General features: G+C 47.1%; 2 protein-coding genes and 2 pseudogenes across 2 annotated transcripts; 3 read left to right on the forward strand and 1 right to left on the reverse strand.

Annotated features, from left to right (window-relative positions):
* Positions 1 to 10,250: 10,250 nt before the first annotated feature.
* LOC133899476 (soluble starch synthase 3a, chloroplastic/amyloplastic-like) lies at positions 10,251 to 35,005 on the forward strand (annotated as a pseudogene).
* Positions 35,006 to 36,318: 1,313 nt separating this feature from the next.
* LOC133898430 (polyphenol oxidase I, chloroplastic-like) lies at positions 36,319 to 39,392 on the forward strand. Its single transcript, XM_062339121.1, has 2 exons — positions 36,319 to 37,294; positions 38,178 to 39,392. The coding sequence occupies exons 1-2, from the start codon at positions 36,389 to 36,391 to the stop codon at positions 39,174 to 39,176; spliced, it is 1,905 nt and encodes a 634-aa protein (XP_062195105.1). The 5' UTR covers positions 36,319 to 36,388; the 3' UTR covers positions 39,177 to 39,392.
* A 716-nt stretch (positions 39,393 to 40,108) lies between these two features.
* On the reverse strand, positions 40,109 to 45,573 carry LOC133899478 (E3 ubiquitin-protein ligase ORTHRUS 2-like). The gene is made up of 9 exons (XM_062340459.1): positions 45,139 to 45,573; positions 42,338 to 42,870; positions 42,117 to 42,242; positions 41,723 to 41,822; positions 41,573 to 41,592; positions 41,320 to 41,422; positions 41,114 to 41,252; positions 40,774 to 40,988; positions 40,109 to 40,696 (listed from the first exon to the last, which is right to left on the reverse strand). The coding sequence occupies exons 1-9, from the start codon at positions 45,571 to 45,573 to the stop codon at positions 40,109 to 40,111; spliced, it is 2,259 nt and encodes a 752-aa protein (XP_062196443.1).
* Positions 45,574 to 48,198: 2,625 nt separating this feature from the next.
* On the forward strand, positions 48,199 to 56,704 carry LOC133899479 ((+)-larreatricin hydroxylase, chloroplastic-like; annotated as a pseudogene).
* Positions 56,705 to 72,089: the final 15,385 nt, after the last annotated feature.

A 72,089-nucleotide genomic window follows, 5' to 3' on the forward strand; every position in this document is an offset into this window, starting at 1 on the left:
TCCTTCCCACCTGCGCCCGATCACAGGGCTTCACCTAGGACCTCTCCAGAGGTTGCTGTCCAGCTCCCTGCTCCATCGCCGGAGCGCTGTGTTATTCCTTGGATGGATGCCTTTGCTTCAGAGGAAAGTCGTCTACGTTGAGCGCTGGTTGCTTACGCCGTCCGAGCTCGGCAGGATCTTCGAGCCCGCGAGCTCGCTGGCGCCATCACCGAAGTGTTTGGGGTTGCGGCGGAGGAGTTCCATGTCTCTAGATTTTTCCTGGATTGCTTCTTGACCATCTGCCGCACGCATGCGTCTCACGACGCGCTCCTCGACACCAGCAGAAGACCTCTGCCTCCTGACGTGCGCTGGTTCTTCGTCTTCCTCCCCTGGACGCGGTTGTCATACGCTTCCAGTGGTGTCCTGGCCTACATGGCCGTTGTCTCGCTTAAAGGTGTGCCACCACATACGTGGTTATCCTCCATGGCGCAGCACCTTCTCGGCCGTCATTGCTGGATCGAACATTTGGAGGACGACTCTGATCTTGTGGTTCGGGGAGATCTTGTCGTCTTCCATGTGGTTGCATGGTCTGACTGCCCGGAGAGCATTCCCACCAATGTCGTCATGGAGGTGGTCGAGCCTAATTGTCCTATTCGCTTCGACGATCCTAATTTGCAGCAACTATTTGGCTCCCTTCCTCCGTACATCACGGAGAAGAAAACCTTAAGATACAACGTCTCCATTCAGCTGCTTTCCCTAGCGGAATTCCGTCTGCCGTCTTCCTCCAGCAGTGACGACTCGACCCCCTATAGCGAGGAGGACGGTGACCCGGCCAAGGGTCTGGGGCATTCAGGCCTTCCTCCAGGGAGGCGTTTGACGTCTCTGCCTTTGCCGGCCTCAGGAGGGGCTGGTGCCGGGCATGCGCACGATGGTGCGTCCAGAGTCTGGCGTTGGTTGGGCACGTCCATGGTTGTGCGTCCGGCGTTTGTTGGTCGCCCGACGTCCTGCCTCCATCCTTTGTAGGCGTGCACATTCAGTTCGGCTCCTTCCAAGTTGCGCCCCCCGATGGGACGACCTCTCACAAGTCCTCCACACCAAGTTGGAGGGACAACCAGTGCCCCTATAAGACTTTTGATCCCATGCTGGACGAGCTCAGCTCAGGCGGGAGTATGGCTTGCAGCCCCGTGGCGTGGGATCTCCGCTCAGTCGAAGCATTGGTCTCCCACGACAGCGACAAGCCAATACCATCTCGACGCATCTAGTTGGTCTACTCAAGGCGTCCTCTCCGCCACTCGGTCAACGCTCTGGAGATGTATCTCGGTTGGGCCTTGCTAGCCCCAATCCTGGCCTGCCTTCATTGGGCCATTCAAACCGATCCCCCGCGTGCCCAAATCGGCGTCGCTCCGCATTGCGACTGGGCCATCGGAGTAGACACGACGGCTGTTGTCAGACGCCTAACAATACTCCTCCCTTGCAGCGCACAACCTGCATCAATGCCGTTGACGGGAGCATTGGTGCTATGGCCTCTCTGGGTGACAATTCTGTCACTCCTTGGCGCATTCCTCTACAAGCTTTCTTCGGAGATCCCTACGCCTCTGGCTTCCCCTCCCTATAGGAACAAAGCAATGCAGAACCCTGATCGGCAACATCGGAGGAGCAGCCGGCTTGCTGCACTCTCTGCCCTTTCTGCAGTGCGGCCATCAAAGAAAGGAGAGCTAAGGAGAGCTAAGGAGAGCTACTGCTCATGCGCCATCTCGGCCTACTTCAGAGTGCCGAGACCGTCCCGCTGGCTCTTCATCAAGCCTACGTCCACCTCTTCGAACAGCCTCTGGCGGAACACCACATTCAGGTGATCAGAGATCTTTTCCCGAGCCAAACTTTGTCGGCCACTGCGGGTGCTCATGCCGTGGAGCCCTGACTTCCTAGGCTCCTGCGACAGATTGAGGACGCCCTACATGGATAATTTCAATATTTTCAGCTCGAATGTCCGTGGGCTTAATTATAAAGCTCGTCAGGACATAGTTCATACCATGGTTTCGGACCATAACACTTCAGTGGTTTGTTTGCTCGAGTCAAAGCTCAACGTTGTAACTCCTTTCTTAGTTAATGAAATCTGTGGCCCGGCAGTTTTCGGGTTCTCCTACCTGCCAGCCTCAGATAAAAGGGGGTGATAGTTTCCACCAGAGGCCAATTCTCCCTCACCACTGTCCAAGTGCTCCAATATTCAGTGAATGTTCAGGTCTCTTCTCCGGCTGACTAAACGTAAATCTAAAATCAACTTAGAACCTTATCAATCGCTGAATCCATCCTTAACTAGTCATTTTGGGTGTTAACCAGTTTGGGTGTTGACGACTTTCATCTCGTTTGGTTGTTTTCCACATTCAAATATACTGTCCCACCAAAATTCATCCAAACTTACTTTAGTCTTTGAAACACAGTATAGCTAACCTGATCAGAGCATTCTTCACTTCAAACTTACAAGTTAATTGCTAACTGGTTTGACCAGTAACCGGCGATGACCCACCCGGTTAGCACCATTTATGGTTGTGCCACTTTATTTTACCAAAGAAAAGCTGCTGTTCTTTCCGGCGGATATATGCTGAATTACTGATGTTCAATGGCAGATAGGGTTATGAGACTTTTGGTTGACTTTTTCCACCTTTTGCTTGCACAGGCTGATAGAGGTGCAAAACTGAAAGTTGAGATGAAGGAAAAGACTATGAGAATGTTTCTGGTTTCCCAGAAACACATTGTTTCTACTGAACCACTTGAAATAAGAATATCACGGAAATGGAGCGCGCTTCCACCCCTTCCCTCCGCCGACGCTCACCCCAAGCTCGGCGGCCACCCTCCACCCAACACTGGTCCCTCTATCACCGGACTCTAACGGTGGCCACCTTCCGGCGTCCCCATCTACCTTATCCCCTCTCTTGCCTCCCTCCCTTCCCGACGCAGTTTCGTCATGTGACTCGAAGGTGGAACGATGGCTCTGTGGCACACCCTCCTCTGCTTTGTCCGCTGCTAAGTCGCCTTCTTCTCTGTTGTTGGCAGCTGCGTCGGTTCCCATTGCTGGCAGGTTGTCCTCCGTGCATAAAGGGAAGGCCATCCTGCAGTTCGAGGGAAACTGTCTTCCCCACCATTATGTGTCCCCCACCGGTTTCATGGATGCAGCCAGGGGTGTTAGGCCTCCCTCGCCTACTCCCCGCCAGGTGGCAGCTGCCTTTTGAGGTCCCTCCCCTCCTCGACCACCAACCACCTTGGTTCCGCCGGCCCAGGCTGATGACCGGGGTTGGACTTTGGTCTCTCGCCGTCGCCATCCTCGGGTGCCTAAGACTCGCCAACCCCCAACGCCGTGTAAGCGGTGTCTTCCTGCTGAGCTCGACGGGAGATGCCTCAACTGCCTGTCATGGATGCACCATCGGGCGAGCTACCGTTTGCCCCCGAGGTGCTTCCGTTGTAAGGGTTTTCGACACCAAGCGAAGGATTGTAAACGTCCATGAGGTTCTTTAGTTGACTCGACGGGGTATGGTCGTCATCGATAGATTCTTCGCGTTGCCTCAGCTGGTTCCACACCGGTTGGTTCCGCGGCTGATGTCGACACTCCGCCAATCTCTTCCGGCCACAGCGATCGGGAGCGGGCGGAATCAGCCACCCCCACTGGTTCGACGGCTTAGGGAGCTACCCCACCTTCCACCCCACCTGCACCCGATCTCAAGGCTTCGCCTAGGACCTCTCCAGAGATTGTTGTTCAGCTCCCTGCTCCATCGCCGGAGCGCTGTGGCATTCCTTGGACGGATGCCTTTGCTTCGGAGGAAAGTCGTCTGCGTTGGGCGCTGGTTGCTTACACCGACCGTGCTCGACAGGATCTCCGAGCCTGCGAGCTCACCGGCGCCATCATCGAAGTGTTTTGGGGTTGCGGCGGAGGAGTTCCACGTCTCTAGCTTTTTCCTGGATTGCTTCTTGGTCATCTGCCGCACGCATGCGTCTCACGACACACTCCTCGACACCAACAGCAGGCCTCTGCCTCTTGACATGCGCTGGTTCTTCCTCCCCTGGACGCAGTTGTCATACGCTTCCAGTGGTGTCCTGGCCTACAGGGAGCGAGCAAGGCCTACGACTAAGTGCTGGCTATATAGGAATTATTACTTAGAATCGATTTTATTTTTTTCCAAAAAATATTCTTCTATTACATATTCTACATGCATATATTTAATACATGTTCTTAATAAAATATCATATATTATGTCATATTCTTGTATTACATATTTTTGTTACATAAGCCAATGTGTATAGTTAATAAAAAATTAAACTTCTCAGTTAATACATGCCTTAAATATAAATTAAAGTATATTATTACTCCATACATATCCTCGATATAAATTAAAACATATTCTTACTCCATACACGCCCTCAATATAAATTAAAGCATGTTCTTTCATCATCCATACATGTCCTTGATACAAATTAAAGCTTATTCTAAATTTATATAAATTTTAGCAAATACATGAAAGTTGCTTTCATTAAACGATTAATGTTTTGTTATGATCGTGGCGTATGTAGGTAGTTTTCTCAGTGTCATCAATAAGAGGCAGTTCGACATTCTCTTCAAAAGGAGGCAAATTGTTGAATTTATCATAGTCTTCTTCGCTGACAACATTCTCAACACCTATAAATTTCTTTTTCCTTGAAGAATCACATGACGCTCCTCCTTATTAGCTGGGTTCGGGTCCTTTATATGGAAAACTTGTGCAACATCCTTGGCAAGCACAAATGGTTCTTCTTTGTATCCGACGAGTTTGAGATCCGTAGTAGTCATACCGTACTTGTCGACCTTGACTCCCCTTGGAAATCTGATCCATTGGCACCGAAATAGAGGGACCCTCATTGCACCATATTCAAGCTCCTAAATCTCCTATATGAATCCATAGTATGTATCCCTATTGCCAGTGTGGTCATAGGCATCAATACGGACATCGCTATTTTTGTTAGTGCTATTATCATCTTGTGCTCTCGTATAAAATGTATAGTCGTTAATCTTGTATGCTTGGAATGTGTGAACGTAGTTGACGGGCCATTAGCTAGCAATTTCAATAGAGCATCGTCGATATTGTTAACCATAATGTGTTTACGTAACCAATTACCAAAATTATATCTGTGCTCTCTTGCGATCCAATCCTCTAACTTCATTGGATTTGTGAAGTGTAGCATGCTCACGTGCATATTGACATATGGGTCCACTACAACTGATTGTTGCAAAACTGCAAAATATACTTAAGTGAATGAAACACGATCTTTGATATGAATTGAGTATGATCTATCACCTTTTTCCCCTCATAGCGAGATATAGGCATACAAATCGCGTTTAGTTTCATGTTGTCAATGCAAAACTCGATGAACTCCTCCGCAGTCCACCCTTAGGCAATACAACCTTCTAAGAGACCTCGGTTACGAACATATTTCTTCAGAACTCTATGAACCTTTCAAAAGGATACATCTGATGCAAAAACACAGGGCCAAGGTTCTTTATCTCACCCATAATGTGAATGATTAGATGGGGCATTATATAAAAAAATATCAAAGAGAAAATAGTCTCAAACTGACATATAGTATGGACCATGTCTTTCTGCACCTTTGTTAGTTTGTTTGAATCAATAACCTTGTGAAATTACGTTGATGAATGAACATAACTTTATGATTGTGTCTCAGACCTTATCTGGCAGAATACCTCTAATTGCAATTAGAAGTACATGCGTCATTATCATATGACAATAATGAGACTTCATGTCAACTAACTTATTATCTTTTATGTTTACTAAGCTCCTGATTGTAGAGGAGTAACCAGTCAGAACTTTGACATCACGCAAGCAATCACATAGGCTGATCTTTTCTTCCTTGCTCATAGTGTAGCAAGTTGTGAGAAGTTTTTTTTTTGCTGTTGTCTAATTGTATGTAATATAGATCCTTCCTGAGGTTTATTTCTTCTAGGTCCAATCGTGCACTTAGTGTATCTTTTGTTTTGCCAGATATGTCTAGTAAGGTACCAATCAAGCTATCAAACACATTCTTCTCCACGTGCATGATGTCGATTGCGTGTCAGACCATAAGATACTTTCAATAAGGTAGCAACCAAAATATTGATCTCTTTTTTCACATCGGAGCATGTTGCTTAGTCGGGGATTTTGTACTACCTGTCCCTTTCTAAGTACAACTGTAACTTTCTTTACCATCTTAAATACCTATTCTCCAGTGCGAATCTTCAGATCTTGACAAGGCTCCACTGTCTCATCAAAAGCCCTTTTATTCTTCAGTATGGGTGATCCGAGCGAAGAAACCTACAGTGACCCATGAAGATCATTTTTCGACTATTTGTCAGCCATTGCCCCTGTTTCCTCCAAGCACTAAACACATCCATTGTACCATTTTACAGTCTGCCATGATAGGTTACCAAGAGCATGCCAATCTAAGATCGTTATGAACAACATTGTGTGAAGGGTGAAATTATCACGTTTGTACTCATCCCATACACATACGCCATCTTTCCATAGTAGAGAAGATCTTAAACTAATGGTTTGAGGTACACATCGATATCATTGCTTAGTTGATTCGGCCCACTAATCAACAAAGGCATCATATGATACTTTCGCTTCATACACATCCAAGGTGGAAAGTTCTAGATACAGACAGTCATGGGCCAAGTGCTATGAGTACTTCCCATTTTGCTGAAAGGATTCGTCACATCCGTACTCAACCCAAACCATATATTCCTCACTTCACCTCTAAATTCTTTGTATTTTGTATCGAATCTCCTCCATTGCATGCCATCAACAAGGTGTCTAAGCATTCCATCTTTCTTGCACTGTTCAGCGTGCCATCGCATCAACTCGGTATTCGCTTTGTTAGCAAAGAATCGCTTCAAACGGGGGATTATAGCGATTTACCAAACCACCTTAATGGAAGGTCTGTTCTTCTTTCACTTCACCACATTAATGCCATCACTCTTGATATCATCAACGTTGTGCCTTTACCGTGGTGCATTGCAAATGCAACACACTTCCAAGTCTGCATCATGTCCTTGAAACAATATGCAGTCATTTTCACATGCATGCATTTTCTCTACTTTCAATCCCAACAGTCAAACAACCTTCTTAGCATGGTACGTATTTTTGGGCAACATGTTTCCCTTTGGAAGTAATTCACTCAAGAATTCTAACAATCCATTGAAGCCCTTATCAGCCAAACCATTGCTAGCCTTCATTTGCATTAATATCAGCACGACTTGCAACTTGTGCTCATCTTTATAGTTCGGGTAAACTGGTGTTTTAGAGTCCTCTATCATGCATTGGAACTTTTGATGTTGTCTTTCACTGGTGAAGTCCCCCTCCTCATCACGCAGCATTTGTTCTATGTCATATTCATTGTTGCCAACAAAAGAATATTAAAATGCTAATATATCGAAGTCTTCATTAGTTATCATATCATTGCCTCCGTCTTCTTCGATTGTTGGTTGCACTTCATGCACAACATCTTTAAGTTCACCATGCTCAGTCCAACGGGTATAGCCTGCCTTGAAACCCCTATGAATCAAGTATGTACGAATCTGCTCTATGTTTGAAAATTGCTTCTCGTTCTTGCAATCGACATTTGAACAACATTTATAGTTATCGGCGTGCTTCCTTTTTGGCTTCTTGTATACCACGACAGCTCTCAAAAAAGCCTCAACGTCATTAAAGAACTCTGGCCCTCGATCCTTGTACATCCATGACCGGTCCATCTACAAATCATTATAATCAAACCCATACAACTTATATTCATTAAACATTTCAAAATCTAGAACAAATTTATTGAATTACCTCGTATCTTGATTGGTCCCTATTTGAGTGCCCATCTTCTTTTGGTACTTGGGCCGGGTCGGGGGACCCACCTTCTAAAGGCTGTCATGTCTGATTGCGGCCCGTGAGTGGATGTGTTAAATTCACTACGTTAATACACAACATTTTATCAACTATATTAAATTCACTATGTTGATTAATGAATAGGGAAAATTCATTGGATTAGTATTTAAATTCAAGACTTTAAAAATATACTTAATCCACATACTAAAAAACTAGAGCTAGATTTTAATGTACACACCCACATCTATTTACATGTAACTGTAATCTACTCCTTAAATCATCTACAATGACAAAATTGCGATGTTTCTCTAAATTATATATCAATTGGAGCTATTGCTACTTCCAAAATCATCATCAAGGAACAATCATCTACATTCAAACCTAGAGCAATCTAGCAACTAAATCCAATTATGAATAAAATGTAGATCAACTCTATACATCTAATAATGACAAAATTACAAACTTTTCTTAAATTAGATCTCAATTGGGTCTCAAAATTTATCACTATGGAACAACCATCAACCATAAAGTAATCTATCAAGTAAATCTATCTAAAAATAAAATATATATAATCTTATTAACCTTAGAGCACCTTGACTCCTCCAAATTTTGAATGCTCCAACCGAAAGGATGGCAAAAATGGCACCCGACGTTGTTCTGCTTGGGCTCGAGGTGGCTTTGTTCTGGTCAAGTTTGGGGCATAAGATGGGCTTTATACTGTAGCAAACATCAATGCCGATTGGTAGTTGGAACCAGCATTGATAGTCGTTTTCAGTGCCACTTCTTAGTGGCTCAATCATTGTTCGCGCGCGGGATATTAAGAACAAGCACTGATACATTTTCAGTCCCAGTTACTGTTCAACTGGCACTGATGAGTCATTATTTTTAACTGACTCTGTAGTAGTGACAAGCCAGCCTAGGCTCATTAGCAGGTCTTGACTACCACTGGCACAAAGAGAAGAAGAGGTGCAGCGTTAGCTCGAAGGGGTTGCTCGCCCGAGGAGAAGAGGAGGCTTCACGGTCCGATGTCAGGGTGAAGGGGAACCAGGCTGCAGGGGAAGCCGACGGGATCTGGACCCAGAGATGGGGTGGGAGCCGGGCCTTCGGCTGCCGCATGGGGAGGGGGATTGATCCACCGGCTAATTGCATGAGCAGCCGAGTGTGCTACCAGCTTGCCGCTGCGAGGATGTGCAAGTGCGATGTGCGAACTTGGAGAGAGATGAGAGACCTAGGGTTTGGTTCTGTTTGTGGGCTACTGGGCCTGGGTAACTGGGTCATGGCCTGTGGGTGCAGAAGCTGCCTTGATCCCGGACTCGATCGGAATCGGGGCACCGACCCGATGACACCGCAGGTCTAATTTCACACCTAAACCCACCTCCGTCTGATCTAAAGCCTATGAGGGCTCGACCCGACCAACCTGACCCACTGCACCCTTATCTGGGGGGAGGTGGTTGCTATGAGAGAGCCTCCACAATGGCTGCAGCAAGAATAGCATCAGGATCTTACTGGTCGTCAGCCATATATGGTGGCAAGCAGAGGAAGGAGGAGCCAAAGAAGGAAAGGATCTGAATCACTTCCTCCGATCACAAGTCGTTTTAGGTTTGTCCTAAGTTAAATATTTTTAGCTTTGACCATCAATAGTTAAAAATCTACATAGGTTTACAACATAAGGTTAATTGATACTACTAGATTCATCATGAAAAATAATTTCATAATATATAACTATTTCTATTTAATACAATACAATTTTATAGAAATTGATCATCAAAGTTTCACCTTGTAGACCGTGTCGTTGTTGTAAAAGACTTATACTTCTGATTGGAGTAAGTAGGCTGATACCAGGAAGGAAGTAGATTATTTGGAGAATTGTTTCACACCTTGTATTGCAGCCTTGCCATGCATACAACAGGCATACATTAGGAAGGTAATTATTCTATAATTACATGAATAACTATCCTATTAATATGTAGTTAATGCAATTAACCTATCCTATAATTAGGCCTAAGGATTCTATAGAATATGCCTGATTCTATACAAGGCTGGAGACAGATGAGAGAGCATATTCCAACAATTTGAGTTGATTGATATGGTCTTATTTAATTCGATTTTCAATTATAATGTTTTGAAGCAAGACTCAGTAATTTTCTGGCTTCTTTTTTAAGAAGTTAGAATTTATGTTTTGACCCTCCTTTTTAGTTTTTGTGTAAGCTAAACAATGTCATTTTTCTTCATACGTGGAATATATCAATTTGATGATCTATTTGTCCCATTTGGTTCACTCCCTTAGCATGGATGTCAGTTCTTGCAATAACTATTTTGGGGGTTTTCTTGTAAGAGGCTTCAAAAAATAATGATATTTGACATTTCCGTTTTCCAAGGATGTTTGGGGTCGGATGTGTATATGGAAGAAATGATGACCTTAGATTTGGCTTATTCTGTCATTCTGCTCTAGAGTTTCTCCTCCTGCATGGATCTTTTCCAGTAAGCATTAATTATAACAGTTGGCGTCACATTGTTTTTTTTTCTTGGAACACTTTACCTTTTGAACGGTTGTTTTTAAATGAAGCTTTATTAACTCTCATCATTATATCAAGTTGATATAACCGCAAAAAAATTTATCATCGGTTTTTCCATAATTAAGATGCACATAACCACGAACTAAGAAACAGCAACCCAATACATGAGACACAAAATAAGGAAAAGTCTAACAAGAAGAAAATACATATCCTCAGCTGAGGATATTCTGCTCAGATTTGGATACGGAGTCTAAATTGCTATCCAAACTCGGTAAAGAGCTCCATAACCGCTCACTCTAGTCGCGTACATACCGTAGTAACCATCTCGCGATACTTCTGCCGATGTAGTACGAATCATGAACGGAGCCAGTGTACAAGTAAAAATAAACGGTAACGGAGAAACATATTTCCTCTTTTTAAAGACAATGTCATTCCTGCATAGTCATAGAGACTAATAAAATGTGGTCGCCGTTGCCGCCAGTATATAGAATTTTAAATTTTTATTAAGACCATGAAACCAATTCCTAAACATGTTTTGAACACTTCGCGGTTGGTAAAGATTGGATGCTACCTGAACTATTAGCCATGCAGAACATGTAAAACGACAATCAAAGAAGATGTGTTTAATTTTCTTAGATTTATGACAAAAGCAACACTTCTGATCTCCAAATCATTGTCTTTTGCTTAGGTTATCCTTTTGTTAATAGAATACCCTTGTGTAAATACTAAAGTAAGATTTTAATTTTTAGTGTTAGTTTTAATTTTTCACATTTGATTGTTCTGAATTGGTTCATCCCCTTGCACAAGAGCCCTGTACAGAGAGCTAAATGTAAATTTTTCCAGTTTGGTTTAAGCTCCAATGAAACTCATCTCGATCTCCAAATAAAGTGATGTTGTTGAGACGTGCCATCAATTCATTATACGTGGCCAATTTTGGGTCAGTCAGGTTCGCCTGAAGGAAATATTTGTGGGAAATGACTCCATCGTCTTAATTATAGAGACTTGTTTATTTCGCACGATATTACATAGTGAAGTAAATTGGACTCTTGGCATTTTTCTAACTAAATATCCTCTTAAAACTAATTTCAAAGTCGTCCTTTATATTAAAAGTACCATATTAGTACTTCTGAACTGTTAGCCACACCTTTAGTGCATTATGTTCAAAACCTTGTGTTAGTCGCCCTATTTTCTGTTCCTTCACTAGCTTAATTTGCTTCATTAGCCTTTCCTTTACAAACATTTGAACTTTTTGTGTATTCTCATAAGTTTCCTTGTTTGTTTGTTTATTTACTTTTTAGTTAAAATCGTTTATATTTTATCCTCCTTACAGCATATAATACATTGCCATGATTGGTCAAGTGCTCCAGTTGCCTGATTATTCAAGGAACACTATGCACAATCTAGTTTGGCAAATGCACGGGTTATATTTACCATCCACAATCTTGAATTTGGAGCACATTATATTGGCAAAGCAATGAGATTTTGTGATAAAACTACAACTGAGTGCTAGACTGTCTTACAGATATAATCATTGTGTTTGGCATATTTCCGTGTCACCTAAAAATTCTTGTTGTGCAATATTGAATTATGTTCTTTTGATGTTTATCCATTCATGTGGTTTTCCATTCTTTGCAGGTCTCTAATACATATTCAAGAGAAGTGTCGGGTCACGGTGCCATTGCTCCTCACCGCGGAAAATTCTATGGCATTCTCAACGGAATTGATCCAGAACTCTGGGATCCATACACTGACAATGCAACTTTATCCCGGTATACTTTACCTGTATATGTTTGTTTTTTATTTATGTATAAGCTAGTATTCCATATCTACATGAACTTGGTAAACTGAAACAAAGAGGTCCATTAGTTAAACATTATTTCATGATGACATAGTTTTGCTTTTGTCAATTACTGCACTACGAAGTTGTAGATGCTTTCCTTAATATGCATCTCCATGCATACCTTGGCTATCAACCCATTGTTCAAAATGCAAACCCATATACCAGTTTGGCAGTTTCATTAAATGTTTATTTCATCCTATTTCAGGTCCATTATACTTGAGAACGTTGTTGAAGGCAAGAGTGCTGCAAAGAAGGCATTGCAGCAGAAGCTTGGATTATTACAGCAAAATGATGTGCCCACTGTTGGAATCGTCACTCATCTCACAGCCCAGAAGGGAATCCACCTCATCAAACACGCGATTCATCGAACTCTCGAATGGAACGGACAGGTCCATAGCTTGAATTGCAGATAAAACTTCTAGCAATTCTTGTAATATGATTATTTCTGTAATTGTTGCTGCCCGTCTTCTCTGAAACTGAAAATGATATGTTTGGTTTCCAGGTGGTTTTGCTCGGTTCAGCTCCAGATCCTCGAATCCAAAGTGAATTTTGCAACTTGGCTAATACCCTTCATGGTGTAAACTATGGCCGGGTGAGGCTGTGTTTAACCTACGACGACGAGCCTCTTTCACATCTGGTGAGCTGACACCCACATAAACCACCTCTCATCAAACCATCTGGAAAATCGTCGTCTAATATGATCCCATTATCCTGCTACAGATATACACTGCCTCTGACTTCATCCTTGTTCCATCTATCTTTGAACCCTGCGGCTTAACTCAGCTCGTCGCCATGCGGTACGGAACCCTCCCCATTGTCCGGAAAACTGGAGGTATGTGCAACTCTTATCTATTCAGACCATTCTCCATTGCCATCACACTACGCTTATCTGTATTGCACTGCACTACTGCACAGGGCTCTACGATACCGTCTTCAAACCCCTCTGTAAGAGGGTTGTCACGCCCGTTTTCTCCTCTCTGATCTCTCTTTGTGTTCTCTCTTTGTCATATGGGTCCCACCTATCATCCCTCTCTTCTTCCCCGAATACTCTCTTTCTATCTTCAGAGCCCGTCCGTTTGAATCCCATCGATTCCGCGCTTGAGTAAAGGAAGGAGGGCACGTTCGTTTGGAAACCGACGTTGCAATGAAGAAGGCCATCATGCTGGATCGATTTCGCGATAGAAAGTGGACGGGAGTAAGAAAACGGAGCCCGATTTCTCGTCGTCGAGTTACGTCTCCAATCGGCCGATTCAATCCGCCCTTTTCCTTCATGAAACCCAAATCAAACTCCTCGTTGAGCCTCATTTTGCTCCACCGCATCCAACACCTCAACTCTTGTCAACTTTGTGCCACCAGAGAACCTGCACACCGCTGTCGTAGCACCTCCGCTCCCCGCCACCATTGTTGTGCCACTCCAGCCCTCCCCGACGTCGTCCGAGTGCATGATGGTGTTCTTTGTTCGCATCTCGTCGTCCTCGACCACCTGCCATCAAGTTCTGCCATCGTAGCAGAGCTCCTGAGGCCGCCGAACCCCCGCCGTTGAAGCCCACCGTCACCGAGCCTCTCCGGTCTTCCTTGACTCCGTCCAAACCCTCAAACGAGCTCATCATCATTTTCCGCTCACGCTCTGCCAATTGCCGTCAACTCCCGAGCATCGCAACACCATCTCCGTCTATCTTCGGCCATCCTCCGCCATCCCAAGCTCGTCGCCATCGCCATTGAAGCCGGATCGAGGTAGCCCTCTTCTCAGCTGTTCGATCTTAGATGCATGGATAGGTTTAGAAGTTAGATATCCCTTCGCGTTAGTTAGATCTTGGTTGTCCAATCCGTAGTGTATGGTATAGATTTAATGAAGTGCCCAGTTAGATCTTTTGGCCATGTCAGCGTGCCGCGTGTGCGCTTTTGTCCGACATGGCAGTCCAGTCAGCAAATTAGAGCCGTGTCAGCTACTGACGCCAGCGTTACGCAATAATCTGAGTTTCCTTTAGGAAAATTTGCTCCAATTTGGACGGTTTTTGCACCCAAATCTTCCTTGAATCGTGCTCTATCTTGTTTTAGTGTTTGTTTATTATGTTTGTTTTGTTTAGTGTTTCTTCTTAGTGTTTCTTGTTTGTTCACATGTAGAGGAGTTTATTCCGGAGTCGTTCGAGAGCATTCAGGATCAAGACTTTAGGGACTTTAGCAGTAATTTGGAGAAGGCAAGTGTCCTTGAACATTTTGCGTATACTTTTATAAAGTTTAGTTTTACAAACTGCATGCTCGTGAAACATGATATCCCATTGTTAGGGTTTACTAATTTTTCCACAATATTCTATGTAGCTGTAGATTGGTTATCATGTTATGGGTAGAATGTGTTTAGTTGTGCTTACTCATGGGTAGCATAGGGAAAAGTGTTTTAGTTAATAATGATGAACTTTGATAAAAATGCTTAGACTTGAAAACGGGTCTGAGCAGATTTGGCTTGATGGTTGGCATATGGATGTGTTCCAAGCAAGAATGTTGGTTCTGTCGAATATTGGTTATCTCCCTGTGTTGGATGTTGGCGGTCTTGCTCAGACCATATTAAGGACCGGTTCATGGAGCGACCACCTAGGTTACAGTACAACCACAAGCCTTGTATCGGACGAGCCTAGCCAAGTAATTTATTTTCTCTCAGCATGGCGAACTAATTTGGTGGTACGGGGATGTAAGGGTGTACTTTATGAAACCGTAAGGCGCAAGAGTAAGTTTCTAGGGTGGAGAGTGTACTCCACTTATGTACGACGGTGAATAACGGGTTGACACGTGCTGAGAGAGGCATTGGAAAAGCTTTGCAGTGGAATCTTGATCGTACACCTTGGAAGTTTGTGAGTGTTTGATCGACACAGGAAAGAAGGAAGACACGTCTTGTGGGTAAAGTGTACAACCTCTGCAAAGTGAAAACTGATATATTAGTCGTACTCACAGTTATGAGTGGCCTAGACCCTCACATGATTAGTCAGGTGTTTCAGAGTTGGTTTTGGGTTGGTTTTGGTGGATCATAGTGGTGGGAACTGTGATTCAAATTAGCTTTGGTTAGAGGTGATTGGAACCTTAGTTGTGGAGCAAGGTGATGATTGGAACCTCAACTCATATCTTAAAGAATCATTCACATAGAAATATGTTGCATTTATAACTGTTGTATTACTAAAAAAAATGATATTTATGCAAATAAATCCCTAAGTAAGCCATTCTTGTTATTGACCCTTATGTATACTTTTTCACACTTACTGAGTATTCCATATACTCATGCTTGCTCTCTCTCTCCCATAATCTTGTTGCTGCTCAGAAGGCGAAAACTGTGAAAACTTCTCAGAAAATAGAGTTGAGTTCTATGTGAGCGACTCTTCGATTGATTGTCTGTGGAGTTAGGCGCTATGCTGAGTTTATTTCCGCTGCATTGTAATCTTCTTTTAGACATTTGGATTATTGATGTAACAAAGTAATATTGTACTAAAAGATATTGTGTCTGATACTCACTTATGATGTTACTATATATATAACTTGATTCTGTTATACATGTAGTTTAAATATGACAAAGGTCATGGAGTAGAACTTGTCGTGGAACCAGCCCGTCCTGGACTACATCGAGATGTACGTTTCGGCGCTCAAATTCTGAGTCCCAACCATGGTGGTGACGCAAATTCGAGTTGTCGGGTGCAATCATAGTACAGGTTTTGCAGGTTCCTGGGCATTGATGTACAGTCTCTCTTCTTTCAGTTAGTTCCCTTTTCCAAAGGGCCGTAGGAAAAGTGAAGACTTCAATACATATCAATATATGCAGTGATGCAGTGCACATGTGTGAGGAATTTCATAGGTGGAGTTGTTTTAAAATTGAGCTATATATAGTTTTTTTTAGAATAGAAGTTCTTCCACCATGCATATCTGTTTCCTTGACGACGAATTCCATCTCGAGTTCTGTACAAATTCTGCATCAAAAGAAAGGTATAATTCCTGCATGAATGGAACGTGGTAATTTCAGGAAGTTGCACTGCGGTGGCTGGCTTTTGAAAAGGCACATATTCTTTTTCTTCTGGTTACAAAAGTTGGTTAAAATCATATTATTACAGCCGTAGCAGCAATAAACTAGTGAGGATTAGTTTGCTAATTCTAGCAGCAAATGTAGTAAGTCAAAAGGAACCTTTTCTAGCTCTAGCAGGATTTTGCCAGTACAACTATGAGAAAAAAAAAATCTCAACTGAATGTTGCATCCAAGACTAAAAATAATTAAGTTTTTAGTTTTTGAATAACCATTGCAGTGCTAAATGGAGCCTAAATATTTTGGTAACTAACTAGATTCTGCAATGTAGAACAAGAAACAAAATCAACGGGACCCAAGAAAATCCCTTCCGACAGAGACATTTACAAGGGTGTGTATATGCAGCATAGAGGTAAAATTTAGCGAGCAAGTCTAAGCTTTTGTAGGTAAGGGACTATCTGGCAACTTGTAAGTGCATTCCACTATGTATAAGTCTGTTTTGTGTACATGCTTACAAGTCCAGCTATGCTCTGATTAAAAGCGAGAAAATTGTACTTGCAACACTGTCTGACATCGTTGTTATCTAATGGGAGTTCGACGCATAAAATCGTCCCAAATTTTATCTCCATTTAGCATAAAAATATCAGTGTGCAGTCGCGGAGCCAAGAATAAGCCATAGGAGGGCGGGTGTACAAGGCCAATTCCTTGCACTATGGATCGTGAAGAAATATGAAGATGGAGTGTATTTATTATAAAATTTTCAATTATTCATGTATACATTAACTGTTTAGTACATAAAAAAAATCGCAATAGCACATATAAAAAAATCACAATAGCATGACAAATAAAAGCAAACGATAGGGAACAAAAGAGAACTAACATTTTAGGTTTAGCCATGATTGTCCATTAATAAACACAAGAAAATTAGCAGAGATTCAATTCTTGCGTTACCAAGCCAATCAAATTGAAAATACCAAGGGAAAGAGGAGAGGTTGGATGTGCTTGCAGGTTGGTTGGTGCTGCCTGCTGCTATGCAAATCTCCTCTTCATGGTGACCAAATCGTGAGCTCCTTTACAGTATCTGCTACATCTTTCAAGTTAATTAGCTCCAGCACCAAAGATTACATCGTTCCCAAGACTAAAAAGAGAAGAACGCATGGCCCCTGCTTAGCCCCCTTGGCACCACCATTGTTGATGTGGATGTATAATACTCCATCTAGTCACAAATAAGTGATATTTTAGATATTGATATGGTTAGTAACATGTTACATACTTTAATCACTAATTACTAGCATGAAATATATGTAAAATGTAATAAAGATGTAGTACTATGAAACTATTATTCATGTCAAATTTACCATTTTTAAAAATTCAATATAATATTCAAAGAGATATGTTAACTGTACCTAACCTAAAATATCACTTATTCGTGATATTGACAGAAGGAAGTATATAATGGTATGCATTAGCCGACGACATGCAGCTAGCTGTAAGGACACATGAGCAGCGAGCCATGGTCCATACGCGTGAGCGTACGTGCCAACAAAACACCACGCGACGTACGTGCCAGCGAGCAGCATGCATGCACCTCACGACTTCCCTTGTCCGTACGCGTGAACGATTTCGTCCGCTCAGCTGGTCCACGATGTGTGCTGCATGCATGTTTATCACGCAAGCGCCGGCGCCAGCATCCCATTTTCACACCGATAATTCCTTTTCCGTGTACAAGGACGGACGTACAGGATTGGAAGGCTAGCCACTCTGGTACAGACACATGCTTTGACCAGTGTACTTGTAGCAGTTCGAATAAGCATTAATTCTAGCCGATTAAGCTGTTAATAAGCACCGCTTTAACTGCTTACTGAAGCATATATGGACCGATATATATCATTTTTGTACGTCACAAGTCTATGTGTTCAACTGTGTGTACACTGAGGAGTGAGTGTAACTCGTTTGGTAGCGCTGCTTGTTTTTAGACTGCCCGCCAGGATTGGACTTTGGGTGTCTTACGGGGGTTTATTGTTGGAATTAACAGGTAACCTATTTAATTCTTGAACACCACTATAGAATATGACATAAGTAGTATCATTATTAGTGTCGTTTATGAAAAATTATGACCGACACTGATACTGAATATCAGTGCTGGTTATAGCCCCTAACTGACACCGAAGCTAGCTAGACTAAAAATAATTAAGTTTTAGTTTTTGAATAACCATTGCAGTGCTAAATGGAGCCTAGATATTTTGGTAGCTAACTAGATTCTGCAATGTAGAACAAGAAACAAAATCAACGGGACCCAAGAAAATCCCTGCCGACAGAGACATTTACAAGGGTGTGTATATGCAGCATAGAGGTAAAATTTAGCGAGCAAGTCTAAGCTTTTGTAGGTAAGGGACTATCTGGCAACTTGTAAGTGCATACCACTATGTGTAAGTCTGTTTTGTGTACATGCTTACAAGTCCAGCTATGCTCTGATTAAAAGCGAGAAAATTGTACTTGCAACACTGTCTCTGACATCGTTGTTATCTAATGGAGTTCGACGCATAAAATCGTCCCAAATTTTATCTCCATTTAGCATAAAAAATATCAGTGTGCAGTTGCAGAGCCAAGAATAAGCCATAGGAGGGCGGGTGAACAAGGCCAATTCCTTGCACTATGGATTGTGAAGAAATATGAAGATGGAGTGTATTTATTGTAAAATTTTCAATTATTCATGTATACATTAACTGTTTAGTACATAAAAAATCACAATAGTACATAATAAATCACAATAGCATGGCAAATAAAAGCAAACGATAGGGAACAAAAGAGAACTAACATTTTAGGTTTAGCCATGATTGTCCATTAATAAACACAAGAAAATTAGCAAAGATTCAATTCTTGCGTTACCAAGCCAATCAAATTGAAATTACCAAGGGAAAAAGGAGAGGTTGGATGTGCTTGCAGGTTGGTTGGTGCTGCCTGCTGCTATGCAAATCTCCTCTTCATGGTGACCAAATCGTGAGCTTCTTTACAGTATCTGCTACATCTTTCAAGTTAATTAGCTCCAGCACCGAAGATTACACCGTTCCCAAGACTAAAAAAGAAGAACGCATGGCCCCCGCTTAGCCCACTTGGCACCACCATTGTTGATGTGGATGTATAATACTCTATCTAGTCACAAATAAGTGATATTTTAGGTATCGACATGGTTAGTAACATGTTACATATTTTGATCACTAATTACTAGCACGAAATATATGTAAAATATAATAAAGTTATAATATTATGAAATTATTATTCATGTCAAATCCAGCTATACCATTTTTAAAATTCAATAAAATATTCAAAGAGATATTGATAATCAAAATTTAGATATGTTAACTGTATGTAACCTAAAACACCACGTATTCGTGATATTGACCGAAGGAAGTATACAATGGTATGCATTAGCCGACGACATGCAGCTAGCTGTAAGGACACATAAGCAGCGAGCCATGGTCCATACGCGTGAACGTACGTGCCAACAAAACACCACGCGATGTACGTGCCAGCGAGCAGCATGCATGCACCTCACGACTTCCCTTGTCCGTACGCGTGAACGATTTCGTCCGCTCAGCTGGTCCACGATGTGTGCTGCATGCATGTTTATCACGCAAGCGCCGGCGCCAGCATCCCATTTTCACACCGATAATTCCTTTTCCGTGTACAAGGACGGACGTACAGGATTGGAAGGCTAGCCACTCTGATACGGATACATGCTTTGACCACTGTACTTGTAGCAGTTCGAATAAGCATTAATTCTAGCCGATTAAGCTTTTAATAAGCAGCGCTTTAACTACTTATTGAAGCATATATGGACTGATCTATATCATTTTTGTACGTCACAAGTCTATGTGTTCAACTGTTTGTACACTGAGGAGTGAGTGTAACTCGTTTGGTAGCGCTGCTTGTTTTTAGACTGCCCGCCCAGGATTGGACTTTGGGTGTCTTACGGGGGTTTATTGTTGGAATTAACCGGCAACCTATTTAATTCTTGACACTACTATAAAACATATTATAAGTAATATTATATCAGTGTCGGTTATATAAAAACTATGACCGACACTGATACTGATCATCAGTAACAGTTATAGCCCTTAACTGACACTGAAGCTAGTCGGATCCAAAATTAGCATCCACTACAATTTTGTTTCTCGTCACTAAAGTGCCCATCTATTCTTATCTCTTCTCTTCCTTATCTCTTCTTATCTTTTCCCCACCACACAAGAGCGCTCTCTCTCCCAACCTCTCTCTCAACGCGCTGCTGTGGGGAGCGAGCGCGGCGGGGGCGCATCTGGATGATGAGGAGTACGGCTGGATGTTCCCGGGCGGGCTCGGGCTGAGGCAGTATGGGCTCGGGTCGAAGGCGTCTGTCGGTGACACAGGAACTAGGGGTCCCCGAGTCCCGAGGCCAGACCAGCAGTTTGCCACGTGACGCCCTCCTGCGGGGATCGTCTCCGCAAGGTACGAGAAGACTAAGTCCCGCGAGAGGGTTCTCGGGGCCATGAACAGTGGTCCCCGAGTACCCGAGTTCCCCGATGACCGAAGAAGGCCAAGCACCAGGAAGAGAGTGCTCGAGGCCGTGAACAGTGGCCCCCGAGCACTCAAGTCCCCGACGACCAGAAAAGCCGAGTACCGGGAAGGGTATGCTCGAGGCCACGAACAGTAGCCCCCAAGCACCCGAGTACCCCGAGGACCCAAGGAAGTTAGTTCCAGGAGAGAGTGCTCGGGGCTGTGAATAGTGGCCTCCGAGCACTCGGTTCCCCGAGGACCAGAACAGCCATTTTCGGGGGAGAGTGCTCAGGGCCGTGAACAATGGCCCCCGAGCACTCGGTTCCCCGAGGACCAAGAAAGGGCATATCCGAGAGAGAGTGCTCGGGGCTGTGAACAGTGACCCCCGAGCACTCGATTCCCCGACGGCCTAAGAAGTCCTTCACCAGTGACCCTCCAAGCACTCGGTTCCCCGACGGCCTCAGAAGTCCTTCGCCGGTGGCCCCCACAGATTTCCAGCGGTGAGGTGTCAGCCAGTAAAAGGCCCGGTGCCACATTTAAGAGGGCACGTGGCCTTTCACTTCCGACTACTCCTGCCACGCTCGGTGTCAGTCCCTGCCACGGCCTGGCAGGGAGGCGTGGAGACATTTAATGCACGAGTCCCATCCCGCGTCATCCAGCGCGCCTCGCGATAACATCGCGAGGCCCAAGGCACCCCACGTACCGCCCTGCTATGTCAAACCCGCTCTGACCGAACGGGCACGCCGGGCTGCTCGGTGGCTACCCGGTGGGCCCTCTTCGCGGCGCCCGTTGCAGAACGGCATCATGACGAACGAGACCAGACGGGGGCACGTTTTCAACCCTCCCTGTCACTTCGCGCAGTAGCCCATGATGGTTGCTTTCCATTATGGCGCCTTGGAACTCGTGCCCTCCCTTTCTGGGCACGCTACCGTCGGCGAGTATTTAAGGAAGGGCCGGTCTACATAGAGAGAAGAGAAGATCGAGATCGTAGGAAGCCGAGGAAGAAGACAGAGGTCCAGTACAAGCACAGAAGTTGAGATCACCGAAGAACAAGGAGCCTGAAGCTCTAGGCTAGACAAATATTCTTGTAACCAGCAACATCTCTGAGAGACATTCTCAGAGCATTTATAGCATACACACAGGAGTAGAGTATTACGCTCAGTGCGGTCCGAACCTGTCTAAAAACCTCTAGTGCATTTACTGCATTCTGCATTCGATCCATTCCATCCCACCTGCTGTCGCATTTACGCCCATTTATTTCACCCGCAAAACAGATTCAAAATCATCCCCCCCAACGAATCTCAAAGGGGGTCCCTCCGGATCCCTGTTTGAGGAGTTCACCCTCTGACAGCTGGTGCTCCAGGTAGGGGGTTGCATCCCTGAATTTGTTTCGTTTTCTTGCAGAAAAAATGGCAGGTGGCCATCATCTCCGACGCACCGGCTCCAGCTCCAGTGAAGAAATGGAGCCCCTCGCACAGGAGACCCCAGTCACTGCTGCTCCTCAGGAGCAGCCACGGTCTGCTCGAATGGCGCTCCCCTCTCATGGGGGCCATGGCGCTGGGACCAGCAGGGCCGCCGTTGCAAGCGCACCGCCTAACCCCCAGCAAGTGGCAGAAACTCCCGCCACGAGGTCCACGTCTGGACAGCGCCGGGCACCGTTGCGGCGCAGGCTCGCCTTCGGCAATGCCAGTCCCAGGAGCGTGCTGCTTGCGGCGTAAGCTCTCCTCTGGCACCCGCCAGTCCAGGCGGTGGGGGAACCCCAGAAGGCCGCTGGCTCCAGGAGGTGGCCGCTCTGGTGGGCACGGCTCACCGTCAGGTGTTGGCTGAAAGCTCCCGTGCCATCTCACATCGCGACGCAACCAAGGCCGGTCCATCTTCAGGTGGCGGCCGAACTGGCCGGGGGGCCTCCAAGCGGAGTGTCGCTCCCCTGGCACCTACCGGAGCTCAAGACCTTCGCTTGCATCTCAACGAGTGGAGGGCCGTCGAAGATGCGCGCGTCACCCTTGAGCGCCAACGGGAGTCCCGGCATGACGCTGAAGCTGAGGACCAAGCCTCCTCCATGCCAGCCCATGACCGCCGGGGCTCCCCGGCTCGCCGGCGTTCACCGCCCAAGGGCGCTGCCTGGGCAGCAGGGTACGGCACAGGCTGCCGCACCTTCACCAACGAGCTCCGTCGGGTCAATTGGCCCACCAAGTTCCGGTCAGAACTGCCAGAAAAGTACGACGGGTCCATCGACCCCGTCGAGTTCCTCCAAATCTACACCACCGTTGTCCAAGCGGCCGGTGGCGGTGAAAAGGTGATGGCCAATTATTTTCATGTAGTCTTGAGGTGCTCTGCCTGTTCTTGGCTTATGAACTTACCCCCAGGATCCATCGGCTCTTGAGATGACCTCTGCCACCAGTTTGTGGCTAACTTTCAGGGTATGTTCACGCGCTCCGGCCTGGAGTGCAACCTCCACGCCGTCAAACAGCAGGAGGGGAGACGTTGCGGCCCTTCATACAGCGTTTCAGCCAGGTCCGCAACACCATCCCGCGGATAACCCCCCACGCCATTATCGTTGCGTTCCGGAAGGGTGTCCGCGACGAGCGGATGCTTGAGAAGCTGGGCACGCACGAAGTTGAAACCACCAAGGAACTCTTCGCGTTGGCCGACAAGTGCGCCAAGGCGGCGGAGGCTCGGGCGTGGCATGTTCCGCGCCCTGAGCAACCCGCTGTTGATCAACCAGGTCCTTCCTGCTTCGACTAGTGGGAAAAGAAAAAGAGAAGAAGGTGCGAGGCTATCCCTGTCGTGCCGGCCCAGGGACCTGCCCATAGGCCAGCACAGGAGCCTGACCGCCGGCCAGCGCGTCGGGCGGCCGCCGACAGAAGGCCCGCACCTGCAAGGGCTCCGGCCCCTCCGAGGGCTCCGGCTCCCGCAATGGCCCCTGCTCCTGCGAGGCCCGAGCCAGAGAAGGGGTGCCAGATCCACCAGACCGAGTGGCATGACCTCACGGAATGCCGCACGGTCAAAGGTCTCATTGAGCGGAGCCAAAGGGACCGCGAAGAGCCCCGCAGGGGCGGCGACGATAGAGCCGCCCCTGACATCCAAGAGCTTGGCTTTCAGGAGCCTGAGCACACCGTCACTTTCATCGATGGAAGCGCGTACACGCCCTCCTCCCGCTGCAGCGTTAAGACCATGTGGCGCGAGGTGTGCTCGGCGACCCTGAGCATGGAGGCCGCAAGGCCCCTGAAGTGGTCGGACTCCCCGATCACGTTCAGCCTGGCCGACCACCCCGCAAGTACTGTAGGCGTGGGGCGACTACCCCTGGTAGTGTCCCCCACTATCTGCAACGTAAAGGTCAGCAGAGTGCTGATCGACGGGGGTGCAGGCCTAAACCTCCTTTCCCGGGAGGCCTTCGAGAAGCTGCAGGTGCCACCCAGGCGCCTAAAGCTGTCGCTCCCATTCTACGGGGTGACACCCGGGCACTCCCTGCCCCTTGGGCAGGTCGAGTTGCCCGTGACATTCGGGAGCCGGGACAACTTCTGGACGGAGAACGTCATCTTCGATGTCGTGGAACTCCCCCTCCCCTACAACACCATCCTCGGGCGCCCGACGCTCGCTCGGTTCATGGCGGTCACCTACTACGCATACCTCACGATCAAGATGCCGGGCCCAGCAGGCCCCATCTCTGTACCTGCCGAGACTGGCAGTGCCGTCTCCTGCGCCGAGCAGCTATACTCGGCCTTGGTCTCAGCTCGGGCCGAGGTCGAAGGTTACCCAGAGGGCCCGGGACCCTCTTCATCTAAACCCCGACTCGCCGCCGACGCCTCCGTTCCTACGAAGGAGGTCGTGGTGGGCGAAGACGCTTTCCAGGTCGTTCGAATCGGCGGTGACCTGGGCGGCAAATAGGAAAGCGCGCTCATCGCCTTCCTCCGGGCTAACGTCGACGTGTTTGCATGGAAGTCGTCCGATATGCCCGAGATCCCTAGGGAGGTGATTGAGCACCACCTTGCTATGCGCCCGGACGCACGGGTGGTAAGACAGAAAGTTCGGCGGCAGGCGCCTGAGCGCCAGGAGTTCATCCGGGAGCAAGTAAGTAAGCTCCTTGATGCCGGCTTCATCCGAGAAGTCCTCCACCCCGAGTGGCTGGCAAACCCAGTCATCGTCCTGAAGGCCAACATCACGCTCCGCATGTGCGTGGACTACACCGACTTGAACAAGGCTTACCCCAAAGATCTTTTTCCTTTACCCTGCATAGATCAGATTGTAGATGCAACCGCGGGGTCCGATCTTTTATGTTTTTAATGCAAACTCTGGTTATCATCAAATTCGCATGGCCGTAGAGGATGAAGAAAAAACTTCTTTTATTACTCCGGTGGGGACTTATTGTTATGTGTCAATGCCCTTTTGGTTTGAGCAACGCTGGATCATCTTTCTAGCACGCTGTGCGCATTACCCTTGATGATCAGGTTGGCCGCAACGTCGAAGCCTACATCGACGATCTCGTGGTTAAATCCCGAGACCGCGCCACCTTACTGGAAGATCTGGCCGAGACTTTCAACAGTCTCCGCACTACTCGATTGAAGCTCAACCCCGAGAAGTGTGTCTTCATGGTGCCTGCAGGTAAGCTCCTCGGTTTCTAGGTCTCTAGCCGAGGAATCGAGGCTAACCCAGAGAAGATCCAGTCCATCGAGCAGATGCGACCCCTAGCTCGGCTCAAGGAAGTTTAGCACCTCGCCGGCTGCATGGTGGCCCTCGGGCGCTTCATCTCCAAGCTCGGGGAGCGAGGACTCCCCCTCTTCAAACTCCTAAAGAAGACCGGTCATTTCGACTGGACGCCGGATGCCGAGCAGGCCTTCCACGACTTGAAGAAATATCTCACCTCGCCGTCCATACTTGTGGCCCCCTCCGAGGGCGAGCCTCTACTGCTCTACGTCTCGGCCACACCTCAGGTCGTGAGCATGGTACTGGTGGTGGAGCGTGATGAGTGCTCGGGGCAAGGTGCTGGGTCCCAGCTCCCGGCCACCCTGGGCAGTCTCCAGTCCTCGCGGCTCCTCCCGAGCAGGGAGTCGAGCCCGAGCACTTGGCTCCTCCCGAGTAGGGAGTCGAGCCCGAGCACTTGGCTCCTCCCGACTAGGGAGTCGAGGCCGAGCACTCGTCCAGCCCCGACCACGCCGCTGAGCTCGGGGGCTGTGATAAGCCCTCGGGTGAAGCCGCAGTCCGACCCACCATGTACAGCGACCGGTGTACTTCGTTAGTGAAGGACTCCGAGATTCCAAGACAAGGTACCCCCAAGCCCAGAAGCTGCTCTATGCCGTGCTTGTCGCTTCCCGAAAGCTGCTCAATTACTTCCAGGCACACAAGGTCTCGGTGGTTACCACGTATCCGCTGGAGCCCATCCTCCGGAACCGAGAAGGCACTGGGTGCATCGTCAAGTGGGCGGTGGAGCTGGCGGAGTTTGATCTGCACTTCGTCAGCCGCCAGGCGGTCAAAAGCCAGGCGCTCTTTGACTTTGTGGCGGAGTGGACACCCGTCCCCGAGATTGACCAAGAAGAGATTTCCACATATCCCGGGCACGATGCGCCCGGGTACTGGGTTATGCACTTCGATGATTCCCTCACGCTGAAAGGCGCGGGGGCCGGAGTGGTTCCCACCTCCCCAATGGGTGAAGAACTCCGGTACGTCGTGCAACTGCAGTTCCGAGCAACCAATAACATGGCGGAATATGAGGGCCTCATCGCTGGCCTTCGAGCCGCAATGGGCCTCGGGATTCGTCGCCTACTGGTCAAGGGAGACTCCCAGTTGGTGATCAAGCAAGTGTCAAAGGAGTACCAGTGCACGGATCCTCAAATGGCGGTGTACGTGGCAGAAGTCAGGAGGCTGGAGAGGCACTTCGACGGCCTGGAGCTGCGGTACATATCTCACCGCGATAATGCTCTGGCCGATGACCTCTCTCACCTGGTCTCTTCCCGTGCGCGCATCCCTACTGGAGCCTTTGAATAAAGGCTCACACGGCCTTCCGTCCTGCCTGCCGACCAGGATGAAGGGGAACCCTCGAGCCTAGTTCAGGGGACCTAGGCGGCACCCTCAGTAGGGAGCCCCGTCAGGGTGCCGCCACCCGGCGAATGCGCTGCGCTTGCCAGCAGTTCTCAAGATGCCTCATGGATCGACGAGATCCGAGGGCACTTGAAAGAAAATTTCTTTCCCGGGGATAATGCCTCTGCCGAGAGGACTGCACGGCAGCCCAAACGCTATGCCATAGTAGACGGGGGTCTCTACTGGCGCGGCACAGATGGTGTCCTCCTGAAATACTTCACCCGGGCAGAAGGCGGTGAGCTTCTCACTGAGATCCAGGAGGGCGAGTGCGGTGGCCATGCATCGTTCTGCACGCTGGTCGGGAAGGCCTTCCGGTAAGGTTTCTACTGGCCTACAGCTCTCCAGGATGCTTCTGAGTTGGTTCGGCGCTGCAGGGCGTGCCAGTTCCACGCAAAGCAGATTCACCAGCCAGCTCAGGCTCTTCACACCATCCCCTGTCATGGCCCTTCGCGGTCTGGGGGCTGGACATCCTGGGTCTATTCCCACGAGCAATCGGGGGCTATGAGTACCTCTACGTCGCTATCGACAAATTCACCAAGTGGCCGGAGGCTGTTCCAGTCATCAAGGTTACCAAGAACACGGTGCTTCAGTTCATCCGTGGTATCACAAGTCGCTTCGGCGTCCCGAACAGGATCATCACCGACAATGGCACTTAGTTCACAAGTACCCTGTTCGGGGACTACTACGAGGACCTCGACATCAAGCTCTGCTTCACCTCTGTCACTCATCCTCGGAGCCATGGGCAGGTCGAGCGTGCCAATGCTGAGATACTGAAGGGTCTCAAAACCTGGACCTATGACGTGCTCACAAAGCACGGGAAATGGTGGATCGACGAGCTACCTGCTGTGCTATGGGCCAATCGGACCACGCCAAGCTACGCCATCGGGGAGACACCATTCTTCCTCGTGTACAGCGCTGAGGCGGTCCTCCCCTCCGAGCTCACTCTTGGCTCCCCTCGGGTGCGTGCCTACTCCGAAGGCGAACAGGAACAGCGAAGGCACGACGACGTCGACTACTTGGAAGAGCACCGGCGACGTGCTGCCGTCCGAGCAGCCAGATACCAGCAAGGTCTGCGGTGCTATCATCAGCGTCACGTCCGGGCCCGGTCACTCGAGGTTGGGGATCTAGTTCTCCGGTGCGTCCAATCGCGCGAAGGAAGGAATAAACTGTCCCCTATGTGGGAAGGCCCCTTTACCGTGATCAGTGTCCTGCGACAATGCTCGTTTCGGCTGGCTGCGGAGGATGGGCAGCCGCTCCCAAACGCGTGGAATATCGAGCATTTGCGCAAGTTCTATCCTTAGGTGGATATGTTTGTGCTCGAACCAACCTGGCCGGGGGTCCCCCCGCCCAAGTTGGCTGGGGGCTACCACCAACCATGTAAGTCACTCAACCTTGTACAAAATTGTCAATATAAACTCTCATTGTCCAGTTCTTACTTCAAATTTTATTTTCTCTCTGGATCCATATGTTTAATCTGTCTGGTGAGATGCTCGATTGTGCGAGAAAAACATGCTCTCTCATTTTTCCCGTTGATAAAAGAATCCTGATCGGTATGCGCGCTGGCAGCTGCCACTGACCTAAGTCTGTTGTGGTAGTCTGTGGTGTCCGGTGCCATGGCAGTACCCCGAGCATCACCGAGCCTCTGGGGGTCTCGGGTAATCCTACCGCTTGAGCAAAGAGTGGTCGGGAGCCTAGACCTCAGGGGCGGGCTGTCGGTGCTCGGTCTGGTCAGTCCTTCCTGGGTGCCACCGAACCATAGGACCTCTGGGTTATGCCTCTGTCTGTATACTTTGCCGGTCCGGGTATTCGAGAGGTCTTGGGTCAAAAATGGGAGCAGTCCATAATGAGTACCGCACTAACAGGGCGCACCAAACAAAGAATCTTTCCCTATTTTCTTAAGCTTACAGATCAACAACCGAGAATAAAAGTAGCTCGACCGCCAGGGCCCCCGTGCCCCGGGTGATGTTCAAGCCTATGGGGTCCTCGGGCAGTCCTACCGGTCGGGCACGAGTGGTCTGGACCGCCTGGCCCCTGGTCCCTCTCCTGCTTTCTAGTGCTCGGGCACTTCGTCTAAGGGAACCAAGTTCCCAGGCACCCCGAGCTCGGAGCGCATACCCCTCCTGGATCAGTCGGCTGGAAGGCTGACAGCTGTCCGGTGAGTGGCTAAAGTCATACGAATATACATTCTTACTTATTCAGCAATCTATTGTTCCCGAGCTATCCTCAGGACCCTCGCATTCTAATCTGTTCGGCGAGATGGTCTCCTCGCGCACAAAAACCCTGCCCACGTGTTCGCTTTTTTTGGAATGACAGAACGGACAGTAGTCGGGTGTACCGTACGAACGGTGATGTCTGACCGAAGTCCTTCATGGTGGTCGTGGTGTTCGGCTAGCTTGGCAGTACCTCGGGCACTATCGAGCCTCTAGGGTTCTCGGGTAATCCTACCGCTTGAGCAAAGAGCGGTCGGGAGCCTAGACCCTGGGGGCGGGCTGTCGGTGCTCGGTCCCGTCCGTCCTAGCCCGGACACCACCAAACCGTGGGGACTCTTGGTCGCATTTCCGCCCGCACGTGTCTCCAGCCTACTTGTTTGAGTGGTCGCAAAGTGGAAAAGTGTTCACTGGCCGCGGCGTGCTCCGTGCTGGATCGACCTATCTCCCGAGCAAGGAAGTTCGTGCCTTTGTCTCTTGACTTAGCCGTTGCGGACTCACGAGGGCTCGGGGGCTGAACACGCGGAGTGGCCTCACTACTCGAACGATGAGTGGTCGGGGCGACTTCGTTCTCGGGGGGGGGGGGGAGGTTAGGCTCGGTCCGGCTAAGTACTTCTCGGGACATCAAGTGAAAAGCGAAAAGGCTTCATCAAGCATCAAGACAAACATCGGAGTTACGATCCCAAAGAAAAGCTTTCATTATATTCAAAAAAGAAGAGCCATTCGGAGGGATCACTCCCATATTTACAACAAGTCAAAAAATAAAAAACAAAAGCCTAATCTAGGTCGGCGGGCTCTGAAGGCGGCGAGGAGTCTTCGTTGCTGCTGCCACTACTCAGTACCGGCGGCGGCTCCCGCGTGAAGCAAGCTGCCACCTCGACGGCGACGCCCCGGACAACCTCCCGGGCAGCCCCTTCCTCAGCCTCGACCACACCCTGCTGGGCTGGCTCCAGCGAGAAGTTGGGGTCCCGGCTTCGGTAACAAGCTAGGACGTGCTCAGCCACCGCTTGGGCCAGAGCGCGACCTTCCCGGCAAGCTAACTCCTGCACAGCCCAGGGAAGAGCCTTCAGTCGCCGGCTGATCTCCTCAAAGCTGAGGGCAATGTGGCCGATGGTCTCTTGATCCATCCCCTTCTCGCCCACGTTGACTCGCCCAAGCCCGGCCACCCTCACGGACCTCCGTGCTTGCCGAAGAATGTCTCGCATCATCAGCTTGACGTTGGCCCGCTCGGCAACGACGGTCTCGAGCTCGTCCTTCGTGATCTGTAGCTGCTCCTCGAGGCTAATCCCCTCGGTCGCGTTGGTCGGGGCGCCGCTGATCGCCGGGGCTTCGGCTTGGCCTCGCTTCACCTGCTCGGCGAGGGCAATAAGGGTCTACTCCCGGGCGGCCAGCTCGGCCTCCCATTTGGCGGTCTGCTCCTCCTGAGCAGTCAGGGCCACCGACGCCGTGGCAGCCTCCTCTTCGCGTAGGGTAAGTTGCTCCTCCTAGGCATCCTGAGCCGTCGCCGTGATTTCGACGTCAGTCTTGCGGACCACCACCACCTCCTCCCGATGGAGGACTTCAAAAAAGCCTTCTCGCGCTGCACGATGGCCTCCTCCCCAGCGTGGACCAGGCATTCCCTGGCGAGCAGCTCCGCGGCCCGCCGCCGTGATATCTCCCCCAAGCGGGTGGCCTCCTCTTGCGCGGCGACGGCCTCCTCGCACACCTCCTCCGAAAGCCGACCGACCTCCTCCAAGCGACCCCTCTCCTCGACGAGGGCGGCGCGGTCTGCCTCGAGTTGCGCTCGCTCCCCCGCCACGGTCGCCTCCAGCCGCTCGATCACCTTCCGGGCGCTTCCTAGCACGTCCGGAAGGGGTTCTACGGCCTGGCTGGACGACGGCCAGGCGCTGGGTCCCCTGTGAGCCCTCTCTGTAGAGGCGCTCGGGGTCCCCGATTGCTGCAACGTCGGCACCGCCCTCGCCGCGGCCATTTGCCCCGCCCTCGAAGAGCTCGGGGCGGGCTCGGTCGGCGCCGGCTGCTCGGGCGCGGCCGCTGTCCTCGGCTCACAGCAGGGCGGCGCCTGCGGCTCCAGCTCGACCGGCGCGCTCGGCTCAGGCACTCTCGGCTCAGGGGCGGGAGCCGACCTTGGCGCTTCCGGTCGCCTTTGGTCTTCGACGGCGTCTTTGGGGGCCTGAAAACATAAAAAGATTAGCCCCCTAACTTACTCCGGGCAAAATGCGCTCGGGAAAAGAAGAAAACTCACGCTGATTTTGGTCCGCGATATTGCCACCGGGACTCTGGGATCTTGAACTCCAGGCCCTGCGGCTTCGGCCCGGAGTCTGCCCTTCTCCTCTTCGGCGGGGGGCTCTGTCCCTCGGGCTGTTGAGGGGCCACTGTGGAGCCCGTCTCCGGCGGCGGGTCGGCCCGGGTGCCCGCTGTGGCGTTGCTGGCCCGGCCTTGCTCTCTGGGCTCCCGCGCCCAGGACCTTGCCTCCATCGCGGATTTCGCACCAGACGACTGGCCGCCCCGGCCTCCCTCCTTCGCGCCGCCCACCGACGGCCGCTGCCGTGGAGGCGATGGTGATGACGAGGACGAGGGCTGGGGCACGAACGCCCGGGGGCGCTTTCCTTTGTCCCCCGGGGCCGCCGCTCCGCTGCTGGCGGCGCCTCTCCCGCCGGCCTGATGGTTGCTGCCTGCAGCAGCCCGGTGGCCTGCGTTCGATCGCCCGCGGCCTCCCTGCCGCCCGCCTGCGACCTGCCACTCGCGGCGTCCCCGCCACCGGTCCTTCGCGCGCCGCCCATCTCCTCGTCCACCCTGGGAATCTGCATGGTCCCGGGGTTCCAGCGCCCCAGCCGGTCGACCAAACCCTGGGCGTCGAACTCGGGTAGCGTCGCTTGCAGCGCCACCCGGCCCGGGTCCGCACAGAGTGCCAATTGCTCCCAGGGAAGGACCGCCCGGGTGAGGTCTTCCACGCCAGTCACCACCCGTAGCAGGCCCGCCAGCACTCCCTCATCTAGGTCCCCGTCCTCGCCGATCTGGGTCCTGGTGATGTCATTGGAGCCGGTGTACATCCAGCTTGGGCGGACCCGCTCCCGTAGGGGCGCTAGGCGGCAGCGCAGATAGTCCGCCACCACCATCAACGACGTTAGTCCCGCCTGGCGCAGGTAGTCGATGCAGTTCAGGACTGGCCGCATTCGCTCATCCTTCGCCGGAGCTGCCTCCCAGATCGACCTCTGGGGCTCCGCCACCACCTCCGGCAGCGTGAGGCGGTCGTGGGGGCTGACGTTGACGTAGACCCAGTCGCGCCGCCAATCGTCCCATTTGCTCCGCAACACTTGAGGGATGTACAGCTCCGCCAAGCCGTCCCATAGCCGAAAGTTGCAGCAGCCGGCAATGTCCGCGGTGGACGAGCCTCTCTTCTTCCCGGCCGCCCGCAGCATGAAGAAGTGGCAGAACAGTGCCACCGATGGCGGTACTCCGACGAACATCTCGCAGAAATGCGCGAAGATCGCCAAAATGACCACCGAGTTCGGGCTGAGGTGCGCCAACTGGATCCCAAACGTGTCGAGGATCTGGAGGAAGAATATCGAGAATGGCGGCACCAGCCCAACCGCCACAAAGGAGATGAAGACGACGATGCGCTCCGGCCGGTCCGTGACGGGCGGGAAGCTCGTCGGCCTCACCACCGACGCCTCCCGCTGGCCTTCGGGCACCATCAGCTTGCGCACCTTCTCCGCCCCCTCCTCATTGACAATCCTCGACTCCGGTAGTATGCTGTCAGGCCCCTTGTCACGACGGCTGCTTCCTGCCCTCGGCATTGTTTCGGGGTGGGGAGTGTGCTGGAACGGTGGGGAAAGAGAGTGCACTGTGGGCCAAATGGAGGGCGAGAGCTCTCGAGCGCAAGGAAGAAGAAGGCAAGAAGGTTTGATCGCAAAGATGACGTAAAGGGGCAACGATTCGCTCCCCTCTTCCTTTTATATCCTAGGAATTTCAAACGACGCCTGCCACAGCGCGTTCGGTGAGATGAATTTCCTCGGTCGACACGGGCGCCAGGTGAATCTCCCTCGATCTGCGCGGTTATCAGGCGCACTACCCTCGAACTGCGCGGTTGCCACGTGCACCGCCTGCCTCATTATCATGCGCCTCGGGAGTCGGCTGGATACTCGTCCGTTCGGTTCCCCACTGGGCCGTACCAGAAGCCTGGGCCTGAGAGACCAGCGCCTGAAGACACGCCGCGTGGCGTCGGTGCTGGGTTCAGCCTCGATGAAGATGAGGGCCCCATCTGCAGTCTCTGGGCCATCGCCTGCCAATGGGCCAGGGGGCTGCTGTTGGTGACACAGGAACCAAGGGTCCCCGAGTCCCGAGACCAGACCAGCAGTTTGCCACGTGACGTCCTCCCGCGGGGATCATCTCCGCGAGGTACGAGAAGACTAAGTCCCGGGAGAGGGTGCTCAGGGCCATGAACAGTGGTCCCCGAGTACCCGAGTTCCCCGATGACCCAAGAAGACCAAGCACCGGGAAGAGAGTGCTCGGGGCCGTGAACAGTGGCCCCCGAGCACTCAAGTCCCCCGACGACCAGAAAAGCCGAGTACCGGGAAGGGTGTGCTCGGGGCCGCGAACAGTGGCCCCCGAGCACCCGAGTACCCTAAGGACCCAAGGAAGTTAGTTCCGGGAGAGAGTGCTCGGGGCCGTGAACAGTGGCCCCCGAGGACCCGAACAACCATTTCCAGGAGAGAGTGCTCGGGACCGTGAACAGTGGCCCTGAGCACTCGGTTCCCCGAGGACCAAGAAAGGGCATACCCGGGAGAGAGTGCTCGGGGCTGTGAACAGTGACACCTAAGCACTCGGTTCCCCGACAGCCTAAGAAGTCCTTCGCCAGTGACCCCAGAGCACTCGGTTCCCCGACAGCCTCAGAAGTCCTTCGCCGGTGGCCCCCATAGAGGTCCAGCGGTGAGGTGTCAGCCAGTGAAAGGCCCGGTGCTGCATTTAAGAGGGCACGTGGCCTGTCACTTCCGACTGCTCCTGCCACGCTCGGTGTCAGTCCCTGCCACGGCCTAGCAGGGAGGCGTTGGGACATTTAATGCACGGGTCCCATCCCGCGTCATCCGGCGTGCCTCGGGATAACATCGTGAGGCCCAAGGTGCCCCGCCTACCGCCTTGCTATGTCAGACCCGCTCTGACCGAACGGGCACGCCGGGCTGCTCGGTGGCTGCCCGGTGGGCCCTCTTCGCGGTGCCCGTTGCAGAACGGCATCATGACGAACGCGACCAGACGGGGGCGCTTTTCAACCCTCCCCGTCACTTCACGCAGTAGCCCATGATGGTTGCTTTTCATTTATGGCACCTTGGAACTCGTGCCCTCCCTTTCTGGGCACGCTACCGCCGGTGAGTATTTAAGGAAGGGCCGGTCGACACAGAGAGAAGAGAAGATCGAGATCGAAGGAAGCCGAGGAAGAAGATAGAGGTCCAGTACAAGCATAGAAGTTGAGATCACCGAAGAACATGGAGCCTGATTCAGAATCATCCTCCCAGCCGAATCTCAAAGGGGGTCCGTCTGGATCCCTGCTTGAGGAGTTCACCCTCCGACAGCGTCTCGCAACGGCGCTGTCGTGGTCATGATGTGTGACAACCTCGTCGAGATACTCATGGATGCGGTCAATGTTCTACAGTAATGTCTTTGGTACTTGGCATAGATTGATTTGCTCTCGCTAAATGAATCTGATTGATCTTCACTTGCTGATCTTTGTGATCCGATCTCTGTCATGTAGATGTTGCCACTATCTGCTACACAAGTGGCACTATTGGCACTCCAAAGGTAAATCTTCCATTGTTCTAATTATTCATTGCTTTCTTTGCTCCATTTCAAATATATGGCATTGCTTTCTGTACGATGATTCATGCAGAGCGAGTGACAAGTGCATGAAGGAGAAGCGCAAGACCATCAATGGGGACGACCTGATTTGCTCCATGGGCACGCTCGGCTTTTAGAACATCACGGCGAGTTATGAAAGCTCTTTGATTGTTCTCTCTGTTGCAATTGTTTGGATAGGAGCAAATTATTTTTGTGTGAAAGAACAGCAGTGAAATGAATCTTGTGTGAAAGAACAACAGTGAAATTTTGTTTGTGATTACCATCAATATGTGTAATCTTGTTTGTGATTACGTGTTGTGATTTTGTAATCTTGTGTAAAAGAATAGCAGTGAAATCTTATTTGTGATTTTGTTTGTGATGTGTGTAAAATCATGGTCGAGGTCGCTGCATCGGGCGCCACTTTTTTTGCCTTAGAATACGCATCACTATCGGTTGGATCCCCTAACCAGTACTGATGCTAATTTTCAGTACCAGTTCTATACCCGGCACTGATAGTCTGTGATTATCAGTGCCGAGTAATCAATGTCAGGTCCAAAACTGATACTGATGAGGTTTTGGAACCGACACTGATGAGGTTTTGGAACCGACACTGATGAGATTTTAGAACTGACATTGTTCATCTGTTTTATAGTAGTAGAAAATCCCAATACCTATTCAAGGTGTAATAGTTATCAGAAAGCAAAGTACTTCGGCTGAGATGAAGGGGCTGGTGGAATTAATGGGTCACCTCATTTAATCCTCCCATCAGTTACAAGGAGATGAAGCACTTCAGCTTCCTGCTCGCGCCTATATAAGGACGAGTGTTGCACATAGAGAAAATTTGGTTTTTCTCTCTTATTTCACTATTTTGCTGCTACTACACATACTTCATCATATCTGCTTCGTCATGCATCGGAGTTAGAGAGACCAGGCCTCTGGAACCCCATATTTGAGATCCAACTGCTCATGTTCATCTCCGTCTCTTCGTGCACGGCTTCATACATCTACTTCATCTACACCAACCATGCAGTGTGCGGCTATATCTTCTATAGCAAGCGAACGACTACGTCATGGTAGACATCACCAACAGTACCACTGAAGTCAACAATAGTACCACTATGACCTTTCCTACAAACATCACATATGTTTTGCAAATGCTTCTATTCGTGCTTTGTTTTGATCATGTCTTGGAAACTAGCACGTTTAAACTGTTGGGGAATATTTTGGTGAATGGTTCATAATCTGTTTAGAGATATTCTGATGTTTAAGTGTATTAGCATGTCTAGTTTGTGTAGAGTATCTATTTGATCAACCTTATTAGAAAAATATTCATGTCATATCTAATATTTTTCTAAATTAGTTCAATTCGGAAATTGGTTAATATTTCAACAATCGATTTGGAACGGCCAAAAGCAGCTTCTGCCATAGATCCACAGTATATACTGCGGCAACCATAGGCCTTCCCGACACGGCACAATCCATAGGGATACACCCCGCATCGCATACACGTGCACGGCGGCATGGCGAGCGCCAGCGCCACCCTCCTCGTCCCCGCGACCTCCGCCGCCTTGACGGCGCCCCCTGCATGCCCGTCCAATCACTCCAAGAAGACCGCCACCGCCCGCGGGCGCCGCAGCCTGTCGTGCAGGGCCACCGGTGGGAGGGGCGCCGACGAGGGGCTCCTCTGGCTCCCCCGCCGAGACGTGCTCGCCGGTCTGACCGGCGTCACCGCCGGGATCGCCGTGCACCCGGACCTTGCGGCCGCCGCCCTCCAGGCGGAGCTTGAGGAGAGCTGCCGCAGAGGCGAGAAGGTCACGGACAGGCTCCTGGAGTGCACCGACAGTGGCCTCCCGTGCCCGCCGTCGTCGCGCGGAGTCCAAATCGTCGACTTCACGCCGGCGGGCGAGGCGAAGCGCGTGCGCCGGCCGGTGCATCTCCTCGACAAGGAATATGCCGAAAAGTACAAGGAGGCCGTCGCAAGGATGAAGGCGCTCCCGGGCTCCAACCCGTGCAGCTTCACGAGCCAGGCGGCCATCCACGAGGCCTACTGCGACGGGCACTACCGGTTCGACCCGACGGAGAAGAACCGGCCGTTCGACGTGCACTTCTCGTGGATCTTCGCGCCGTGGCACCGCATGTACATCTACTTCTACGAGCGCATACTCCGCGGCCTCATCGGCGACGACACCTTCGCGCTGCCGTACTGGAACTGGGACGCGCCGGCCGGCATGGCGCTGCCGGCCATCTTCAAGGACAGGGACTCGCCGCTGTACGACCCCAACCGCAACCAGGCGCACCTCGACGCCTTGGTGGACCTCGATTTCATCAACTCCCGCGGCAAGCCCATCCCTTTCGACAAGAATCTAGCAGCTCAGCCCGCGTACGACGAAGCTGTGAATAAAAACCTTAGCACCATATACCAACAGGTAACTCCATCCGTTCTTAAACACTTGAAAATAATTATGTTTTTAATAAATTTTACTTCCAAAACATTTGGAAAAGGTTGCGGTATATGTCCACTTTTCCAAGAACAAAAAAGTTCACGATTGGAATTCATAGATAAACAAAATATGTTTGAAATAGGGGTGGTATGTACCAGGGTTTACATTATTTATTCGTTGTTTTAAAGAAGGGTGTTGCTATCATTCAGGCATTGAAAATGCCGCTTTCCTTAGTCAACGAAGCTCAGCCATCGACTTGTGATCCGATGGATATCGTCTTATTTTTTTTCTCCTACTTGCACAACTGTTCCACTTTTCCACATCGACAATACAACATTCCTCCACCCCACCTGCCTCCTCTCATTGACGATAGCGTCCCCACCACGGGATCCGCACCAACTATCCCCACGTCCCCACGTGCTAACCAGGCTCCGCCGGGCCACATCCTTACCTCTCCTGCCATAGACACTGCCCACCGGTCGTCCTCCGCCACCCATATCAAACAGCGTCCATGCCGCCTCATCGCCTCACCTCCGCTCTCGTCTCCTCCACTGGATCGCCCTGCCACCCACCGACATCTCTCTAAGTCGCCGCCACCAACAATGGAGCCCTAACCCATCTCTATCCCTGTGTTCACACCATCATATGAAGAACAGCGCAAAATCAGGCGTGTGAACTTGGGAAGCTTGTTTAAAGAAAGATACATGATCCAGCCGATAAGACTGATTATCGGCGGTTTTGGGAAAATTTTGGCTGAAACGGTCAAATCAAATTCAAAACGCTCAGTTGTAGTATAGAAAATATGTTTGAAATACCTCTTAATTTTCAGTTTCGCTATTCGTCAAACGTTTGATTTGCCTCGGTGTAGCAAATTCGGAGCGGCAAGGGCGCGCGGTGTTTCCTCGGCGACAAGCTCTGCAGCGCCACCAGCCTCAGGGTTAAGGAAACAAACGATCGCTCAAAGAGGAGGCAGGACTCGAGCTCGAAGCTCAAAAGAGGCAACACCTCCGGCTCGCTGGAGCGGATGGCGCACTCCGCCGTGCACGTCTGGATCGGCAGGTCGAAGGCGGACCAGGGGACGTGCGCGGCGGGGCACGACGGCAAGCCGCACTGCAGCAACGACATGGGCTTCCTCGGCTCGGCGGGGCGCGACCCCGTCTTCTACTCGCACCACTCCAACGTCGACCGCATGTGGCACCTCTGGGCCACCAAGCTCGGCGGCACCGGCGGCTTCGACGACCCGGAGTGGCTCGACACCAGCTTCGTCTTCTACGACTACTTCGACGAGGCGAAGGGCGAGGAGCCGAAGCTCGTCCGCGTCAGGATCCGCGACGTCCTGGACACGCGCAACCTCGGGTACACCTACGACGCGGAGTCGGAGCAGGCTCTGCCGTGGATGAACAGGAAGCCGACCCCGCTGGTCCCCCGCGGCGGCAGCCCTTCGACGCCGGCGACGAAGCCTGCGGCGGTCTTCCCGCTGACGCTGATACCGGACCAGTTGGTGGAGGTGCCGTCTGTGCCGAGGCCGGGCAAGGACGGGGACAAACTGCAGGTGCTGGTCATCGAGGGCATCGAGTTCGACCCCACCAATGGCGCCAAGTTCGACGTGGCCATCAACCTGCCCAAGGATTTGGCCCCGAAGGTGGGGCCGCAGTACAGCGAGTACGCCGGGAGCTTCGTCAGCGTGGCGAGCTCGAGCGACACGGGCAGCGGCGGGACGCTGGAGGGGAAGCTCACCCTCGTGCTCGACGACGTGCTGGCCGACATCGGGGCCAGCGGCGACACCGTGGACGTCGTGCTCGTGCCTCGCGCGGGAGAGATCAAGATCAACCTTCCCCTGAGGATCCAGAACGATGACTTCTGCTGAATCACCGCGCGCCCTGCTGGTCATTGATGTGCCCATGCACAGTGTCGCCAGCGGGCGCCGTGGACCGCGATGATAAAATTTTAATTTCGGACAATTTTTTACTCGAATTTGAGTTTATTTTAATCAAAATTTTACTGAACGTACTTCAAGTTTACCGGCGTATACCCACACCAGGGGGTGCCGATGACGAACTGATGAAGGCCGCGTTCCTGCTCATCTAGGCCATATCGATCGCTGGAAATTAAGTGAGCCAGAGGGTGGAGCGTATGGCATGAGCTAAGTATTGGCAACTTGCTGCATGATGATTGATGTCTTTTCCACACCAGAGAAAGTTTGGTCGTCTACGTCCATCCAGCAAATAAAGATCTGTAACATGAAAATGGTACAAGAACATATATCTCCGGTATTATTGCTTTCGTACCTTACCCTAAACTTGGAAGTCTCAACCAAATTCAGAACAAAGATTTCTTTTTCCCCTTTAACTTTGCATGTCCGGAACGGGCTGCAATATATCAGGGCCAAAACGAACTCTAGTCCTCTACTTGCATGCTCGAGGACTCATCATCATTTCCAGTGAGCAGGTCATTTGATGTAGCAACCGAAAATAGTACGTCCAACGGAGCTGGTAACTTAAATAGTTTAAGCGTCTTCGATAAACAACCATCCAGGTATCCCTAGTCGGTTTCAGATTTTCCCAATAGAACTGCACGCAATCCAGTCCCCCCCCCCCCCCCCCCACCACAAAAAAAAATCCGCAAGAGTACGCAATTACTCAAACAAAGCAGACTTCCCAGTTTAAATACAACTTCCCCAAAAAACGGAGCCTTCAACGAGGTGTACCTTCTGCTTCCACACCATTAGCATCCACGCTCCCCCGCCGCCTCTTTCTACCCCCTTCAGCACCATCGGCCTCGGCACGGCTTTGATCCCCATTAATCAGCTTCAGAAGCATTCGCACAGCTCCGAGTTACCCCATGACGGCTGCTCACAACAGGACTACCATTGCCTTCACTGTCCCTGGTCCGGTGACAGGAGGGTGCAATCTCTTCCGCAGGAGCACTGGTCTTCATCCTTTTAGCACCATTTGCGACAATCTCGCCATCGCCCTTGCGCTTCTGAGGCTGCTGGCTTTCTTTGCTTTCAGCCTCCTTGGGACTCTTGATTTGTTTCACAGCGTTTTCTTCAACTAGTGCATCCACCACTTCCGTTGCACTCATCTTGATCTTCTTATCATCGTTTCCTTCCTCCTTGAATTCGACCACAATTTTGACAGAACCATCAGCATTAACTTCTGAATCATCATTGGGGCACGCAGTCTTCGTATCATCAGCACTATCTTGCTCTTCGTCATTTAAGCTGATATCATCCTCTTCCTTCGCCAAAGCACCATCATTCTCCTCCGTGTCCCCATCACCACATTCCTCATCATCATTACCACCATCCGAAGCCATCTTGGTGTCACCTTCTTCAACAGCCTTCTGTTGCAAGGATTCGATCAGGTCCATCATTTCTCGGTTGACCTGAAAGAAAAATATGACAGCATGTAAGCAACTCCACGAGCTGTAGCATGCTTCAACCATCTTATAATTAACCGTACCTGTGGATTCTCTAGAAAGTCACAGATGTCAGTCGGGCAGGAAGGGCATTTCTTCACAATCTTCTGTGCCCTTAGGGTCCGACCACCACGGCTTCTTTCCCTCATAGAGGATTTGCTATCGTATGCCCCAAGCAAACAAGTCTTGCAAAAATTATGACCACATGGGGTAGTAAGTGGTTCTTTAATCACATCCCGGCAGATAGAACAACCAAACTCTGCAGCATCAGGAAACATAAACCAATTATGAGAGAATGCTAGCGATTACTAGCAATGGTTCCAAGCAACGAACACAAAATTACAAAAGGTGCCTAAAAATAAATCAAACAGAAGAGCAAAGAACCTTTCAGCAGCCTTTCAGCCACAGATATATGAGAACGCTTTGCTACTCTGCGGATTTGCTTGCCAGTCTCAGGATCCCCAGAGAGAACAGGCTTCCTGCTGATTGGAGGAGGCACCATCCATTTCCAGCCTTCATTCTCCTATCACAATGAATATAAACCAGTCATAACATAGTCCACTAACATCGGAAGAAGCAGAGGTACATACAGCATAGTCCCATGAAGGAAGTCCTTTCCTCTCCGTTATATCAGTTGCACCTTGCAGCTCGTTTATCTTGGGCAATGGCCTTGGACGGTCACCATGATCATCACTGAAAACCAAAGCAAGAGATGTCAGCAGGAACAATGCCCCTTTTTCTTAAAATCAGCTATAGGCTAATAGTCACAAGATAAAAAAGGTATGTATTTTGTTAAACCTCGTCCAAGGAGCAGGTTCGTTGTCACAGCGTACAAAAAGATACCTGCAGACCTTGAACTTTCCCTATGGCAAAAGACAGAAAAGTATTCAATACATCTCCATATATTTATTCAATTTGTCAGCCGATAAGCAGCTGAATGGTATAAAAATATGGAGCAACATCTGTGATCTATAAACAGGAGGATGGAATTACCTGAATACCGATCTTCCTCCAGCATTTCTCAATTCTGTATATTCCATCATACCTCACACCAGATTCAGGAGCATAGGAAGAACGCTTCTCTTTGTGGGACCTATTAAGAGAACGTAGTGAAACAAAAGTTCAAAGATCGGAGGATATAAATTACCATAGATCGTCAAAATAGCAAATAATTTCAAAGATCAGAACGCTAAGACATGGATAGAGGAAGACAACAGAAGGAACATCATTAACATTGTTGAGCAGCAGTATGGCCCCATAATTAATTATATTTCCATGTCAAGAAAGCAATGATATGCAAACAACTACAGCTGACGTAGGCCACAACATCGTCTACTTGAAGGACAACATTGCACTTTCAAGTGTAAACATGGGGGAAAAAACGTACCGCACAACACGGACAGGATAACCCCTCAAGCAACTAATACGCAAAGCAGCATTCATCTTCGCAAATTTTTGATCAGAGGATTGCTCCTTGTTTGTCCGCTTGTTCCCACTTAGATCTCTCCCGCCACTGCATCATAAGCAGACATTATTTCACAGATATTTCAATAACGTGAGCATATCAGGGGGTAAATATAAGAACAGAAAGTGATTAAATTAGTGAACCTTCCGGTATAAATAAACCACTCCCCATGGTCTTCATCATCTTCATACCCTCCTGAGAGTGCTACTGACTGAGCACCATAGGTGGACTGGCCAGCAATGCCAGCTACATGAGGAAAATGAGCACCCCATTGTCTGCACTCAAGTCGGTCTTCCCATGAATCCCCAACTCGAACACCAATATTTCTTTTGGGGTCATTTTCTGCAAGAATGGGGCCAAAATGATCAGGTGCAATAGTCACAAAGATCTGGCCGCTCGAAGCATTCGCTTTTCCTGACTTCTTAGCTCTCTCAGTCGTAAATGCCTTATCAGGTCTATCATCATTCTGCATATAGTGATACGGAGCTGCTGAGCAAGCTGAGTTAGCATTCTTAGAAATCTTGGCCATCCGGATAGCTTCAACTAGTGCAGAGTTGATTCTTGGTTGCTCAGCCATTTTGGCCGGGATCTGTGCCCGACATTTCCCACACGTCCTTTTTCCATTCTGAATCCACTTTTGGAAGCATTTCAAGCAGAAGTTATGGCCACAGGGTGTCTGCAAAAGACAAAACTATATTGTGATTAGAAATGGCACCAAACAATTGTTGAATGGATGATACAGAAAACGTACCAGCGATACTATGATTACCTAGAGTAAATTATACAAAGAATACATATAGAAGTATAGAACAAAAGATCAAATAACTCCCAAAGCATAAAACATGGCATTAGTTTTAGAATGCATGGTATTGCACTAAACCAGCGGCACCAACAGAAATTATTCCATAGCTAAACTTACAAGTTACAAGCAAAAGGAAGAATGAACGTATTTCAGAAACATTTCCATCATATTAGCTCAATTTGCCAATGAAGCAAGGAATTTAACTTTGATTACATCAAAACTAGAAAGTCACAGCAGCAAAAAATCAAAGCGGATCCATGATTATTCGTTGCAAGTTTTACGGTGGAATTAATTTAAACTATGGATATTTCTAAACAGAACTGGAATTAAGCTACCTAAAAAAGTTTTGTTATCTACTGAAGGGGCTAACAATAAGTTGACAATTAAAGACCAACAAACAATAAACGGTTTGCTAACTGACGAGCAATCAACTGATTTTGCACATTTCATCCAACTTGTGAGTTTGAGTGTTGGAGGCAAAATAAACATTTACTAATGAATTATCATACTATATAAACATTACACAGATACATCCAAAGGGGTGAAACATTTGCAAATGTTATTCTGAACATAAGTTAGCAAACGCATGAGCATGCCAGCCTGTTTATTATGGAAACATAGCTAACAACATTGCCGAGCAGACAAATTTCCAAAAGATAAAGAATCACCTTAATTATTGTTGAAAGTTAGCGAAGAACGTTGTCGAGCAGTTAGCTTTCTGAAACACGGAGAGCTAGCCTATTTATTATGGAAAGTTAACAAACAACATTGTCGAGCAGCTAAATTTTCCGAAAGATTTATTATGGAAAGTTAGCCAACAACATTGCGAGCAGCTAACTTTTTCCGAAAGATGGGGAACCAGACTATTTACTATGGAAAGTTGGCAAACAAAATTGTTGAGCGGGTAACTTTTCTGAAAGATCGAGAACCGACATATTTATGCAACTAGCATTGATTGATCATCTTTTGCATACGGAAGTAACTAGTAACTTAAATCCATCTATCTCCATACTCACAGCATCTATCTAACACAATGCTCACAATGAATGGAATAAGCCTAAAAGGTCATAATGAGCAGTGCGGTACCAACTGCCAATATGTCTTTCAGTCAATCATCAAGCATTCAAAGCACAATTATGGAACTCTAATGCGAGATATAAAATAAGAAATAAAAGGCATCCTAACTCCTAAGAGGCATTGCGTTAGAGATTCTCTAGATCAGTCATTAGTTCATAACCTATGGTATAAAAAATGACAAGGGATGAAATCAGTATATATATATCCCCTAAAAGTAGCATCACCGTGACGCCATATTTATAGGAACTTCATGTTTGCAACAGACAGTATTAAGAACAAATTGAGTCTTTAAATTCAAATATCTCTTGACTTTTCTGAAGAAATGGCTGCGCCCATTGCGATTTCCATGCATACGACAAAAGGTGGCAATCCAACTATTAAAACAACACCGTGATGCAGCTTCTAATTCTGTTGTAAGCACAACTTTTAAAGCATTGAGAGCTGGAGGGACAAACAAGACTGGACCAAGAATTAAAGAGAAAAAATAGCATGATCACATATAAAAAAACGAAACTGCCCTATTGTAAGCCAAAAAGCGCGCCAATTCATTTAAGCAGTACCCAGATTATAAAACCACTGACCGCAGCTATGGCTTCAAATAAGGATTTATGTGCAAAATACAAGCAAGCTGGAATAATACAAGGTGCATTATAATAAAAGCAGTACGAACAAATCATATAACAAGTACCCAAAAAAAATATAGCATGACCATACAAGATGAATGAGCATAAAGCCGATGACCTTGAGGGAGTGGAAAACCTCGAACTAGAGCAATCGTTGGGGTTTGAAATGGTAGAACAAGAAACGATGAGGTCTAAGGGGAAAAGTGCACGAAATGCAGAAGATGATTTCATCTATGAATAGTTACCACCCATATGAAGAACCTAGCAACCATCACGTGCGTCTAGCCGTTTGGCAACATGATGTACACAGATTTGTGGAATGAATGAATCACAAGGAGACGGAATGAAGAAATCAAGGACGCATCATGCACCCGATTGGAAGGATATGGCAAGAGAGGAGAGGAGGGGAATGGGGAATAGAGGCGATCGAGGAGGGACTCACGGTGACGGGTCGGTCGGGCAGCTTCATGCAGAAGACGCAGCTGAACTTTTTGCCGACGATCTCGAGGACACCGTCGTCCCCCGTGTCGTCATCGTCGTCGTCCGCCGCGGCGGCGGGGGCGAGGAGCGCCTGGCGGCGTCGCGCCTTCTCCTGGTCGGAGAGGGTCTGGTCGGCCTCGATGGCGCGTATGGCGGCGACGAGCTCGTTCCTTCCCCCGGGTGGGGCAGCGGGTGGCGCTACGGAGGAATCGCCGCCGGAGGAGCAGTCGGGGCAGCTCCATCGGGCGGCGTCCGCGAGGGCGGGGGGTTCGGAGAGGCACGGGGAGTGCCACGGGGTGGCGCAGGTGGAGCAGCGGAGGAGTTCGACCTCCGGCAGCGGGGCGGCGGCGCGGCACGCCATGCACGCGCCGTCTCCGTCGCACGGGAGGTCGGGCATGGCGGCGGCAGGGTGGGTGGGTGAGAGAGAGCTAGGGTTCCCCTTCCCCTTGGTGGTCTAGGGTTTTGTGAGGACGGTGAATGGGGAATGTGGAGGAGGGGAAGAGAAGAAGGGTTTGATCGGTGGTTCAAAATTTTGTGTTTGCCGCTGCCCCCAAAATCCTGCCTCCCTCTACTCTCTTTTGGGGGAGATGGGAACGCGATGAATGGATCTCCCGTCCACCGAGGTTTTCGAAATTCGGACCTTCCCCTCGTCGATGATCCCGACCTTACCTGTTACCTCATCGTCGCTAGGCTAGAGTTTCGTTTAGCCTCGCATCTTAAGTACAGTAGATATTTGATGATGGTGTAATAGCATGTTTCTCGTCGACACCCAGACATGGTGTCGACATGGATGATGCATGATCGGCGATGTTGACACGACGATTGCTAGATAAGTGTTTTGCCGGTCATCTTGCTCCCGAACGAGGGAGCAAGAAATATTATTTTGCTCTTCCAGTATCACAGAATTTCATGGGTCTATATTAGTCCCGAGTCGATACTGGATCCCAGATATCGGATGTTAGTTGTTTATTTTTTCACTGGGTGTGTTGGGGGAGTGGCCTAATAGCCTAGGGTTATGTCCATACAGAAAGTCAGCCCAATTGTTTATAATGGTACAAGATGATATCGGATGTTAGTTGTTTCCCTTTCTATTGGGAGTGTTGAGGGAGTGATCCTGTAACATCCTAAGTTTTAAAATATATTAATTAATTATAAATTTTATTTTCAGTTAAAATTTTTATGATTAATTAAGTTAATTAAAGTTAAGAAAGTATGTGTCTGTATATGGGTGTATATATACCAGTATATATACATATATATATATATATTAAGTGTACTAAATCGAATAGGTGTTCCAAAGTGCACTAGAATAAATTTTAAAATAATCCATGTATTAAATTGTTTCATCTATATTGGTTTGGAATCTTTATGATTCTTTGTGTGGAGATTTAAAATCGAATGTTTCTCAATTTCAAATCTACTCTTAGATTCTATTCAACTCAAATCTAATTTGAATTCAAATCATCTTTAGAATCTCAAGATCCAAATCCAAATCATAGTTCAAATATGTTCAAATGAGTTGATCCTAATCCAAAATCAAACTAAATTCAAATACTCCGTTTGAATTTATTTCAAACTCCTCCTCATTTTTTTCCCTTTCTTTTCCTTCTTTTCTTCCATTTCTCCTCAGGCTGGATTTCCCCCTCTCCTTCTTCTCTTGCGGCCCAGCCAGCCTGGCCTTCTTTCCCCCTCTCCTTCTTCCCGCGCAGCCCGGCCTTCTTTTCCTCCCTTCTCCCTCCCTCGCCCACGCGCGCTCGGCCCCACTTCCCCGCGCACTCTCTCTGCCCAGCTCGCACCGTGCCGCACCGGTTTGCTCCCCCACATTCACCCATGCCGGTGCGCACTCGACTATCCAGGTGTCCGCCATCCACCGCTGCTCGTACGCACCCTTCCTCCCTCTCCTCCAGCGCGACCCAGTGCCACGCCTTGCTGTCTCTCGCCACCGCGTCGGCCGGTGAGCCACTTGCCTCTCTCGCCCATCCCGTCGCGCGCTCTCTCCCTTCCCCCTCTCTCAGCTCTCTCTCTCTCTCTCTCTCTCTCTCTCTCTCTCTCTCTCTCTCTCTCTCTCTCTCTCTCTCTCTCTCTCTCCTGCAACCCAAAGGCTCTAGCGCCCGTGACTTTCGTGACCGGGCATGCGCGTGGACGACGCATAGCATCCATGCCCCGAGAAAATGGTGGGCGCCGCCCTGCCACCTCGACACCACGCCTATTGCCCATGTCATCGATGTCACGAGGCGCACCGTCTCTCTCTGTTCACCTCTCTCCCCTCTTCCATCTATAAATAGCGCACCTGGCTCCTTCTCCTCCCCCTTTTCCCATTTCACCGCCGCCACGCCCATTCTCTCCACCACAGCTTCGCCATCACCGAGCCGCCGTCGACGTGCTGTCGAGGAGCTCTAGGAGTTTGACGCCATCCCTGTGCTGTCGCTCGTCCGCCAAAGGCCCGACGGGAGCCTGTCAGCACCGGTAGACGAGCCGCTCTGCCGCCACCGCTCCGTCACACCGTCGGCCGTCATCCAGCTTCTCGTCGGTCTTGAGCTCGGTGAGCATCCCCGTCCCCTCATAAACCCTCCTAGGTAGCGAATCATCATCCCCGTGCTTTCTTCTCGCGCGTAGCCACGTGCATCCGTGCTATTTAGCTTCACCACTATGCTATTCCTTACCGCCGCCATGCTTGGCCTCTATATGTGGTCCGGTCATCATGGTGAGTAGTCAGGGAGCCCTTGGCTCCTTTTTATTGCAAGAAGAACACGCGTAGACTAGGGGAGGTGCTACCCAATTTTCTCATGCCACTGTCATCCGCTCTTGCTACCGTCTGGTACCGCTCCAGTCCCGGGCCACCGTCAATGTGCCCCTAGCCGAGTTTCCCATCGCGCGTAGATGCCCGATGTTAGCTTCCCATCATGGAACTCTGGCAGGAGCGCGTTCTTGGCGAGTTCATCGGTGCAACTCTACCGAATCCCTCGCCGCCAGCATGGTTTTCTCCCTGTCACCACTCTGCTTGGCTCGTGCGCCTACGCGCATGTGGACCGGCCGCAGATTGTGGCTCAGCCTGCTCGAGTGGGCCACGGCTCAGCCAAGTGCGCCGCTGGCCAAGCAAGCTGGCCCAACAGCTAAAGGCCGCGTCCCAGTGAGCCGACCCAGCTCTGCAGCCCGTTAAGCCAGCACTGTGTAGCCTGGCACTGTGCAGCCTAAGCCCGACCCACCCCATCCTGGCCCAGACCTGGTCAATTCGAGCCTATCTTGGCCCAGCTAGTACTATTTATATGGGCCCCTCGTGTTACTGTTTGTATGGGCCTAGACTAATGTTCAAAGGATCCCACCCGTGGGCCCACTCATGAATAATGCAATTTCCTAATTTCTAATTTAATTTTGATTAAATCTTCTGGGAGTAATAATTTCTCCATTCTGGCTCCGATTTTGATGATTCTTTCGCTGAAATTCATCTAAATTCAAGATCTACCCATCTATCCCAGTGTGATGTCCATTAGGGAGAATTTGGTTTTCTATTTGGTGTTAAATTGGTTCTTCTCTAGTATAGCATGTTATTGATCGTAGTTGATTGCAGATCCGCTAGAATTCTACGAGTGCAGTGCGGGAAGCGTCAGGAGTGAGGAGGATCCTGACTACAACCAGGAATTCGAAGAACTCTGGAGAAGGCAAGTCATATCTACTTGATCATATTGAACCTATTTTTTCAACTAATCTATATGATCAACTAAAACTAGACTTATATCGTATGTGCTATGTATTGCGCTTTTACAAACTGTTTGTAGTAGTTAATCATATTAAACACTTGCCATGCCGTAAATGTTATCATCTAAGGTACATATCACCCTAAGATTATCTGTTGTTATCTATATTAATGATAGACGACGCCTTGATATCTAGCATTCTTAGGATAAATACGTCTTCTTGGAGACATCGCTTTTAAAACATCTCTCATCGGAGATAAGATTTACTGTTATCAATGATAACTCATATACCATTGATCCTTGATGGTTATGAATTCTGCGATGGTTGTGAAATCCTTGATGCCATGTGAGATATGGTGGAAGATGTGTAAAATTGGGTGAAAACTGCTTTGGCAGGGTCTAGTAGAGTAGTACTCTTGACGATGATGCTCTTGGGAGTTTGAGTTACCTTTGTGGTATTCATTGTTGGAAGATACTTGGCCTAACCGTTTAAGGACCGAGTTATTTCGCGGCCATGCTTTAGCAACCCTGTGCAACCATGCGCTCTGAATGGACAGGACTTGGCTTTGCTTCACTGGACTGAGTAGGGCATCATACTAGGAGGCTGAGAGCAGCAAGCAGTCAAGTGGTCATATGTCCCTATGTTTGGAGGTTGCTAGTACTGGCCTAGGCTTAACAAGGGACTGACCTTCAGTACATGAACTCTGGTATTTGAGGGTAAATCTCGTAGAAAAGCTCAGCAGGAAAGGTGATTGAAGTGTCTCGATATGATTCGCTCCTTCGCTTGCAATTGTTGGAGGCTGAGCATATCGCGTGTGGTAAAGCTGTACAACCTATGCAGAGTGTAAATCTATTCGAATAGCACTACTACGAAAATATGCTTATATGCCGGCCCATCACTGCTGGTTCGTATCATGGACTGGCATTAAAAGGTCATTCGAAAAGAACCGGCAGTGAAAATCCACTATCATTGCCGTATCTAGCCACGAGCGTAGGGTTCCTCCGGTGCAAAAAATATTTTTTTTCAATTTTTCCAACCCAAAAAAGATCGATTCGACGCCTGACTATCACTGTCGGCTGAAACCTTATCACTACCAGCTAAAGCCTTCAATCGGCAGTGATAACTCCTTCACTGTCGGTCCCCGAATGATAGTTGGGGACTATCACTACTTGTTGCCCACCGCCGGCTCTAGAACCGGCAGTGAAACCCCTTTATGGGTCGACAATGAAGGTTTTTTTTAAGTAGTGTAGTCGTATCCACGGTCAAGGACATGCGAAGATAAAACCTTTTTGACTAGACTTCAGGTGCGTGTGTTTTGAAGAGTGAGTGTGTGGACTAGATGTTCGTGTGATGAGGTTCCTGGCTCAATTTGCCAGACGTTGTGTGGAACTAGAGGTACACCGGATGAGATGATAGAGGCTGCGGAGTGAGGCGTAGACCTCTCAGGACCGAGAAACCCCAAGATATAGCTTGTTACCTGGTTTTGAACTCTTTAAATTATTTTAAAGTCAATCATAGATGATGCAATTGGATACCTGCATAAACTACTTTACGCTTAAAACTAAACCGTAAAGTCTTATCCTTGAATTACTCCTTTATACATCTATCAAACACCTTGAAGTAATATAGAGTTTGCTGGGTACCTTCCGTACTCACTCTTGCTGTCATTCAGATGAGGAAGTCAATGCCAACTTCATCGGAGGTGAAAGCGGGGATGAATAGTAGTCTTAGAAGTCACATTCGTATCCTAAACTGCTTGTGGCTTGAGCTTTTGCTTTCCTCTGTGTTTTGTTGGTCTCTCGGTCAGGTTTATTTGTAATGTACAGTATGAGTTGTAACCTTTTGTACTCTTAACCATAATACTTATGTACGAAATTTAACTGTGATATTACAATTGCTACTGTATATATCATATACTTGATCAGAAACTAATACATGATGCACATAAAATCTCAAGATTGGAGTCCTATAGACCCAATAGCCTAAGGTTAGACCCATATAGAAAGTTAGTCCAAACATTGATAATAGCACAAGTAGTAATTCTTATATGCCGCCAAAGCTAATAGGAGGATTTATTGTTAGGTTTCTTACACCAACAGTGAGAAAAGTGTACGTAGAGGATGGATTCTGCTAAAATGAATGGTGCCCATTTCCTTATCCATTATAAGATGTGGATTTAAGTCATAGATTATTTTGCTTCCTCTTTTGAATAAATTCATAGATGGTTCCAGGTTTGCACTCGCGTCTAGAATATTGGCGTATATTAGAGGTGTTTTCTTCGTAGCACAAGATCAATCTGCTCAACATGAAATTGTTATCGCATAGTGTATAATGTTGAGGAGCCAGTGGTCAAGCTTCGGGATTTATGTTCTTCTCTTCTTCTTTTGTTGTCGTATGGCTATAGCCTATCTCGTCTGCTTTTCCTACTCTAAATTCTTTGAATAAAATGATTTTCTAGCGAAATTGGTTTTGTGACTGAAAGTAATTTTATAGTGATTGTTTAGAATATACTCTATAAGGAAGTGATTTAGTGAGGAAGTGAATCACGAAAGCTATTTTTTTTAGCTTTCAGCATTAAGTTTATTCCACAGAATCACTATAAGAATTAAAAACTACAAACTACCATTTGGTAGATCTCTTACTGATCTCACTTTGAAAATTAATCTAGAGCTCTACCAAATAGGCCCTAACTTCAGCTTCCTCCTCATGTGAGTCGCCTTGTGATTTTTTTCGATGGGCGTGTTGTGTTGCGTCGTGTGTGTGCTCTTTAGCGTCCATGCTTTTGCGGTAAAGGGTGTATATTTATAGAAGGCACCACATAATCCAATATACATTGAGATTAGTGCACTGCATGTCTGATCGTATATCGGGCGGTAGTGAAGTGGTACTGGGGTCTCCCACTAGTGGAAGAAAATCCACTTTCAGGTCCCCATGGTTGGTTTTATTTTTCAGCCTTAATAATGTGCATAAGTTATAGTATCTAAACTCACATCACATTCAATACATACTCACACCTACACACACTTCTAGATCTATAATCTATACACACACGCTTTATCAAACAAATCCATTAAGCCTTTGGCTCCGTAAGCGGTGGGCACGTTGTACTCATATTGCGATCCATAAATGCTTGATGCTCTCCGAAAGAAATCCATTTGGAAATAAATCCCTCCCCTCTGTAAGGGTGTGTGAGAGTTGGGCATCCAACATACACTACACCAAAACATGTCAATAATGTCGGTTCCAAAATTTTACCAGTGCTGGTTGCGTAAGCGAAACTGATAGTCGAAGGACTAGCAGTATCGACTTTACAACCGATATTGATAAGGTTTTTTAGAAAACAGAAAAGGAAAAAGGCCAAGCAAATGAGTCGACTCGATGCATTGAGCCGAGCCCGCTACTAGCCCCACATGATGAAGCTCATCGTCACCGCTGGGCCCCAGTAGCTGTTGATCCGATGCCTCTGCTCACCGAGGATGCTGTCGCTACAGAAACAAGCTAGTCGGTGATAAGGGTAAGGAAAACACAGGGCACGGATACCGTCGCCACAGAAACATAGGCTGGCGCCACGCTACCGCCGCCATAGAAATGAGCCAAACAATGATGAGGGCAAGGAAAACACAGGGCACGAAAGATGCCACCACAGAAACATAGGCCACCGCCATATAAATGAGTAGTGCGGGGCACGAAGGCCACCATAGAAGCACAGGACACCGCCACATAAACGAGCCAGACAACCTCATCCATCCGCTCACCACCACCTGCTACCTCTTGCTCCCCGATGCTATTGGTGCATGGATCTCCGACCCTAGCAAGATCCATGGATGGATCCGTCGGATCCCGTCGTGGATCTCGCAAAGGGAGGAGGAGTTGCTGGAGGAGGAGGATAGAGAGAAGAGGTGAGGGAGAGATGGCCAGACAGAATCGAATGCACAAGGGAAGAGATAAGGCCGAGTCGTGAACGGACGTGAGGTGAGCTAGAAATCGATTCAATCAAAATTTCAGGTCCGATCCTCCTATCGGTGCTAGTTCAAATTAAAAACTGGTACTTATAGTATTTCGGATCCGATCCTCCTAACCGGTTATTTTATAAAAACCAATATTGATACTGATTTTGTTATAAACCGACATTAATAATTACATCAATATCGGTTCTAATCTAACCGATACTAATAACGTGACATGAATAGCTAATTATGTTGCGGTGGCTCAACCCTGCCTCTCGCAACCAGCGAGCGAACCACCGAGCTCAAAGCTCGTTCGCCCCAAGGGTGGTTTGGATTGAGACATGGCCTGTAAGGATAGACTTACATGTGGGGTCTACTATCTTTTATTCAATTTTCACGAGTTTTGAGTGATCGAAAATTTATAAAAAAAGAGAGCAGCTCACCGAATCCTGAAGCGACACCTGTTTTGCTTGGGATCAAGCGACATAGCCAGCTGTCGATCCAGTATTTATAAGGTGACTGGCAAGGCAGCCATACATCTTACCCAGTAACCACATCCACGTGGCTTATCATCACGATTACAGATGTAAGTTTGTATCTAATTAGTAGTTATGAGTCGCTACTTAGCTTATTTTTTAACTTAATTAGATAAAAATGAATCTTAAATTTATCTTTTGAGTTTTAGATCCAAACTAATAACCCAAAATATACGAAACTTGCGTAGCTAATCACGACGCAAGGCGTGCTCGCCGGTCTGACGGGCGTCTGAACCGCCACTGGCCCCGGCGCGTACCCCGACCTTGTAGGCGCCAGTGATGGCCCGGAGGTCTGCTCCAGGGGAGAAACGGTCACGGACGCTCATCGCGTGCCAAGGTACGTCCAGGAGACGGGCTACCCGTGACCCCGACGTCGCCCTCCGTCGTCGATTTCACGCCGCCGGCCGGCCCCGTGCGCGTGCGGCGGCCGGCTCATCTCCTCGACCGGAAGGACGTGGAGAAGTACAGGCTGGCCCTCGCGGTGATGAAGGCGCTCCCGGACTCGGACCCGCGCAGCTTCAAGAGCCAGTCGGCCATCCACGAGGCCCACTGCGACGGGCACTGCCGGTACGACCTGGCGGCGAAGGACGCGCCATTCGGCGTGCACTTCTCGTGGATCTTCAAGCCCTAGCACCGCATGTACATCTACTTCTACGAGCGCATCCTCGGCGGCCTCATCGGCGACGACGCCTTCGAGCTGCCGTACTGGAACTGGGACGCGCCGGCCGGGGTGTCACTGCCGGCCATCTTCAAGGACAGGGACTCGCCGCTGTACGACGCCAACCGCAAACCGGCGCACCTAGACGCCGTGGTGGACCTCGACTTCATCAACAACCGCGGCAAGGCGAAGTCCCGCTGAAAATAATTATAGCACTTTCAGATCTTATTTAATTTAATTTCTAATATAACGTGTACAAGAATATATACAGATAATTAATTATCGACTAGCTTGGACGAGCCCCGACAAGACTCGTGTACAATCAACTAGAATTCGTAGGTGCAAGCCGGCGTAACGGGATAAAGTAGTCTACATGCGATAACATAACAGAGAGAAATTGACAAAATCCTAATTACGAATATGCAACTTGCATCTTACCTTTGTGCGGCGATTGACATATATATATATATATATATATATACATATATACATATGTATATATACATATATGTATATACATATATATGTTATATGTATATATACATATACATATATATATAGCGCGATTGAGATGTATCACGATCGAAGTCTTGACCGACACAATTTTTATATATTTATCCATTTGACCACACAGCAAAAAGGAATAAAATCGCAAAAGAAAGCTAGACATGCGTAAGCAATTAGACTCGATTTTGACGGACCATTCATGCAGGTGTCGTGCGCCCGCGCCCTCCGCCCTGCCCCACTCCGATCACGGCCCGGTGAGACGAGCTAGTGCATGTGTTTTTCTAATCCTCTTATCTACACATGTTAAGTGGGTGGAGAAGAGAAACTCTTTTAAGTTAGTCTACATCCACATCTGCTAGCAAAATTTAAGTTAGTGGGACTAAAGAAATACATCTTCTTCACATGATTAGACTTTTAAATTTATTTATAATTATATAAATAGAATAGGCTAAACCTATATATTCTAATAAGCCCATCTCTTTCAATCCCAAAACGGTTCAGAATAACCTTTCCACCCTATACGTTCAGGTAATAAAACATTGGGCGTGTACGATATGAAAACGCTATTGCTAAACTTTATTCAGTTAAAGTAGAGACATCTCTCACCCGATTTTTTTCTCCTCGCTCTTTATCCGTTTTCTCCCTCTCCGGCAAGCTTCGGCCGCCTTCTCCGCCTTCGATGAGCTCTTCTTCTGTAGCTTCGGCGAACTCTGATGATCCTTTAGGGTTAGGGTTTTGGGTTTTAGGGTTTTAGGGTCGAAGTTGGGGGTCTCTAGGCTTAGAAAAAGGTGTTTGGGAGGGAGGCCGGCCTGGCGGAGGAGATGATTGGTGGGCGGTGCAGCGAGGGCACCACCGGCCAGGGTGATGGAGGACGCCCGGTGGGGAGGATCGGCTGTGAGGGTGTCAAAACAAGAGAGGTTAGTGAGGGAGCAAGCAATAGGAGCGGATCCGACGGCGGGGAGCCATCGGACACACGGCATGAGGGTGGGGCAGGGGTAAGGGAGCAGGTGGCTGGTTAGATCGGTCGGAGGAGGAAGAAAGTGGCCGAGGGAGGAAGAAAATGGTTGGTGAGATCGGACGGTCCATAAATCGAGTAAGAATTGGATCAGATTTATCCAGGTAAGAGCTAGACATGCCCATATGAAAAATCAAAATTTGAGCTTCGAATTGTATCTTACAAGTGTATTTACGCTTGACCCTGCACTTGATCGTCTTGGATCATCAGATGATGCGGAGCAGCGAGACGCGCTATTTCCTCGGCGACAAGTTCTGCACCGAGTCGCTGGGGACGGTCGGGTCAGGTACCTCCGGCACGCTGGAGAGCATGGCGCACACCGCCGTGCACATCTGGGCGGGCAGCCCGGCGAGCTGCACGCCCGAGCAGACGGCAAGCCGCACTGCAACGCGACATGGGTTTCCTCGGAGCGGCGGCGCGCGACCCCGTCTTCTACTCGCACCACGCCAACGTCGACCGTATGTGGCGCCTATATATGGGCCACCGAGCTCGGCGGCAGCAACTTCGACGACCCGGAGTGGCTCAACACCACCTTCGTCTTCTACGACGAGAAACCGGAGCTTGTCCGCGTCAGGATCCGCAACGTCCTCGACGCGTCCGCGCTCCAGTACAGCTACCGAGCTACGACGAGCGGGAGCCGCTGCAGTGGGTGGACTCCAGGCCGACCCCGGCCGCTACTGAGCCCCCACGCCGCCGCCGCCGCCGCCGCCAGTCTCAGGCTCACGCGCATTTGCGGCGCCGGCGCCGACCTTCCCGCTGATCCTGACGGAAGGCCGGAGCGTGGAGGTGCCGTCCGTGCGCAGGTCGCGCGCGCAGAGCAGGGCCGCCCGCAAGGAGCTGGGCACCGTCCTGGTCTTCGACGGCATCGAGTTCGACCCCAGCAAGGGCGCCAGGTTCGACGTGGCCATCAACGTGCCGCCGGAGCTGGCCGCCGGTGTGGGGCCGCAGTACAGCGAGTAAGCCGGGACCTTCGCCACCCTGCCGCGCGGCGGCGATAGGGCCGGCGAGACGCTGGTCGTGGCGCTCGCGCTCCCGCTGGACGAGGTGCTGGCCGGCATAGGGTCGGCGGCGGGGATGGTGCCGTCAAGCGTCACGTCGTTATCGTGCCGCACACCCAAGGGAAGATCAAGATCAACAGCCCGCCCAGGATGGAGCTCAGGGAGCGCTGAAACAATGCCCTACTGGTAGCTAGAGAAGTCATGCATGGATCAGATCATCCGATGGCTGATGCATGCGTGCTTGGCGGCGCTAATTATAATCAGTCTTAATTACATTCGGCGCTACTACTTGGCTAGTTACAAAATAATAAAGGCAAGCTTCGCTGATTTTCAATCACCTAAAAAAATTGTATCTTATAAATAAAAAATTGTATCTCAGTCATCATGTGTCAACTCCAGTCCGAATTATGTAAGTTCATGACTCTTTATATGCGTAGGTTTTATATCTATATTTATTTAGAATTTATGATTATCTTAGTATGTGTAGACTTTATTGCATTGACACGATCTTCTTTCATATCATAGCATGTATTGATTGGTTGCTAAGTGTGTTATAAATTTGTTTCTAGCGTATTTAGCTTTTCTTACCGATTAGTATGTGTATGTTATATAACTAATATATGTATGATACATTGCACATTTATTTATTTATTATGTGATTTCTTAGCCTTATTTGATCATATTTGTTTCATTAAATTCTTTTTAGATGTTTTGGAGATATCAATGGATTATTATATTATGAGAGAATATTATGCTGTGTGCATCTTACATACGCATAAAATATGAATATTTGAGTAATACCATTTAGAATTGATATAATTGTTTATCTAGCACCTATGTAATATGTCAAGCTCATATAAAACTCTATCTCGCAAATATCCATTAATTGATTCTCATTTATTTTTAAATTGAAACTTGAGATTCTTGGTATTTTTCTAGTGATTTATTTAATCTAAGTATTTTAATTTGAATCTTTTTCTGATTCGGATTAAAACAACTATGATTTTTATGTGTTTACTTGTAATAGTTAACTTTATGAAGAATGCATTTGAAGCATGTTGCTTAAGTTCTAAACCTTCTTCACATGCTTCTTTTTTTATAAAAAAAAGGTTATCTATGCCTTGTTGCAATTACCGACTTGTGACAACTTCATATATTATTGTTTTCTAATAACTGATAATAATACAAGTGGTAATCCTTATTGATCATCTTTGTTTCCAAGTGATTTCTTAACTTGTGAAAGATTTTCTTTATCTCCTATGTTAGGAATTTTGTCTTTATGGAGTTCTTAAAAGTTTGCTATCTCAATTTGTGTATCTTTATCTATATTCTTACTCGAGATAAGTTTTTGAGCATGAATACAATTCACTCTTTATATCCTTAAATCATTGCTTAGTTCACTTGTTGAACTTTGCGAGTGATCATTTATTGATCTTTTTATCTTAGATGTAATTTGGACAACTCTTTGATATTTTGCCTTTTATTAGTATCTTTATGTCTTACATGCTTTTTTTTTCAAATTATATCTTTATTGAATCTTAAAAGTGACGAGAATGTTTGTTTGATACTTATAAAGAAGATCCCCTCCTTCAACTTCAATTGAAATTATAAAGAATGATCATATTAAAGTAAAGCCAAGCAAAGATGAACAATGATCTACTATATATATCAATTAAATGATATCTCGGTAACTTGTTCTAAATTCATGTAACCTACACAAGATTCAACGTTGCATCATAGCATGAAAATAACTTGCGAAAATTTATTTTTCATGCAAGTGCCTAAAAATAAACCTCTTTATTGCAAATACGAGTAATTTATGATTCATGTTTATGATCATGTTTTGTGGGAACTCTACAATTATGTTTATGATTCATCCAATCCTAAATATGCAAAAAAAAATTCATATTAAATGCTTGAATTACTTTTATATGCAATATTGATAAAAATTGCAAAATATATCTTTTGCTTGAAGTTTAGTAATTAATAATAATACCTATGGAGTAACAAATATGTTGAGAATTGTTAATAGGGTGTTCCATAGGTGATGTATGGAAGAGAAATATGTATCAAGATGAATGAACTCTAAGTGATGCTTGGGTAAGTTAATGGCAATACATATGGACTAACTATTATGTTGGGAATTGTTATTAGGGTATTTCATAGGAGATGCATAAGAAATGAAGCATGTATTCATTGAGAAATACCACGAGTTCAAAGAATTGCATCAAAGACATTGGGAACTTAGTGATGCTCATAAGAAGAAGAAGAATCTTGAAGCATGAATGCTAAATTACTTGTGGAGATAAAGTAATTTAAGATACAATGTTGTCAAATTAAGTTGTATAGACTAACCTATTTGCTTTGTGCTTAAGAGTGAGTTATGGTTAGGATCCATAAGAAGATATAAGTTCAATTGAAATCATATATGCTAAGAGTGAAGAACAAAATTGGACTCTATATATGACGATGAGCTCATGGCTCCTTCGGATATGATCAATACCACAAATAATTCTCAAATCATACAAGGTCTAATTACAAGAGCACGTGCACCACAATTAAACCACCAGTGAACTCATTTCTTGCTGTTCATATTTCTTTGGATGAATTACTACTAAATTCTTGTGATGTTTTATTACATAAGAACGTGGGAGAAGCACCACAACCTTACTCGGACGTCACTCCTCGAAGTCCAAGTCTACTCGGACTCAAGGCTGAGCTCTAGTCATGGTCGTAGTCGTGGCCGAAGTCGAGTTCCAGGATAATACGTCAGTAAAACGGGCATAACTCTCTCATACGAAGTCCGTTTTAGGCAATCTTCGATATTCTGGAAAGCTTACGGCGAACCTTTCCAATGGATATGAGCTCGACCAAATATTCCTTATAGTTTAGTCAGAGTCAAAGGAATAAGGTGTTGCGTCACTGTTTTGAACCCTGTCGGGTTTTGTAATCGTGTCGGAGTCGGAGTCCAGGTTGTGCACGCCTCTCTTCCTGGTTGCACAACCCTAGGTCGATCTCCTCACGCCCCCTATATATACACAATAGCTGTTGTAGTTTAGGCTTATGTTTAGCTTAGATTATTCTGTTTAACACAGTTTCACCGTTTATCGGTTTGTTGAACCCCAAACTCGAGTGCTTCATTGGTAATCAGCAATATTCAGATTGCATCTACCTGTTTTTACTTGTGTTCTCGATTCGCTTGCAGGAAAAGCCTTCTTGGCGAGGTCAACCGCGTCTTGGCACGGTTGATAACCACAGAGTAGTGGTGTAGTGGTTGCGAGGGTTCTTGATCTGTTCTGATCGCAGCCTTTGGATCATCAATGTCGAAACTACACTAATCGACTTATCATATTACCTTTGGAAGATCAGATAAACGCGCATCAAGTGGTATCAGAGCCTCGGTTGCCCGTTAGGTAATCTCAGTTATCCCTTTTGTTTCGTCGAGTTCCTTTACCCAAAGTCTAGAAAATTACCCCACAAAAAAAGGATTTAGATCTTAGTTTTCCGCTGTCCAAACCACTTTGTGCCTTACGCAATTTTGTTTTTTGTTTTCGCATTGTTGAGTTTGAGTCCATCGTTGGTGTCTTGTTGTTAGTCGAGTCATCGTGTTCTAGTTTCTAGCGTCGAGTCTTTGCTAATTTAGTCGTCGAGTTACTCGGCTTGCCTAGTCTGCTATAGCTGAGTTTGTGTCCCACTCGGGGTCTCGACCAGCCACTTCGACCACCCCTCAGGTCCCGACCACTCACTCAGGGTCCCGACAAGTCACTCTGACCACCCACCAGTCACTCCGACCACCCACTCGGGGTCCGACCAGTCATTCCGACCAACCACTCGGGGTTCGACCAGTCACTCCGACCATTCACTCATTGTCCGATCAATCACTCCGCCCACCTTCTCGGATCCGACCACTTAGTCGGAGTAGTCCACCTTCTCGGATCCGACCACCATAGTCGAAACAGAGGTAGCCATAGTTCAGAGAGAGAGAGAGAGATCTTTTTATTACCTTTATACCCCTACTCTTCAAAAAAAAGTTTGTGATCCACATACCTCATTGGTCTTAGAAAAGACAGTAGAAGAGTTTTAACTTTGTGTCACATTCGCAAAAAAAGAAAGAAAAGAAAAGAAACCAAGAAGCAAAGAAAAAAAAGAGAAGAAGCAAAGAGTGCAAAAAAAAGAGGAATCAGTTTGCATTGCGAATTTTGTTTCATTGTGCTAGTGTCTATTATAGTTTTTGGCTTGCTTGAGCTAGTTCTAGGAACGTGTTCGGGCCAGCAACTGTGACCAGTATTGTGGACTTTTATTCAGCTTTGCTAATTTGATTTCAATTATTGCTATTCCTTGCTACTAAATATTGCCTGTCCAAGCTACACCTTCTCTCGATCAGAACAGTTACTCCCCTTACAACTACCTCACTCGCACCCAATAAGGTATCAATTGCTGCTATGCCAACTGCTGTGTATGGTAAGAACACTTGCAAGAGCGTGGTAAGACACTTGAGAGTGTGTGACTTCACCTCCACCGCCTAATAATCGATAGGGATAATATCTTTTATTATCTTTATCTACTGCTAACCATGGCAGGTGAAATATCGGATGCGAAAGAGTGTGTTTTGAGAGAAGAACTCACAATGTTGTTGGATGATCATCGACAAACTATTAGTGACGACATTGACAAGAAGCTTGCGGAAACCAATACCGCATTGCAACAACTCAATGAAAGCATTGCAATACTCAATATACGCTTTGATCGATTGGTTAATCTGCCATCGAACAATGGTCGACTGGATCCTCATATTGCAGCTAATGAACAAGAGGAGTCCGTTGCGGATGAAGAAATTTTGAGGCAAGATCGTGACGCCTTTGATGCACGACAACAGAATCGATTGAACTTCAACCGTCAAGGTATGAGAGATAATGATTTTTAGCAACATAACACATGTCTTAATGATAATCTATTTGCTAAGGTTAAGTTTACTATACTATCTTTTGTGGGTGCTTATGATGCTGAAAAGTATTTAGATTGGGAGATGACGGTTGAACAAAAGTTTAATGCTCATTTGGTTCCTGAAGTGCATAAAGTTAGGCAAGCCGCTAGTGAATTTAAAGATTTTGCAATAATCTGATGGAATAGAGTTTGCATCGATGGATTAGTGCTTATGACATGGAATGCTTTAAAGGTTGCTATGCGTAACAGATTTGTCCCACCCTCTTTTAAACGTGATTTGCGTAAAAAATTACAGCGCTTAAACCAAGGTGATAGATCCGTAGAAGAATATTATCAGGAGCTACAAATTAGTATGTTGCGTTGTGATATTATTAAGGATGAAGAGGCTGCAATGGCACGCTTTTATGGAGGGTTAAGGCGTGAAATTCAGGACATAGTTGATTACAAAGAATACGATAGTATTCCTAGATTGTTCCAACTTGCATGTTTGGTAGAAAAAGAAGTGCAGGGACGACAACAGAGGTCAAGGAACAATTTTAGAAGCTCGACTTCTTCAAAATTAACACCGGGTCAAGACAAAACAGCCCCACGCTCAGCTTCACGGTTTGCTGCCCCCTTCTCGAGTATGACGCGTTCAGTAGTACTCTCAACACCATCACATGCTCCTGAGGTAAGCAAATCCGTAAGTGTGCATAATCCAGCCAAGAGCTCTTATTTAGTTGCCTCTACAGGCCGATTGATCGGGATTATATGCCACCGATGCAAAGGAATGAGCCATGTCATGAAGGATTACCCAAGTTAGCGAGCATACATTGCAATAGAGGACGGTGGATATGTAAGTGCTAGTGATGTTGATGATGAATATGCTCTTATAGTTAACCTTGCTGGTAAAGAGGACGAACTCGAGATGGATACCGACCATGAGGAAGAATTGAGTGCAGCTACTACGGAGAATTATAGGATACTCATTATGCAGCGAATGTTAAGTACTCAAATGGAGCAAGCGGAATAGTTACAACGCCATAATCTATTTCGGATGTTCCTCATAGTCAAGGACTTTCGTGTTCGAGTCATTATTGATGGAGATGTGCTAATTCAAGAAGGTAAACCTGTTGCTTATTTCAGCGAGAAATTAGGTGGGTAAAGTTTGAATTATTCCACTTATGATAAAGAATTGTATGATTTAGTTCATGTTCTTGAATCTTGGCAACATTATCTGTGACCCAAAAAATTTATTATACATTCTGATCTTGAATCGCTGAAACATATTAGAAGTCAAGCTAAACTGAATAAACGGTATGCTAAATGGATAGAATTTATTGAGTTGTTTCCATATGTCATAAAACATAAGAAAAGAAAAGCAAATGTGATTGCTGATGCGCTTTCTAGGCGTTATACCATGTTATCTCAACTTGATCATAAGATTTTTGGTTTAGAGACCATTAAAGACTTATATACTGCTGATTTAGACTTTAAAGAAGTGCTTGAACATTGTACAGAAGGGAAAGCATGGAATAAATATGTGCTGAATGACGGATTGCTCTATCGTCCTAACAAGCTATGCATTCTAGCTAGTCCCGTTCGTCTTTTGTTGTTGTAGGAGGCGCATGGAGGAGGATTGATGGCGCATTTTGGAGCAAAGAAGACTGAAGATGTGCTGGCCGCTCATTTCTTTTGGCCAAAGATGAGACGTGACGTCGAACGCTACATGTCACGTTGCACCACTTGCAATAAAGCTAAGTCTCGCTTAAATTCACACGGTCTTTACACGCCTCTTCCTGTTCCTAGTGTACCTTGAGAGGATATTTTTATGGATTTTGTTTTAGGATTGCCTAAGATAATGAGGGGGAGGGATAACATATTTGTAGTTATAGATCAATTCTCTAAAATGGCACATTTTATACCTTGTCACAAGAGCGATGATGCTACAAACATAGCTAATTTGTTTTTCAGGGAAATCGTTCAATTACATGGAGTGCCTAATACTATCATCTCGGATCGTGACACAAAATTTTTGAGTCACTTTTGGAGATCACTTTGGAATAAATTGGGGACAAAGCTGCTGTTTTCTACTACGTGTCATCCCTAAACTGATGGTCAAACAAAGGTCGTCAACCGCACATTATCGACCATGTTGCGGGCAGTTCTAAAGAAGAATTTAAGGATGTGGGAAGAGTGTTTACCACATATTGAATTTGCTTACAATAGGTTAGTACACTCCACCACCAAAGTAAGTCCGTTCCAGGTAGTGTATGGATTTAATCCCGGTGCTCCTATTGATTTACTACCTTTGCCTACTTGTAAATGACTTAATTTAGATGCTAAGAAATGTGCTGAGTTTATTCTTAAATTGCATGATACAACTAAAAAGAATATAGGGAGCATGACTGAAAAGTATAAGATTGTTGAAAGTAAAGGTAGGAAGGAAATAAATTTGAACCGGGTGATTTAGTTTGGTTGCATTTGAGGAAGGATAGGTTTCCAGAACTAAGAAAATCAAAGTTGATGTCTAGAGCTGATGGACCATTTAAGATAATTGAGAAAATCAATGACAATGCATATAAATTGGACCTGCCTGTAGATTTTGGGGTTAGTCCTACGTTTAACATTTCAGATTTGAAGCCATATTTGGGAAAAGAAGATTAGCTTGAGTTGAGGACGAGTCCAATTCAAGAGGGGGAGGACGATGAGCCCATGGCTCCTTCGGATACGATCAATAGCACCAATAATCCTCAAATCATACAAGGTTTAATTACAAGAGCACGTGCATGCCAATTAGACCACCAAGTGAACTCGTTCCTTGCTGTTCATATTTTCTTGGATGGATTACTACTAAATTCTTGTGATATTTTATTGTATAGGAATGTGGGAGAAGCACCACAACCTTACTCGGATGTCACTTCTCGAAGGCTAAGTCTACTCGGACTCAAGGCTGAGCTCTAGTCGTGGTCGTGGTCGTGGTCATTGTCCTACGACCTAGATAATACAAAATGAACTTCAATGAAGAATCCGCTCTGATTGGAATTAGAAGGACATTCCACATGGGACGGATAGCTATCTTGTGGCTTTCCCAAACATAGAGGAGCTTAGCAAGGTGATCACGTCGAATTTCGCCTTAAGGCTCACAGGGCCACCATCTCCAATGGAGAGTGGAAGCCTTCCAATGAGCCATCTCCTCACTACCATCTAAAAATAGTCTGGGTTCACGTGGCGGTCATCCCCCGTGTATTGGAACTATTTGGCCATCTGGGCTCATGGTATTTGTAGGACAGAGAATGACGACTAGAGGGGCAGGGATGAATATGCGCCTTACCAACTTCTTGTATGGTCTTTTCCTAATCTTTCACCCAACGCGTCTCAAAACAACATGCGAAAGCAAAAACTCAAGAGATACACATTGCATCAAAAGATACTCTAAGAAAACATGTCTATCATGGATGGAATTGAACACTAGGTTCCACTAAAAACCAATCCATGTGTCATTGCACACAAAAGCTTGCAATTTGGGAAAGAAACACTTAAATACAAGGAGATAGTCATCGGGTGAAGAAACTCTTCAAGTTGATGATTTAGAGGCAAGAGAAGTCAAGACCAATTCTGAATATGAATTTTATGCCTATATTAACAAGAAGAACCACTTCAACATGGTGAAAAATTTCAGCTCTCAAACAAAAATGAAAATTGCAATGAAAAATGAAAAACTCGCAATGAAACAAGCGAGTCAAAAGAGGGAAACTAGAAGGAGATGAACACAAGCATAAGATGCAACATGAACTTCATTACTTTCAAAGGACAACCCTATTTTTAGCAGATTACAAAGTATTTTCCATACAAAAAATCTCATCTAATACATATACTAAGCACTCCTCTCTCTCTCTCTCTCTCTCTCGCTAAAAACCCTACCACATAACTCTCAAATAGCTGGCTCAAAGGGCTCAACCAACCCCCTCCCTCTATTTATAGCCTAGGTTCATTGACCTCTAAGTTTTCTAGATTGTTTTCAAAATGCCCATCTCTCCAATACACTCCTACCTAACGACCATGGTGCCTTCATGAGTTAGCTTCATCTCGACACAAGCTTCACGATGATGTCACGTGCAGTTCATACTTTCCCAAGGTTTTGAGGCCAACTGCAAAACCACATCACACGCTTCTCAAAGCGTGACTCATCGCCACTTGCTTACACCTAGAGCAAGCCACCTGATGTCGACGCGTGTACTCTGTCTTGCGATCTCGACCGTTGACAAGTCTCTTCTGCTCCTAATCCCTCGGGCTTCCTTGTCACTTGCGCCAGCATCTCTTTCACTTGACTTTGTCACACATCGCCTTCATCCACCTTTTTTGTACTTTGCTTGCTCTCTATGTGTACAGCTAGGATCACCCTTAACTCTGTCCAACCTCCTTGATCGTCCGACACCAATGTGAGGAATGGTGACATACTAAGAGGCGGGGAGAGGGGTGAGTTAGGACAGTTAGAAACTAATAGCTTGAAAAAGTTCACAAGAGGTACACATTCCGATCACGGCTTTTGAGCCACTAAGTCACATGACAAGGCCTCAAACACGATGAGCCACAAAAGTGAGGCATCACCACTAACCTCTCTTCTGATCACTTATGTGCTATCTTAACTTTGGAGCTTTAGTCACAAAGATAAGGGCCTCCATATCCTCGCACAATCTTCTTGCCACAGTTCCACACCAAGTCAGAGTATTAACAAGTTAACAGCGAGTCACTAAGACTCTAAGGCGACGGCGTACTTCTCGGTACATGGTTTTAGCATCTAGCAACTGCTCCAGCACCTTCAAATGACTGAGTGAAGGGATATTTATAGCCTAAATCCCGTGGACTAGCCGTTGCTCTAATAGCTCAAATTCTCTATATACGCTGGATGTTTCGGTATAGATAGATTGTACTCGCTGGAATGTCTGGCATGTACACCTTCCAAAAACTAGCTGTTGGAACTCCATTCAAAACCAATGTGAACATCAGATGCTCCGGCGTATTCACCAGCTCCATCGTCGAACCTTCCGGTGTGTTCAACTGAGCCATCACGTGCCTTTCTCAGTGCAAAATACTCTAGTGTTGCTTTGCTTCATTGTCAGACCATCTGGCGTGTTAAACTACACCAAACCAGACTTTGACATCTTTTCTTCAACAAATGCTCCGGCGTGCATACTTCAATCGTCGGATCTTCCGGCGTGTAAACCTTTGGTTTTCCTAATGTTGCAATCCTCTCTGCAACAATTGCTTCAGCGTATACTATGACGTGCATACTACTGATCGATGTAGCTTCCGACGTGTACCATCCTTGAGTTTCAACTCAGAAATGCTCCGGCGTTCATATCTCCACTGTGTCGGACCTTCCGGTGTAGTCATTTTTCCTTGAATTTCTCCAGTTCAACCAAACTTTATCTCGGCTACGGTGGCTTCTTAATGTATTTCATATATGAGACCTACTAATATATATTCTTAACAAACATGTTAGTCTCATTAATTATGTTGTCATTAATCACCAAAATCACAATCATGACCTAATAGGGTCATTTTCGCTACAACCAAACACCTCGCTAGCCCTGATCATCCTATCGCTGATCGTCAAGTTGCATCTATCAACTACATATTATAAGACAAGCAAACATGTATCCCCAACTCTATTATAGGTTAGTCATAATTAAAATCCTCTATCGAAAAGCTCATCTTAGAAAAATCATGAACGTTGGATGATCCGATGTTGCAAACTTCAACGTCAGACCATCCGGTAAATGCAACCCACAAGACAAGCCACTTTGCAACCTCTCTGGAACAAATGCTCCGGCAAATTCTCTAGCGTTTACAGATCCAGTCGTTGGACCATCCGGCGTGTACATCCTCACCATACATGCTTTGCAACCTCTCTGAAAAAATTAGTCTGGCGTGCTTAGCTTCCCATCACGGGACCATCAGGTGTACACTTCAAATCTTGCTTTTGCACTGAAATACTCCAGCGTGAAACGTTATGAGCGCCGGACCATATGATGAGTTCACTTTTTGGAACGCCAGATCATCCGGTGAGGAAAATTTTCCTGGACTCAGAGACAAAAATGCCAACTTTGTTTTCTCTGTAACTTTTGTTACTCATGATCATAATTACAATACATAAATGTGCTTATGCAATCCCAAAATCATCAAACCAAATTATCAACCTTGTCAATAGCTATCACATATAAACTAAGTCACATATAAACTTGGTTTCTCAATCTCTCCCTTGGTGAGTGCATTGATAACTCTCAAAGCGCAAAAATTTTGGTTAAAAAAATTAACAAGAGAAGCTTATCCAAGTGATTAAAAACTCAAGAAAGAGCAAAATAAGAGCAAAAGAAGTCACTTGGCATAAGAGAAGTTGCATAAGCCCGAAGAGAAGCAAAGACAGGCCAAATAAAACACCCCCTTGATTAATGCACATTTTTCATTATGCAAGATTTTTCTTTGTGATTTAGTGTATATTTTCTCCCCCTTTGGCAATGCAAACATCAAGGACAAAATATCTTGCAATGCATGAATATGCAATCCTAATGAGTTTTTACAAGTATACCACAAAGTATTTGCAAGTGTTAGAAACGTCAAAGGGCTATGGAGAGTAGAATGAGGAATTCACAATCGCACAAAGGCTAAAATAGATAGAATGTCACAAAAGCATAAAGCTTTAAAAGCTAAATATGAAGAATTATTGGCACATTTAAGTTCACATAGCCGAATCATGGTAAAAGTGACAACCACATAAGCATCCACTCGTACTGAGGCAAGACAAACATTAAGAACTAGCAAACTTCAATATCAAACTAGATAAACATGCATTCATGACAGCATAGATCAAGTGATTAAAAAGATTGAGCATTTAGACACAGTTATTTGTAATTCATTTTATACTCAAGTTGCCTTTTATCCAAGCGAAGTGTCATACAACTAGGTACGATAAACACTTTGAGACTTAAGACAACCGTATTGGATCATATCTTAGTGTGCCACTTTTGTGTGACAACACCAGTGTCATAAGCTTAGCCAATAACCCTAGTCATTGTCTCCCTTCTCATTGTGGTACCGCAAGAAGTGGAATCTTACGTCTATATGTTTGGTTCTGGAGTGTTGGATTGGGCTATTGGCTAAGCTTGTGGCACTAGTGTTGTCACACAAAAGTGGCACACTATTGAATTCTAACACAAAATCTCTCAAAGTAGTAACCACCCACAAAATCTGAGATCAACAGCTAGCGGCAGCAACATATTCAGCTTCAGCAGTAAACTGCGCAACACTAGACTTCTTGTGAAAAGACTAACAATCAAGAGAGGTATCTAATAAATGACAAGTACCCAATGTACTCTTCCTATCAATCCTACAACCAGCAAAGTTCGTATCCAAAAAATCTTGAAGGAAAAGCGAAGAAGATGCAGAAAACCAAAGACCATACTTAAGGGTGTGTTTGAGACACCTTAAGATGCGCTTCTCCACTTGGCGATGAGATGTCCTTGGTGATGCTTGGAAACGAGCACATAAGCAGACGATGATATGAATGTCGGGTCTTGTCACCGTAAAATATAGTAGGGAGCCAATCATGCTCCTATACTGCCGCTGGTTTACTGCCTCACCATCTTTATCCAGATCAAGTACGGTCGAGGTAGCCATCGGTGTTGCCAAGGGCTTCACATCGCTCATGTTGAACTTCTTCAGCTGATCCTTGGTGTACTTCGTCTGGTGAACGAATATACCATGCTTGCGTTGTTTGATTTGAAGCCTAAGGAAGAAGTTGAGCTTGCACTATCATTGACATCTCGTATTCCCTGCTCATAGTTTCTGCAAATTTGGCCATAAGTGCATGAGAAGAGGAAAAAATAATATCATCCACGTATATCTGAACAAGTAGGAAGTCACTGCCATGCCTAAAGGTGAATAATATTTTATCGACAAATCCAATCACATACCCATGCTCTAACAAGAAGGACTTAAACCTATCATACGAAGCTCTAGGATCCTACTTAAGCCCATACAAAACCTTCTGAGCTTGTATACTCTATGTAGGTGTTTAGGGTGCTCAAAACTAGGGGGCTGCTTGGTATATACCTCTTCTTCTATAACCATTTAAGAAAGCACTTTTAACATCTATTTGGTATAATTTGAAACCCTGAGATGCTGACAATGAAAGGAGGATCCTAATGGCTTATAATCTAGCTACTGGTGCAAAGGTCTCTTCAAAATCTATCCCTTCTATTTGAGTAAAACCCTAGGCCATAAGTCCAGCTTTATTTCTAATTACAGACCCATCCCCCCTGTTTGTTCTTAAAGACCCATTTTGTGCATATGTTATGAATATTTGTGGGTGGTTCTACAAGGGCCCAAACTTGGTTTCTCTCAAAATTTTCTAGTTCTTCATGTATGGCATTGACCCAATTTGAACCAGAAGGAGCATGTCCAACATCACGGGGCTCAAAAGAAGTAACAAATACAGAATTAGTGAAATGAGCATGCTGAGCATATTTGAACCTCGTTATCCTTTCGCCAAGGTTGCCGATCATCATGTGTGGGGGATGTTTCCGCTGAATGTGTTGATGAGCCTCACATTGTGAGAAGATCTCCCCTCAAATGCTTCTGGTGCAGGATCGAAAGCAGCTGAAGTGAAAGTAGAGGCTGCATGACCCTCTGTTGGTGTAGAAGAAGCAGGAGCCAGCTCTAAAGTATGTGTGATAGCAGGAAGTAGTGGATCATCTTTATCATCACCGAGAGTTGGAATGTCACCATCTACGAAGATACTTTTGCTCATCTCTTGATCATCTGCGCACTCAAGAACATGACTAGTACAGGGGGTTGATTCATCAAATGTCACATCACAAGACTCTATGATAGTGTTAGTGTCAAGATTATAAACCACGTAAGAATGATCATGAAAAGAATAACACAAGAAAATCCCATCGGAAGAACGCGACTTGAACTTGTCAAGATTTGAATGATTTAGGATGAAGCAACGACATCCAAATACTCTTAAGTGAGAAACTTTTGGCTTCCTCCCAAAGCGCAACTCATAAGAAGTCACATTCAAAATTGAGTGCAAGAAAATCTGATTGGAGATATAGCAAGTTGTGCTAATAGCTTTTGCCTAAAACTTTTTATAAGTTCTATGCTCATCAAGCATCGTCCTAGCCATCTCAACAAAAGTTTGATTCTTTCTTTCAACGACGCCATTCTGCTAAGGAACGCGTGGGGCAGAAAATGGATGCTCAATACCATGTTCAAGACAGAAAGCACTAAAGAGTTAGCTCTTGAATTCGGTGCCATTATCACTATAAATTGCTTTCAATGCATTAGGGAGTTCCTTTAAGCTAAGCTTCGAAAGTGTGAGAACACATCATCCTTATTCACAAGTAAGAAGACCCAAGAGTAGCGAGAGTAGTCATTAACAATAACAAGTACATACCACTTCTCACCCACCGAACAAACTTAAGAAGGACCAATAGTGTCCATATGAAGAAGTTCTCTCAGTCGTTCAGTCATCACCAGATTGACTGGTGGGTTAGAGACGACAACCATCTTGCCATGCCGACAAGAAGCACAAACATGGTTCTTCTCAAACTTGAGCTTGGACAATCCTCAAATCAAGCCTAGGGTACTCAACCATGAGAGCAAATCAAAAGTCTTGTGCCCTGGCCTCCTATGCCACATCCAAGCTCAGAAGAAGGTTGTGCAATTAAACACCAGGAAGAACCATAGACATAGAAAAATCAGCTCCAAAGACTCTCCCAACTTGAGAAATCCAAGAAACCAAAGCGCTTGAGGAATCAAGAACTCGAGAAGCATCGTGTTTGAAATGCTCTTCCAAGTCCTCGTCCAACAATTGAGGTACATAAAGCAAATTGTATCCCAAATGTTTCACCAAAGCCAAATCTTTGAGAGTAAAACTCTCACTAACCTTTACCATACATTTGGCCTTCACTCTTCCTTTTTTGTCATTCCCGAATGTGATGTACTCGTGTCGCTTTATTGGAGTGTGGCTGGAGAACTATGATGCATCTCCGGTCATATTGCGCGAACAACTGGAGTCGATGAGCCACTTGCTCTCCAGGCCTCCACCTACCACCTACATCATATAAGAAGATCTCGAGTACTCAGTGGTGGGGTAAGTAGGAAACTTCTTGGGAATCCAGCACCGAGTCGCTGAGAAGGGGTGAAAACATGTGTATGTAAATCAAGCATAGCACGCTGGGGGTGAACATCACGATGAGGAAAATGTGGTTCGCCAAAGCACCGTGACTCTAGAAGGGAGCTGAGAAGCATTGAAAACTTATGAGCGAGAGCGAGGAAAAGTCTCATGTACACCAAAAGAGGGGTGGTACAAGTCTCATGAACTCCACTCCCAATCACGCCTCTCATCTCTCCAACGGTGAAAACAGAACTCAAATAGGTGACCCTCTCTCTGGCAGAACTGCACACATAACATCTCCCAGGGACTGGTTTGTTGATCACTCTAGGTTCTGTAATAGGAGTTTTCATCTTAGGCTGAGGAACTCTCTTGGGTTGTGTCTTTGGAAGCTCATTCTTCTTGATTCTTGGTGTGAGATTTTTCTTTTTTGGCACAGGAGGTGTGTCA

This window comes from Phragmites australis, chromosome 18 (genome assembly GCF_958298935.1).
Source record: "Phragmites australis chromosome 18, lpPhrAust1.1, whole genome shotgun sequence".
NCBI classification, from domain to species: Eukaryota; Viridiplantae; Streptophyta; class Magnoliopsida; order Poales; family Poaceae; genus Phragmites; species Phragmites australis.

Bases quoted from the DNA above. Each gene is read 5' to 3' on its own strand.
- LOC133898430 (XM_062339121.1), top strand. From the start codon at position 36,389: ATGGCGAGCGCCAGCGCCACCCTCCTCGTCCCCGCGACCTCCGCCGCC. The intron at 37,295-38,177 runs GTAACTCCATCC...GCCTCGGTGTAG, and splicing joins TTAGCACCATATACCAACAG to CAAATTCGGAGCGGCAAGGG.
- LOC133899478 (XM_062340459.1), bottom strand. From the start codon at position 45,573: ATGCCCGACCTCCCGTGCGACGGAGACGGCGCGTGCATGGCGTGCCGC. The intron at 42,871-45,138 runs GTGAGTCCCTCC...TGTCTTTTGCAG, and splicing joins TGCCCGACCGACCCGTCACC to ACACCCTGTGGCCATAACTT. The intron at 42,243-42,337 runs GTTCACTAATTT...CTTATGATGCAG, and splicing joins TGGTTTATTTATACCGGAAG to TGGCGGGAGAGATCTAAGTG.